This window comes from Polyodon spathula, chromosome 13, assembly GCF_017654505.1.
Source record: "Polyodon spathula isolate WHYD16114869_AA chromosome 13, ASM1765450v1, whole genome shotgun sequence".
Taxonomy (NCBI): Eukaryota; Metazoa; Chordata; class Actinopteri; order Acipenseriformes; family Polyodontidae; genus Polyodon; species Polyodon spathula.
Genome location: NC_054546.1, coordinates 42,507,169 through 42,577,168, shown reverse-complemented (window position 1 = coordinate 42,577,168; position 70,000 = coordinate 42,507,169). Strand labels below are relative to the sequence as shown.

Below are 70,000 nucleotides of genomic sequence, written 5' to 3'. Positions count from 1 at the left end.
AAATAAAGAAAGCTTTAAACACGTTTTCCAAGAAAAGTCTGTTGACGCTGTTGCTCGCTTATGCTGTGCTTGTACATAATCGACTTTTTTTCATGAATGGCTTTTGTGATACGATCAACCAATTGAATATCTGCATTGTCTCTGCGGGAGCCCAATCATAAATTAGCTGGGTGGGACATAAACTGTGTCTGTTTCAGGTGCCGGGACCGACGAAGGTTTAACCAATACGAGACTCAAATATCTGCCAAGTTTTACGCAGCTGTCCAATCATAAGCAAGCAGAGGCCGTTCAATGTATCCTGCATGAAAATTAAAGACGACTGAGTATCCAATGGGAAAGTGAAAGATCCGACAGCTATCCAATCATTCGTGGGCAGAGGCGGGTGTTAATATGCCGGATAAGCACTGAATTTCGCCGACTGTTATTGAGAAAAATAATACATTTCAGTATTTAGAATTACATTTTCCATCTCTGTATTTCACCAGACAAAGGAGTCACCGTAATATATTTAGTAACGAATCCACTTTCTCTGAATACTTGTACTGGAGATGAGCGATCTTTAAAACAGAGTAGTGTTGACAAATTTGTCAAATCTGTGTAAACATGCTATTTACAAATATTTGCATTACGTATAATAACTTCACTATATATATATATTGTATATGTCACGAGAAGGCAGTGTGTAAGATAAGATCCTATGCAATAGTCAGCGTGCCCGCAAACAGCCAAGTAAGATCAATTTATGCCCGTGCCGAAATTCCTTTGAGGACCGCTGATCTCTCAGTTAAGATTTTCAAAAGCTGATTAGACTGCTTCTCCATTGACACTGCCAATAATAATACTAAAATTGTAACTCACGTCATTCCCTGTCACCTTTTCATTGTGTTAATCACGCCTGCGATGTGAAAGAGTAGAACTGACACACACGGTACCTGCCTTCAAGACCTCTTCATAGCGAATGTGGAAATTAATCAAGTAATGTATTAGGGAGAGGCAATGGAGGATGAGGAACCAGCTGAAGAGAAAACCAATTCAAGTCAGCAAACCTACATTTATTTACTACTAATACTCCATCGGGTGGCAAACAGAGCGCTCAGTCAGAGCACTCACTCGAAGCACTCACTCAGAGCACTCACTCAGAGCACTGGCTCGAAGCACTCACTCAGAGCACTCACTCAGAGAACTCACTCAGACCACTCAGTCAGAGCACTCTCTCGAAGCACTCACTCAGAGCACTCACTCAGAGCGCTCAGTCAGAGCACTCACTCAGAGCACTCACTCAGACCACTCAGTCAGAGCACTCACTCGAAGCACTCACTCAGAGCACTCACTCAGACTCGAGACTCACTCACTCGGAGCACTCACTCAGAGCACTCACTCGAAGCACTCACTCAGAGCACTCACTCAGACCACTCAGTCAGAGCACTCACTCGAAGCAATCACTCAGAGCACTCACTCAGAGCGCTCAGTCAGAGCACTCACTCGAAGCACTCACTCAGAGCACTCACTCAGAGCGCTCAGTCAGAGCACTCACTTGAAGCACTCACTCAGAGCACTCACTCACTCGGAGCACTCACTCAGAGCACTCACTCAGAGCACTCACTCACTCGGAGCACTCACTTGAAGCACTCACTCAGAGCACTCACTCAGAGCGCTCACTCAGAGCACTCACTCACTCGGAGCACTCATTCACTCGGAGCACTCAACTCCGTGTCTTGCTATTGTCAGTTAATACATTTTTCTTTACCCTTTTTTTGTTTGAATTCATACAATGGAGATCATCCATACAAACCTATTCTGAATAAAATTGATGGCCATCAAACTCACGGTAACTTTCTTTTTTTAAACAATAACGTAACCTGCACACTTGTTTAGTTCTATTGTGGTTGTTTTTTGTAGGATCACACCTTTTCTAATCGGTAATGGTATAATGTGCTTGTGATCACCTGAAAGATGAAGCCTCTGTGAATCCAGTTCTCCAGTATAGTGATGAAGATGGGCATTTTCAATCATGTCTCATCCTGCATCACTGGCTACAAGTGTCTTTCGCATTTATACTGGGTGCAATCATTAAGGGAAAAAAATATACCATTGGTCTGATAGGATATTGATCATGTAAATCCATTTTTTGAAGGTTGAGGCGTCCTGTTTATTAAAACGATTTCTCTTTTTGTTTTGATGGAATGAAATTACAACTGCACAAGTGATTATTTTATGATCTCAGGCCATCGTAGTTAAAATGATGGTGTGCGAGGCTCATAATGACGCAGCTTTGGCTTACTCTGTGCTGTTGTCGCAAGAAGAGTGATATCAGGATAAACTGGAGTACTTTACAGATATGGGGAATCTCTGAGGATTGCATGAAGCACCTGGGTGGTTATCCCGGGTTCCCACTAAACAGGTACAGGTTGGAACATTCAGGCACGGTATACAGACTGATAAAGACAACACCATGCAATTGAATGTTTGGAGCTATTGGCGATTGAAACATAGGGAATTTTAAACACAGGCATAAGTTATAACCTAGGTGGAAACATACACTTAGATTAGTTTGGAATTGTATAAGTCAATACTATATATATATTTTACTGTAGAGCCCATTTCTATGAAATGCATACTATACCTTTAAGCACTTAAGTGCCAGTTGAGAACACAGGCTATTTGTTAAGTGTGCTAATCGTTTTGTCTTTGTAGGCAAAACAGTATTTAAACCGAGTCAACCCCCATCCCAGAAAGAGGAAGATGTTTTTTGGAGTGTGGAGACAGCGGGAGATGCGAGGACTATTGATTTGTTTTGTGGCGAATGCCGCCTTCTGTTTAATTGCATTGAGACGTTCTCTCTGCTTCTGCCGGTTGAGCTGTTTTGTAACCTCGGAGATCCACAGTATAGATAAGCACTTAATTCAGATGATTACCGAACAGCCTTCCCCTCCACGCTCCGTGTTAGGGCAATGTTTAACGATTTTAAGGTTGTTTGAACAAGAAGGAATTGCTTATTTTAAACTTGTAATTTTACCGCGATTGCATCCGTACTGTGCATTTTGATACAGACAGCTTGTTAACGCGAGAGCCTCACCAGTCTAAAGTACCAGTTGCCTGGTTGCAGTTCATTAATTATTTTTATAGTGTACTTGGATTGTGAGGTTCTGTTTTTGTGTGTGAATACATATTTGAGACTTGGTTTGCTGTTTTATTTAATGTATTTATTTTCACAGATAATATTTGATTTGTGTTTGTTTCACATTTGATATTTATTTTGGTTTGGGCACTGCTACTAAAGGCTGAGCTGCATTGAAACCATTGCTGTTAAATTGAATAGTTGCCCATTGTGCTAATAGATGTATACCTGTATTTACAAAGTAATGTAAAGTGCTACCATGCAAACTGGTGCACTGTGGCAGGGCAGACGCCCTGCTGCTGAAAATGGTGTGGTGCTGACACCTCTGCCCTCCACAGGCATGTCTGTGAGTATTAAATTCACAATCATTACAGATGATCAGAATATGAACTTCTCAATTGTGTTAGCATTGGCAGGAATGGTAAGCTACTGTCTACTCGGCTGATTCAGACACACAGGTAGATGCTTCACCTGCCTTGTGACGTCATCAGTCTGGGCTTCAGGAATTCTTTGCTTCAAGGACATGCTTTTGTTTACAAGAAAAGCATTCTATACAGAATCACCTATTCATGAATATTGTCTACTGGGGGCTCTCTTTCTTGTTCATCAAGTATCTCGCTGCTGCAGTTGACTCGCACATCTTCAAATTCTGAACACAGTGAAGAGGCCGGTCCGAATGAGCACACTAAACCCTCATCGAAAGTAACTCTTAATTATGCTTGCTATGATTGCATTGCTGCATTCCCTGCAGAAAGCAGAGGCGTCTGCACGAGTTTATAAACAGGCTGGCACAGGGGACTCAAGTGTAGCTAATTAATTAAAAATGTCAGGACTGACTGCTCCACGAAACTCTTCGAGTGCTCTTCATCTCCAGTCTGCAGGAAAGGAGCTTTACTGGGTCTCTCAGGATACCAGTCTGCAGGAAAGGAGCGTTACTGGGTCTCTCAGGATACCAGTCTGCAGGAAAGGAGCGTTACTGGGTCTCTCAGGCTATGGGCTCAAAGCAGAACAGACATGTTCATAATACACTGCCATGCCAATTATGGCACTGCAGTCCCCTGCATTAACTGACCCACTGCTGCTTTATGAATACAGCCCATGGACCTCTTAATCCTTTTCTTAGAGCAGGTGTGTGCAGACAATCCTTCTTGGACATTTCCTTTCAAATCCTTGAAGCATGATCACACCTGACAACATTGGGAGGTAATATTGACTCCCACAGGTTTGTATTGCCTTCTAGTTTATCGAATGCTAACGCTTCCACTTGTCTCTTCACTGATTGTTGAAGATGTTCACAGAGCTGTATATTTGTGAATAATTACTTTAGAGCCTGTCTAAAATAACTCTGTCTGGATATTTCTATAAGGCACATGTTTTGGTTTTATGGCTCTGGTTGTCTCAGTTAATTTATAGTGGTGCCTCAGCTGCCTCGTTTGGGTTTATTTTGCAGTTCAGTACTGCGCGAACATTTTAATGAAAATACAGACTTTTCTCAAGCAGTGTTGCTGTGTAGATAAATTATGTACACTTCACAGCTTCCCCATGTTTATGGCAGGCATGCCTGAGGTAATAATATAAACCTCACGAGATAATGCAGCCATGGTATTTTTAAAAGGGTCTGTCTGTCTGTCTAATGTTCAAACCTCTGAGGGTCCTATTCCCAGAGCTAAATAAAAGATTGGAACTGCTTAAAACTAGCAAGTTACTGCAGTCCCAGGAAGGAGCAGTTCCGTTAGTGTGCTGGGTAAGCACACTGGTCTCTAATCACACTGTAATGACACAGGGAATGCACATATAGCAGCATGTTGGCAGTTGCTAGCACCTTTTGTAATTCCACCATATTTACACATTACTGTGTAATGACACATGCAATTGCTGTGTATTTACAGTAGAGTTAAAGACACAGAATGTACATGGTTACTTTGTTCTGCGTAGTTTCGATCTGTTTTTATTATGTTAAAATTATGTTTTGCCTCTCTGAAAATGTTCCTTTTGCCCTGGGTTCAAATTAGAGGTAATTATGTTGACTTTTATGCTGGGCTACTCCAGACAGTTTTTTCCTGGTAATTTGAAAGTTTACCTAGAAGCAGAGAGGACTGGCAACTCCAGTCCTGGAGGGCCAGTCTTCTACGCCAGGGTTAACAGGAATATATAGATATATAGATAGAGATATCTCCTATAATTCCACACCAATTAAACAGGGATTAAACAATTATATATAAACAAAGACTTTGCAACAGTAGTGCAAGAAAGTGATTCAGCCAGTTCTCACTGAACCTGCAATGCATTTATTAATGTACTAAATGGAAATATTGTTATTGTCAAAGTAGCAGCTTGATTATCGTCATGGATAAACCACCACATGACTATAGAATTCATCAAGTAACAGTTTTATATTCCACACTTCATTACATTAATTTTCTTCATCCAGACATCTCAAAGAATCAGTTCTTGGCAGTGAAAAGCACGACCGAATGATCAGTCCGTGATTTAATCAAGGTAAAATTACATTTCTACAACCTCTCCATTTCTACTCATTAGTCCTTGATCCAAGCACATTAACTCTGATTGCTGAAATACTACGTTTTTTCATCTACGCAAGGAAGTGAACGGTCATACTGTAACTAAAGAAGGATACGTATTATTGTTCAAACCCAAGATGACTTGTCTTTCTCTAAATCTGTTTGTTCAGAAATGTCCGATTGGCTGGTGGTGAGAGTGTGGGACGTATTTCAGCTATAAAGCATGGTCTATGCACAAGGGTGCAGTACAGATATTGGAAATCGTGTACTGGCACAACAGCTGAAATGATAATACATTACTTAGAAGTGAAAGGCAAAGATGACATATTGGAATGCATGCTGGATTTTATTCAGTTATTTTGAGATACTGAGTTCAGTTTTTTATGGCTGATCTGAAATCTTTTTCAAAAGAAATCCATTAGCAATTAAGCAATGTTCTTTGTAACAAAAGCACAAGATGCACTTTATGCATTTTGTTCCATCTCTGGTGCTAAAATGAGAGCATCATGTGGCTGGAAAACATGTCAAAACCACCTACACACAGCACTTCTAAAGCAGAGCACTCTAGTGGATCTTTTTTAAAGCCTCTGGACTATCCTCTGACTGGGGTGTGTCCAGACCAGATTAAACAACAATGCAGTGCCTTTGTGTCAATGTGGGGTCATATCCATACACACACAGTGCCAAGAGAAAGTTTGTGAACCTCAATGATAATTATGGAAATTCCATAGTTTTACCATGATAGACTTCTTGAATCAAAAACTTAAATATCCAATAATTATATTAAACAATTCCATGTCTTTTGAAACAAAATGATGTATGAATTCGACAAACAATGAGTAATTAAGATTCAGGGTATGTGAAAAAGTAAGTGAACCCCTGGTTTTATCAGCTCAATTAAGGGGATAATTAGAATCAGGTGTTTAAATAATTAGGTAGATCTTCAGGGGTGTGTTTGGGAGGCCCCACCCTATATAAAGATCAGAAACTTTGAGTTTGGTCTTCACCATACAGGTGCATGGAAACACGTCATGCGACGATCAAAAGAAATCTCTGAGGACCTCATAAAAACCGTTATTGATTCTCATCAGTCTAGAAAGGGTTACAAAACCATTTCTAAGGATTTGGGGCTCCACCAATCCACTGTCGGACAGATAGAGAAAGTTCTAGACCACAGTCACTCTACCCAGGAGCGGTCCTACCAAAATCTCTCCAAGAACAAACCGGAAACTCATCAAGGAAGTCACAAAGAACCCCAGAGTAGCATCCAAGGATCTGCAGGCCACTCTCGCGTTGGCTAATGTGAGTGTTCATGGTTCAACTATCAGAAAAAGACTGAACAAGAATGGTGTTCATGGAAGGATAGCCAGGAGCAAACCACTGCTCTCTAAAAAGAACATTGCTGCCTGTCTGAAATTCGCCAAAGAGCACACCTCAATGAGAAATGTTATGTTTGCCAAAAACCAAACGCAAGGTTCTGTTCGAATGCAAAGTGATGGTTTGGGGCTGCCTCAGGACGTGGATGGCATGCCATCATTGACACAACCATGAATTCTGCATTGTATCAGAAGATTCTAGAGGAGAATGTCATGCAGCAAAACAATGATCCTAAACATACAAGCAGATCTACAAAAGAATGACTGCAGAAGAAGAAATTTCACATTTTAGAATGGCCTATTCAAAGTCCAGACCTAAACCCCATCGAAATGTTGCAGCAGGACCTGAAGCAAGCTGTCCATGCAAGGAAGCCCTCAAATGTCATTGAGTTGAAGCAGTTCTGTAAGGAGAAATGGGCCAAAATTCCTCAAAACCGATGTTAGAGATAGACCAACTGTTACAGGAAAAGCTTAGTTGAAGACATTGCTGCTCAAGGGGTGCCACCAGTTACTGAATCTAAAGGTTCACATACTTTTTCACACATGGATATTGAATGTTGAATCATTTGTGGATAAATAAATGTTGAAAAAATATCATGGTTTTTGTGTCATTTGTTTAATCAGGTTAGCTTTATTTATTATTAGGACTTAGATTAAGATCTAATAACATTTTAGGTTTGAAATCTGTGAAAATCCTAAGGGGTTCACAATCTTTTTCTCGGCACTATATAATGAGCCTGGCTGGTCAGCAATGTCAGCATGGGGTCATATCCATATACATATTATGAGCTCGGCTGGTCAGCAATGCCAGCGTGGGGTCATATCCATATACATATAATGAGCTCGGCTGGTCAGCAATGCCAGCGTGGGGTCATATCCATATACATATAATGAGCTCGGCTGGTCAGCAATGCCAGCGTGGGGTCATATCCATATACATATAATGAGCTCGGCTGGTCAGCAATGCCAGCGTGGGGTCATATCCATATACATATAATGAGCTCGGCTGGTCAGCAATGCCAGCGTGGGGTCATACCCATATACATATAATGAGCTCGGCTGGTCAGCAATCCCTTGCTTCTCAGGAATGATAGGAATAGGGAGCACCTACTGGTATAAAAACCTGGAGGAGGCCAGACAGAACGCCAGCATAAAGTTGTGAAAAGAACCTTCTAGTTGAGTTAGGGGTGTTAACAACCATTTTAAGAGCTTATTAGCTGATTTATTGACCCACTGTTGCATTTTATTAGTTGACATAACTGTTGAAAACGTACTTTGAGTTTGTAAATGTAGCTGGTACAATATCAGGGTGAGAAAATGTAAAATTCAAAGTCATATGGACAGCCCTTGACAAGTTAATCTACACCATGATAAAATATGACACATGAATTATCTGTTCATATGGACTTTGATATAAAGTACACAGTAAAGAAACATTTACAGCTGATAAGTCATGTACAGGTGTATACTGTACATTAATATCGCAATGATACATATAAATAAAAGAGGGTGTTACATTTTAATATGCAGCCCTCTGTATTATAAATGTTTTTTGTTTCCCAATATGTTACACTAGCCTTTTTCTTTATTGACAGCTGCACAAAACCACATTTTTCTTTTTCATTTCCAATTTTATAGCAAATTTGTGAAGGACTTTTATTTATTCTGTTTCTACAAAATCTTGCTCTTACCACGTTTTTAATTTATTTATTTTTTTTCAATTTCTGTTTTATCAAATTCTGTATTTATTAATGGTTTACATCAGTGTAATTCTAACATGCTCTGGAGAATCTCTTTACCGGTGTAATGCTATCATGCTCCCTTCTCTTTCGGACCACATTGGGTTAAAAAAAGTCATCACAGCACTAATTGGGTCTTGATAAAAGGAAGTGCCATTTTTCTATTTATTTTATTAAGGACTTTTTAGAAAAGTTCCCCCTACTCAAGAGACAGGGCCTGCATTCATTGTGTTTATAGAAGAGATGATCTATTCTCATGGAATAGCTTTATGGAGAGGCTCTAAATAATAACTGTGCTAATGGCATTCAGAGCATGAAGAAGCCAGCCTCGTGAATACAGCCTGACATGCTGCAGCTCTGGCTCATATTGAGAACGCTGGGAGAGCATCACAAGTCTGACAACACCGACGACACTCGTGTCTAGAAATACTCATGTATTTCTAATTAACCAGCCATTACAAAGAACAACAAAAGAGGATTTGGATGCTACAGGCATATATTATTGGATGGGGGGGTTGGGGAAAGTAAACACAGATCATGACAGGTGTGCCTGCATCAATGCTAAATCAATATTATACACCGGATTACATTGAGTGCTAGTCATCATATACATATTATTCCTGAGCACATTCTTTTCTTTTATTGATTTGCCTTGAAGTTTGATCAGTAAGTATGAAGGCACTGAGACTCATACAGTGCAATCCTGTGGGCTGTAAATCTGAAACCAAAATCTGGTTTGGCTTAGTCAACACAGTTATATAAGAGATACGCTAATATCTAAAATCGCAGAACTCAGCTGATCTTGGAATGAATAGACTGTTCGCTGGTCTTTGTTATTCACTTCTGTTCACATAATGTCAATCCATAAAATACAATTGTATTATTGCTGGCCTTTGAAATGCCTGTCAATGAGCAGAATAGAAAGATGCAGCATTGCAAGTCACCTGGGTGATTGTAAACTTTAAGGAACTGTGGTGCTCGATGCAATGGGCCTACCACTCTGCTGTGCTGAAAAAGTACTGCAGGCTAGAATTGTTCTACTGTCAACCATTTAATTCTGTGTTCCTAACTGCACTACATCCCTCCTCCAAGTTATTACTCAATTTGCCACTTTAACAGATGGTCCTGTTGTACATTGTAAATCTTGAAACTCCACCACCCACCTTTGTTCATCTCTAACCATGCCCTGTCCCCCCCTGTGAACCAGAATCACCTGTGCTTCCATATGCATCGCTCCCACTGCCCTGTTTCAAAGAAGAACTGAGCTGAAAACACCTGAGAAGCTGAAGGCTAAAGTGTAGAATGAATACTCTTCAAACGGGTGTGAATCTTCAAAGAAGTTTTCAAGTACAGTTTGCTGCTAACTGGAGGACTGGCCCAGAAAAAAAGTAAAGTATTTTCCATCTAGTTAGGTTACAGCTTGTCTAGACTGTAAGACATGACAGAGTAAACAAGGCAGGACAGGACACTGCAGCGGCTCGTTAAATGTGCTATAAAACCTGCTGTACCATTACTTCTGATAGGATAGGATTCCGACCGCTCACACTGGCTTTGTTTCATAAAACTTGTTGTAACATTACTCTGTGCAAACCTGGAACAGATTCTGACCTGTCACACTGGCTTGCTTTCTACATCACCAGATGTTTTGTTTTGCTGCATTAACAATCTAAACCCACGTTAAGAAAACTTCATGAGCAGCGTGCCTCTCTCCAGTGCAGTCAAACCTTGACTATAAATCACCTACAAACATAACACTGTGCTGTTACCATAAGCCAGTGTTCACATTCCTCTTTGACAGCCACTGGCTTTTATAAGGCATGCACAAGATGGAAACGTTGCTCCTGCTGCCAGTTCAACCAACAATCTAGCTGCAGGGGGAACAGGATGCAGCAATCCAGCACAATCTGCAAAGGTCAAATGTTAAAATGACTGCAATATGTATGAGAATCAATTCCATTTGAGCATGTTCCTACAATATTGAATGCTGAGTGAATGGAAACCAATCTCATGTTAAAAGGATTTTGGAAGCTGAAGAATAAAATGTGCCTGTCTACTGTGGAGAGCACCCAATGCAGGCAGACGTGTTTCCATTAGTCTACATCATCATCATCAAAATATGGCAGGACATTCCATCAACTGCAACTCTTCCTTGATATTAAAAATATCTCCTTCATTAAAACTGAGATTTTAGGGTTAAGGGTTTAACTACAGATTGCTTACCTATAGAAAACCTACAACTGTTAGTTTTCATTATTTTTCAATTTCCAGTGCATATATTTTCCTTTTTTGGAGGCTGATGTTATACCTTGCGTGGAGCATTTCTTTGTGTTTGCAGGAAACTGGAAAAGGTTGAATAGAAAACATTTCACTATGCTAAATATAGGATTTTTGTTTCAAACAGAAAACATGTGTTTTCTCACATTCAGAAAGTAAACAAGTTGGCCATTGACTAACAACAATGAATACATGACTTGGATCATTAGAGGACGGGGTGCTGTCATTATTGCACAAATCTAAATATTACTCCAATAGCACAGTAGAAAAAACAATGTGTTTTTAGCACCAACAACTATAGTGTATGTCTGTGATTGGATGCCTAAAGGTATGATGGATGTAGAGTTCTCAACCCACAACCGCCCCCCTCAATTCACTGGTGCAGGACATTCACAGGGACTGTGCTTCGTTAGTATTTAATATCTGCTTCAATTAGGCTGTTTAACTCATGCTACCTTTTTGGTTGTGTGTGCTGATGTGCCAGAGAGACAGGCTGATCCCTGGAGCCAGCAAGACACTTCAGCCATCAACACTGGACTGCTATGAAACCCACGCTATCTGGAGGAAAAGCACCGATCACTCATATGTTACAGTGAAGCTGCCTGGAGGAAAAGTGACTGTTTTATTCATTGTCTGTTGTGTGGCTCAGTCAAAGAAAGGTATTCTCAATCTCTTTTGAATTTGTATAGCAAGCAAATCAGTGAGCTTCATTTTCAACAGCCATGCAATACATGCATAATTACAAAATAAGCAGTAACTCAGTAATATCAGAAAAATAAAGTGCTCCTGCAAATGTAATGTAATCAGTGTCTTTCTATTCTTGAATTCAAATCATCGTTAACACACTATTAAACCTCTCTCCCCTTGTGATGCTCCAGGCTGCTTAGTCTACCAGTTTGAACTCAGTGTCAAAGTGAGTATGTTGTCTAGAACAATTTAAACAGGTCTGTAAATCGTGAATTTTTAAAACTGCATTTTATTTTTTTTAATGTCCTCTTTTGAGGAGTCTGTTAAAATCCTTATCGTCTTGTTTGTGTGTATGGGCGTACGTTTCTGTGTATGTGTTTCCTCAAAACTGACAGTGAACCGAGACATGAACTTTTTTATAAACAATAATTGTAACGACATGGTTTAAAAAATATTACACACTCCATATATCAATATATATATATATATATATATATATATATATATATATATATATATATATATATATATATATATATATTAAAAGAACAGACCACTTTACCCTAGAGAATTGCTTACAGGTTATTTTAGTGAATGCAAGCTCTAATCTCAACATGAGTTCCTGTATAACCAATTCCAAATAATTCAACTAAATAATAATTAAAGAACAAATCAGATGAGATGAAAACACCTTTTAATTTTACAAAACTAGAAGCAAACAGCTCAGTTCTTTATTTCAAGTTCTCTTACGCCATCTCAACTTTCTAGTTCATACCTCTTCATGAACCTGAAGACTCTACTGAATGAGTTTGGTTTTGTATTCATTTAACTGTTCCAGACTGCTGTCAGTGTCATGTTTCACTCCTATGCTGACGACACCCAGCTCTACTTAAAACTCGACCCTGGAAGCTCCTCTGCCATGGTCCGGCTCTCTGTTTGCATTCAACACATCGAGGCCTGGATCTCTGACAGTTTTCTTCAGCTGAACACTAGCAAATCTGCATTCCTTCTAGTAGGATCTAAAACTCAACTTAAGAATTTCAATATAGCTGCCCTGAACCTCGGAAACTGTCTCTGCTGCCTTCCCCCACAGTACGAAGCCTTGGGGTACTTCTTGACAGCAACCTCTCCTTTGATGCCCACATCTCCTCCGTGGTCAAATCTTCCTTCTACCATCTTCAAAACATCTCCAAAGTCCGTCCCTACCTTTCCTTACTGGATGCGGAGATACTTTGTCATGCATTTGTCTCCTCTCAACTCGACAACTGCAACTCTCTATTCTAGACTACAGCTAGTTCAGAATGTTGCTGCCAGGATCCTTACCAGATGTAGAAAAACGTGATCACATCACCCCCTGTCTTGCCCAGCTGCACTGGCTACCTGTAAAGTATTAGGATTATTTTCAAAACTCTCCTGCTCACCTACAATGCCCTTCATCACACAAGTCCTGAGTACCTCCTCAACCTGCTGACCCGCTATGTCCAAACCCGCATTAGCTGCTGTTTAGCTGCTACTATTTCATGTATTCTGCACTTTCCACTGTATTTAATGTATTATGCATTTTTAGAGTTTTGTTTTACTGTATATCATGTATTATGCATTTCTCTGTATTTAAAGTATTATGGATTTTCTTCTTGTTACTGCATCTTGTAAAGAGCTTTGTGATGGTGGTCCACTATGAAAGGTTTTTCCTTATTGCTTCAACTCATGTCATTTTCCAACCATATACCAATGTGAAGGTCATGCTTGTTCCCTGCCTTGTTGGTTCAGCTGCGTTGTACAGGTATGATCCTGTTACACAAAGCTGTTGTAGTTTGTGAATATATTGCAACTCGTCAGCTTTTATTAAATGAACCGCTTGGCCGAGTCGTACGAATGGTTTCATTTTTATATGACAGGTTAAACACAATATCAGTTTGTAGTCACGTTAGAAGAGTAATACAGTTTTTGGAAATTGGAAATTGGAAAATAGACACCTCATCATCTGTCAAATGCATTCACCAGTTAAATACAAGTGTGTATAATTACATCTTTATGAATTTTGCAGATGTAATTTACAGGTAATTATTTCCCCAGTGTATAGACCAATAGAGATTCACCGTTTCGCTTCTGATATGAAATTTCTTCTAACCAATTTTACAGCTCAGAGGGAAGTAAAGTGGCCAAGAAATATTGGAAATTCAGCAAGCAATTTTCAGAACATCTGTCTGTTGAAGAGGCTTTGTGGGATCGTTAGCCATTGCCAGTATTCTGAATACTAATGCAGTCCTTGTTTATGCTCCCCTTTCCCCAGCTGGCAGTAATGACATGGCGAATGCATGCATGTAAACTCTGGAATAGTCCTGTTATAGGGTTATGTCAATGATTTAAATCCCACCAAAACCAGCCATGGGATTGTAAAGAAGCCTCTCCAGTACTGTCACAGTAATGTGAGAACTGTTAGCTGCAGCCTCTCTAGTGTAGGCTATGCTTAGGAGCCCAGCTTCCACAGTTTTAAGAACATTTTGAGTAACCTGAGTGAGTGCTGTGTTTCACGTAGAAGCTTCTTCTGGAGTCCAGAGTGACACACGATCTGATTAGGACCAGTCGATTGAATGGGACTTTATCAAGCAAACTCATCCCATAGGAATGGGCCAGTAAGTACCTCCTAGCCTCCTAACCCCTTCCATAAAGCGCTCTACCTGCTACCTGTTAGGAGGTTGGTAGATACCTACTGGCCCATTCCTATGGTTTCCTATGATTTTTGCTTGATAATGTCTCATTCAATGGACTGATCTCAATCAGAACGGGTGCGAGTAAAGACGGGAGGTGGTGGTTTGGCCGTTGTAAGGTGACACAAACAGGAAAAGCTTGTTAAACAGCTTTCATGACTGGGGTGACATGATTTGCAATGTACCAGCTTGTTATGTCAGCTTATTGTATATCGATGTGATTAATACAGGCTTATGGCGTTAATTGGTGTCACTTTAGGCTGAAGAAAGTTCTGCCTGTGTGCTAGAACAGAACACCAGAGAAAGTGTCTGACAATACCTATCTTATTTTATCTTTGTAATGCACCAAAGGAGTAAGATAAATAAGTCCAAAATATTAAGGATTCAGGTTCAATCCATATACATTCGGTATGTTTTCCAAATGCTTTGGCTTTGTACATGATGATTTGAAACTTTCTGAAAGGGTTTGCATGATTTAGAATATACTGTACAAACTGTACATCCCTGGAACATGTGCCCTTTCCAGCACATCATTTCGTTTGCTTGGGCCGTTCCACCGTATAGCTCAAACAGACTATTCGGACCAACTTGCTCCCTCCAGTGGTAATACCAAGCTATTGCAAGCATTCTTATTTGTAAATCTCAGTTTGCACATCCCTTTTGTGGTTCTTTAAAAGTTTTATTTCATGCCGAATTTTGTATTATTTTGAGTGTTTAAAAGCATGTCTCATTTATAATACGGAAAATTCACATTTAAAAAAATACATAAATAGCAGCGTAAGTAATGAACAGCTAACGCATGCGCATATCTCAAACAAATGCAAAACAGACGGCTAATAGTGCTTTTGGTGCAGCATGCAAATAGAGTTTGGCACCTAAACGCCGATCAATGGAATACAATGTTCAATAATACTTTAGTATGTGCTGTTTGCCAGCGAGACTGACAATGATTGGTATGTATAGGATTAGTTGTATATTAATATAAATAAACTTGATTATACTGCGTTTGTATTTTTAGCAGTATTAGTAATACAAAGTACATCTCTGCGAGCGTACATTATAATTTGTTTTTAATCTCACGATATCGCGATATGGAAATTATTATTGATATCGAAATATATCAATATCGTATCAAATATCGACAGTGTTGCCCATCCCTACTGTATATAGTGCGATGCTTGAGATGAAAGACCCTATGGGATAGTGCTAATGTATGCTTTTGCAAAAAAACCAGAGGAATGCAAGTATTACAGTACAGCGGCTTTATTTTTCATTCTGCATTGCCGCTCCTTGTGTTTAGTTGGAGGCGATGATCTGGTCGACCCAGCTGCTGAAGGCAGTGACGCGCCCGTAGACAGCGGGAATAGTGGTAGAGCATTTGGAACTCCCCCAGGACACGATGCCCACCAGTGTCCAGGCATTGTCCTTCTCACATACCAGCGGACCGCCGGAGTCGCCCTGTCGGGGAGAAGGAGGCGTCACACTCAATCATTCATTTCTGATTTCTATCCCTGAAGGGGGTCTCACAGGGAATTGAAACAAACACTGCGGTCCGTTGATAAAATAGAGTCTTTTATATGCTGGTATATTTGTACTGACAGCACTATACCGAAGAGACGGCTGTTAGATGTTTTATGTGCATTGATACCCGAAGAGAGTTCTTTTCATTGTCTGAACATTGCGGGTATCTGTGTCGAGCCGTTGCACAGACTGCACCTACTGCAGCTTGGGAATGGTAACCTAGCGCAAGTGTACTGCAACAAATTTGATTGAACTGAATTGCACTGATTTACGTTGAAAGAAATGCACAACATGCTATTTTAAAACTAGCATAACCAGCGCAGAACCAACGCTATCCAACTGAGATGAAAATATCCCAGAGCATTCAAATGCGTTAAAAAAAGATGCACATTCAAGCTTCAAGTAATTTTCTTCTTGTGAACCAATCCTCACTGAAAGGCACCTCCACGGAATCTCATTCAAACCACTTATATGTGTCTGCAAATGCTAATTGATAGCACTGTAAGTATTCTAAAAATAAATAAATAAATAAATAATACAGCTCAGTCTGGTGAGATGCACACATCCTTCAGCATTGCATTAAGAAAGCATTTGAATGAGAAACATTCCCATCTAGCCATTGGCACAGAAGTAGATGTCGCTTTCAGAACAATTTAAAACAAGTCCTTTGGGTTTCCTTGTGCATATGCTACTCTTATAATGTATTGTTTTATTATACATCCATTTAACAAAGACCTCAGAGTGTAGCTACGCAGCAGTACTTCCAGTTAAAAGCAGTTTATTTCAGAATTTGAATAAAAGTATGTAATGGAATATGTAATGTTGTAATGTTTAACTAGCATATGAAGTACACTATAAGGTAATGGTAATATGCCTAGTACTATACTATTAGTGTATTTATACAGGGTGTCCCATACTGTAAGTCAGACCTCATAGGCATACTTGTTAATATTGTCTGTCTGTCACCTTCGGTGAGAAATGTCTTTAATAAAGGAGGAATGAATTCAGATTGTAAGGGCGGGGCTGGCTGATTTGTGTGCATGATGAACAGCACGTGTGATGAGAGCGGTTGTGGTGATGCACATACCATGCAGGAGGTGGCGCCAGCGGCTCCAGCGCAGATCATGACGTCGGAGATATTGTCGCCCCAGTAAGACGAGCACTCTGCGTTGGTCAGCAGAGGAAGAGCGGTCTGCTGGAGTTTGTTGGGGGTGAATAAGGCTGAGTAAGAGAAAGAGCAAAAAGAATATGAAGAGAAATGTAAGATGCGTCTTGATCAGTTTTATTTGTGGAACCAGGAAATGTTTTAATTGATATCGAGGATCTCATTAACATTGTGGCTGACAGAAATTTACAGCACAAGGGTGTGCACCACCTTGGAACAAACTCTCAGGGAAAAAAAAGAAATGTCCTTCTTGTTCTTGTGTATAAAATCGATGGCAAAAGAACCGAACATGTTCCTGCTCTGAATAACAACATGTGTCAGGTGTGTCTAACAAACGAGCATCTAAAAGGTCACATAAGCACATTATGGAAGGCGATGGGAGGCTGGGTAGTCACTTCGTAGTCTACAGTCAGTATTTGATAAAGATTAAGACTGAAAAGAACAGCTATCACACATTTTGAGGAACCGAGTCCTCGCTTCAGGTAAGTTATTATCCCAGTTCATCCTACAGGTTGGAGTCGAAGTGGTGAATGACGGTAACTCACCATTGTAGCGGGTCAGACCCCACCCGGTGGTGACGCACAAGGAGCCCCCTGGGAAGTCATCACTGGCGGAAGGCAGGCAGACAGGGGCGACGCGGGCGTTGAACGTGACCGGGGCTGTGAGCTTCACCAGGGAAATATCATTGTTGATGGTGTAGGGGTTCCATTCTGGGTGGGTGATAACCTACAGAAGCAGGAAGAGGCATCAGTACGTCTGTCCATCACACTTAACCTAAATTCAATGACAAAATGCTTGGACAAAAGCCTTCTTTAATGTCTTCAATGTAGTCAAACAATAGCCCAATAGCATTTACCTTGGCAACTTTCATAATTTGGATTGCTTCACTATCGCTGCGTCTATCATGTTCTCCAACAACGACAAGGTGTCCGGTGCTATTGAAGAAAGAAAAATAGTCAGTATTCAGTAAATTAGTATGAATATGTCAGTGTAAGCCATTTATTCTTCAAGCTAATCACACAGAGGCTGTTTAGAATATTGTAGTGTACAGTATTAAAAAAAAAAACATGTTCCTAATAATAATAATAATAATAATAATAATAATAATTATTATTATTATTATTATTATTATTATGTGTTTATTGTATCCAATGTAACTCATTTGGCAATTGTAATCAGATAGCAAAGTCTGTATATGTATAGAAAAATAGCTAGATGAGTGGGTAAAGAGCCACCTTGTGGTAAACAGGTAGAAATGAACACCCTCACAATATGAGATCAGAGAGATGGGGGCGCCAAACACAACCAATTACAGTGAGGGTTCACTACGCAGCGTAGCACAGAGGTGTTGTGAGTGGGGTCCCTGCAATATTCAGCTTATTGCAGAGGTCAGTACAAACAAAGTTATTTATTACATCACACAATCCTACAGTCAAGAGAATAACAATGTTTAATGCATTTCTACTTGGTATCTTATACAATCACTTAAATGTGTGCGCTGCAGTAAGTCCCTGTGGTGAACGTTAGATAAGTCTTCACCTGACGCTGCAGTGAGCCGCAGTGACGACCCATTGAGCCGAGATCAGGGAGCCCCCGCAGAAATGAAACCCGGAGGTTTGCTGTGTGGAAAGAAGGAAGATGTCTGTGTTATGCACAGATCCCAGGGCCTTGCTCTTCTAGGATAGAATTCAATTGGCAGGGCTAGGCTAAGCTGGAATCAAATGCACCATAGACCTACTGATATAGACTGCAAATTTTCCTAGACCAAATCTTACTTTCTTAAAATAACTGCCCTGACTGTTTCAGCCCTGATGTAAATCTGGACGGACTAGACCTATGGAGAAGTGGCTGCTGTGCCAATCTGCGTGTTTACTGTTCTAGTCTCCTTGTTTCTACCATGCATTTGCAATGCTTACACTTTGCTATACTTTCTGTAGACTTTTCCACACCGTTATCCCATCTTCATTATTTTCTGATACTGTGCAGTTGAAAAATACTACATACAATCTAGCATTAACCTTTTTTAATTCACATTTTTTGTATGAACAAACAAGCAAAAAAAAAAAAAAAAAAAAAGCCTCAATTATTTGTTATCGAATGGATTTCTCTAATGGATTTCCACGCAGTGAATTGAGCCTACCTGCAGAGACACCTGCCAGGGCCAGGATCCCGGCACAGCCTCCTCACCATTCACAATCCTGGAGTAGCCATTGATCACAGGGCGGATTTGTTGGACGCCACATCCTGGCACAGGACAGCAAACCCATGAGTTTCACAATGGAGTTGAATGCCTCATTAATACTGTTGGATAGAAACTGTATGCACAGCTATTCCTATGACAGTAAGCCCTAACAACAGTACTCAGCAGATTCTAATTTATAATACACATTTACTATATTCTTCAAAATAAACTTGAATTATTATTATTTTTAAGTAAGTGTAATCAAAAATCATTAACTTTTTCTCTATATGTTGAAAAAGTGTAGGTCAACATTGAGTTTTGAAAATGTAAACGTACAATGCAACAGAATGTCTAATGATGTAATATTTTCAATTCTTAGTCCTTACTTATAGCTTGATGGTTTGTAAATGTATCTTACCATAAACAGCGCCAATAAGAGCAACCAAAGAAAGAAGCTGGAGGAACGCCATTGCTGCAGGAGATATCAGCTCAGCTTTCTAGGGGTTTATATAATTCTTCACAACTCACAATTCTGAAATATACAGATAGTACAATTATACTGACCAATTAAAACCGAGCATTCTGTTATCCTAAAGCAAACAAAATCCAAGGGAAAAATGAAACCTGGACTGGCTGGAAAAGCAAACAATGCCAAGCCTATCACGGTTATCACTGGCGGAGAATCACTACAATATTTCACAATTTATTCCATAGCAAAAATGGTCTTTAGACTAGAAAAGTAACATATAATGCAAGCTGTATTACATTACAACAAAACTGTTCCATTTATGAGTGTTTTGGTCTTTCTTCTACACTGAACCACAGAGGAGTGTACATACTAGGTTCAATATATAACTATCCCAAATAGAATCGATGCATGCATTGGAATCAGTGTAGTACATTGTAGCTGTACTCCAGTAGAACTTATTGACACATTTTTTTAGATTTTGCTGCTTTTATCAGTTCTAAAATATGGCATTAGCCAAGTCTCATGGTACCCTTAAGATCTTCATTGAGGTCAGCATTGGGTTATTGCCCAATATTAATTGGTTCAGATCTTGTCTGTTTTCTTCATTCCATAGCCCCTTCAGTCATGCTTTTTTTTTTATTATTATTCATTTTTAGATATTTTAAAACGGTTTTGTGTGAACTCCACAGAGTTCAAGATGTTGCCCTGCCAAAACATCTGTGCATTATAAAATAGATACACAGATAGGAACTGTAACACAGTACAATTATACAGGGAGTGTGCTGGACATATCCAGTTCTAAAGTGTAGATTACTGAGTTCCTCACCTTTATGGTGTTTGGGGTTCTACTTCAAAATTAAGACCCTTAGGCACTGATAACTGAGTTGCTTTGAACTGTGAATTTTAAAGTTCTCCAAACTTGTATTACCGATTCCTACAGTTGTATTTATACAGTTTTTACAAATATAACAAGATACCACTGGTCTTATTTAGGATATTCATACATTCCTGCAGGCAGGCTTAATGATCTCAGTGCTGTTTCTCAGGTAGAACATATTGAACTGATTTGCAGTTTCTCAGGTAAAGCCCTGTTTTCTTGTGATAAGCTTTCCCATGCCAGCTGCAAACACGCTTCTACTCACAGTTTTATCAGCAGTAGATAAGCAACCTCTTTGTTTTTTAAGAGATGTCCATTTTGTTGGTTTAAGCAATATGTTTTGGTCAGTGTGGTAATGCCTGAAATAGTTGCACCATTTGAAATAACTAAAGGTATTCCATTTTTATATATATATATATATATATATATATATATATATATATATATATATATATATATATATATATATATATATATATATATATATATATAGACACACACACACACACACAATACTGTGTATATAAAATGCATTACTGTTACTGTTTGGTCTATTGGTTTTTCCATATATTGATTGGTGGTGACCTTTATGTAGGCGATTCAGTAAGAGAGAATGAGAGAGAAATGAAAGAGAGACGTGTAAGTAAATAACAGCTGCACTGCCCCCTCCTGCTCTGTACTCCTCCGAACATCTCCCAATAAAGCCTTTTAAAAACAGTTACTATGCATTGGCAATTGTTCCAATTATAATTCTAGCATATAGTTTACAGTAATATAGAGATACCAAATCACTCCCACCCCATCCCGTCAATGCCTTCTTTCCTATTAACCAGCCATCCGCTTCACTTATTGACTTATATATATATACATATATATAAAGAAAGGTCATTTCTACACTACAATGAGGTGCTGACCAGTATAAGGTAATTACATATAGTAAAAGTAAAGTCTCTATGGTAATGCAAAATCCTTTCAGCCCAACTTTCAATTTAGATGGCTTACCAAAAGAGTTTCTGTAAAGGCATTCATGGTCACACTCTCGTTATTTTACTTCAAACGGATCAATTACATAACTCCTGCTCGTTTATTTTCTTCAAATAAATCTCGTAATTAGTTAAAACATGACTAGAAAAACAAACAAGGCGTTTCAACGCCACCGTGTCATCATCAGGCTCACATTAATTGTGAAATTGAAAGGAGGCGTTACATTTATACCAATTATATTAATTAGTTACATATCCTATGTCTGTCAATTAAATAATTAATTTAATCAATAAACATTGAATATTCATTGCCTCTAAAACAATTTAAAGATAAAACATCAATCAACAGTTTCAATGTTAATAATTAATTATACTTGAACCACCAAACAACAAGTTATCTCTAATAATTAAGTAATTCCAGATTCTACAAATAGGCAAGCAAACAATTCTTACCTGTATTTACATTTCATGAAACAATTAAATAACCCTTATAAAAATGTGTGTAATGTTAACAAGCTATTTATCCCAAACTTCAAAGAGATAACTTGCCATTTGTATAATCCATTAAAATCATGTACAGCCTACAACGATCAATATGAACTTTTGCATTGCCGTAGAGATTACTTTTAATATATATAATCTTTATTTTTATATAGCGCCTTTCATAGACCACCATCACAAAGCGCTTTACAAGATACGATACTAGGGTGTGTGAACTATGCATCATATTATATATATATATATATATATATATATATATATATATATATACACACACACAGATTGTTTTTGTTTTGTTTTTATTACATTGTCACAAAACTGTATACAAACATCACTCTGGTTACAAACGGTAGTAACACTACTGTCACCTCTACAATGACAATGTTTATGATCAGTAGATTGTACCACCAGTTATAAATAACACTTGATACAGGAGACTCAGGTTACTTCAAACACATTGTATTTTCATTGTACCCTATTTGTACAGTATCGTATAGCATTGCTTAAATGAAATCTAATAATTGCCCATCCCATTAGAATACGCAAGGAACTTCAATGTGTCCTTTGCTTAGCAACAAGCTCAACAACCACAATCCTGTTTCCAGGAGAGACCAGACCACCCCGCTCCCTCACCCCCCAACGTTACCATACTTCCAGATTTAGGACTACACCACTGCTCATGATATGGTTGCATAATAAAAGCAATACGCTTTTCAGAACAAGAAGCAATGATCTAAGATGTTGAACATTTTCCGTCTAAAGAAATGTGAAGTATACCGTTTTTGCCACCTGTGGCAAAGTGGAGAGTGGATACAGGTGAGTGCAGTGCAGTGCAGTGCAGGTAAGAATCACTCATACAATTATGAACAGGTGCAAGGGTGTTTATTGAAATTACTGCAATGTCCAGAGCCTTATGGCAAACACCTGTAAATAATAAATGATGGAAGTGAATACACCGGTGTGTATCACTTCGTTTGTAAGAATCCCATGGGTTTGACCCATAACCACAAGTCTAGTTTAACACACCAACACTAAACACAAAACACAAACACAGTTCTTAGTGACAGTGAATAAGTGCTAGTGGTGTAATACTTCTCCGTGAAATGCAGGGGTAAAAGTGATTTCCAGGTGTATGCTGGCTTTCGCTACAGCTATTAAAAACATACAATAGTTAACAAACACTAAGAAACACAAGACAAAACTCACGGTTCACAATATGGCAACACATACTCCTTGTAGGTTTAAAACACTAACTAAGGAACAGGTCACTTTCACTACACCCCCTATTTATACCCACGCTTATGACCCCTAGGTTAATGAGCGCATCTGCTCCTCCAATCCTCGGATGCCATGCCGTTTCCTATCCAAATCAATCCTTCAACATGTGACCAGTGAAAAGCATGCAGTGCATTTAGTTGACTGCTGTTTGCACATGTGCAGTGCAATTCATTTTTTATTATCATTTTTTTTTTTTACACAGCGCCCTCACAGGTCAGGAAGGAGATCTGACACCAAGACTCATTCAATCTCTGTCACATCGTCCCCTTCAATTTTCAGGACCTTGGAGGCCTCCTCTTCTGCCTATGTGGTTACACGGATGCTGACAGGCGCTATCCTTCAACACATGACCAGTGAAAAGCATGCAGTGCATTTAGTTGACTGCTGTTTGCACATGTGCGGTGCAATTCATTTTTTATTATCATTGTACAATGAAGTTTGCAATGCTTGGTAACGCAACCATATTTATGTAAGAAAAACCTGTGACTGTTTTGTCGATACCTAAATGTGTTATAAAATGTTACTGTTAAATGATTTTAGTTTTGCAGCCGTGGTGTCTGCATGCAAATCATCTTCAAATAACGCTGAGACTCTGTCGTACGGCTCAAACAAGGAACAGTTACTACAAACAGAAATGTTTTCAAGTTTTTTTATTGATGATTTTTTGGAATGGAACACACAGCTTAGGGCTGCTCTTAGTTGGCGGCCATGATCTGGTTGATCCATGCTCTGAGTGCAGTCACACGGGAGTAAACGCCAGGGGTGTTGGTAGAGCAGGTGCTACTGCCCCAGGACACGATGCCAACCTGAGTCCAGACGTTGTCCTTCTGGCACACCAGGGGGCCACCGGAGTCACCCTGCACAAAGCCGGGATGGGTCAGTGGTGTTAAAACTGTATATAGGGTTATGTATCGTCTTCTTAGCATGATTTTTTCAGAAAGGAAAAATTATGCACCCAATATAAGGTTACAGACTGGGGGGGCAAGTGAAGGCAAGTAACTACTGTTGACATATTCTTAAAACTATAACAGCAATAACCCCACCCCCACCCCTGCTATTGGAGAGATGTACGGACTGGTTTCACATCAGGCAATGACTGATACAACTGAAGTGCTGATACAGAATGTGCTTTGAAAGAGTGTATGAAAGGCTTCATAGAAACAGTGAGGAGGGTGTTTACCATGCAGGAGGAAACTCCATTTGCCCCGGCGCAAATCATGACATCAGCGATCTTGTTGCCCCAATATTTCTTGCATTCAGTATTGGTGAGCAGAGGAAGAGCCGCCTGCTGCAGCAAGCTGGGGGTATCGCTTGCTGGAATAGGAGGTGCATCGTGTTACTAACAGCTAATTCATTATAGTGGCTGATGAACGTGGACCTTAAGTCATACCCATTAGAACAACATTTCATTATTTCTACATGGATGGAGTTATAATTACAATAGAAGTCTGGGCTGAAACCCAACTGGGATCAAAGCTTTCTTTCTTTGCTTGTTTTTCTATGTTGCTCAGTAGGAAAGAGAACATTTAATTCTATACTAAAAGTGGTTATTTTCCATTAGGAGTGTAGCTTTGTCTGGGAGAGAGGCTGCGGTTACCGGTGGACTTGGTCAGGCCCCACCCTGTGGTGACACACATCATGCCTCCTGGGAAGACATCAGTGCTCTGGGGCAGGCAGACAGGAGACACCGTTGTGCTCATGATCGCAGGGGAGCTGAGCTTCAGCAGAGTGATGTCGTTCTTGATGGTGAAGGGGTTGTAGTTTGGGTTTTTGAACACCTGGGCAAGGGAAACAAAGACAGGAGCAGTGCATGCTGGTCAGACCATGCCATACTCAATCTGTACAGTGCTTACTACACAGGAAAGGGCTTCCTACTCTACCTTGGCAATACTCATGACCTGAATGTTTTCAGCAGGAGAGGCACGGTTATGCTCCCCAAGAATAACACGGTGAGAAGTTCTGGAATAAAACAAATAAATGTTGTTTAAATCGATGGCTTAAGCACCAGTCAAGTATTTTTTTAAAATGGCATCATTAAAATAACAGGTGATTAAATCTTTGGGAAAGCTTTGCTGAGATGGCTTCAGACACAACACTTTCTGAAAAACAATTCAAAAACAGTTTGTGTTGCTTCAAATTAAATTGTAGATCAAAATTCATTTAATAATTCACTGTTGTCTGGTTTGATTATGACAACAAACCAACTGTATAGACCTCAGAACACATGAGAATATGTTTTACAGCATAGACACAACTCCACCTGGTGTGGTAGAAATGTAGCCCCGATGGAACAGAAGTATCAGAACATACCCATAACATTCTAATTGTCATTAATACAACATAAGAGAGACATGGGACAGACTTACTTGACATTGCAGTGGGCAGCTGTCATCACCCAGAGACTATCGATCAGGGAGCCTCCGCAGAAGTGGAATCCAGTGCTGTCCTGAAACAGTGAGCGATGATTGTTATATACATGACACCCAGAAAACACAACAAGCTGCAGTCACCCCAGGCTACAGCGAAGGCACCATGAGATTATCAAATTCAGAGGGCTACAGCGAAGATGCCATGGGATTATCCAGTTCAGAGGGCTACAGCGAAGACGCCATGGGATTATCCAGTTCAGAGGGCTACAGCGAAGACGCCATGGGATTATCCAGTTCAGAGGGCTACAGCGAAGATGCCATGGGATTATCTAATTCAGATGAGCCTCACCTGCAGAGACACCTGCCAGGGCCAGGATCCCGGCACAGCCTCCTCACCATTCACAATCCTGGAATAGCCAGTGATCACAGGTCTGATAGCCGGAGTGCCACAGCCTGGAACAGGGGAGAGTGTCAGATGTGAGACAAATTAAAAGACTCATCCCTTACAAAACGCAGTACATTTGCACCTTAATTTTGCAAGTTTCCAATGATTATGCCGTGCGTTTATCATGCTTTACCATGGTTTGCCATGTTTTAATATGCTCTGGGCCTATGCATTACACATTAAGTACATTGTAACTGTGCACAATGACATTAGAAATGTGTGTAGCAAAGGAGAAGCCATACTAATGGGGGATTTCAACTTCCCCCAAATAAAATGGGAAAACCCGGTGGGTAGCGCGAAGGACGAAATAGAAATGGTGGAAATGACAAATGACTGCTTCCTAACACAATTTGTGAAGGCACCCACTAGAGGGGAGGCATGCCTTGATTTAGTCTTTTCAAATAACGAAGATAGAATAACTAAAACAGAGGTCAGAGAACCACTGGCAAACTCAGACCACAACATGGTCTCATTTGAAGTGTTTTTTAAATCCTCAAAAGTAAAGACTAAAGCTAAGGTTTACAATTTTAGAAAAGCAAACTATGAAGGCATGAAACAGAGACTAACAGAAGTAGATTGGAGTAAAATAGAGAAAACACCCACAGAAGAAGGATGGTTGTTCTTCAAAAACGTAGTACTAGAGGCGCAAAACAATTATATCCCTAAAGTAGACAAATCTAAATGTAAAACTAAATTGCCAAAATGGTTTAATAGATCAATTAAAAAAAATATTCAGCGAAAAAAGGCACTTTACAGAGCATTAAAAAAGGACCAAAAAGAAAGTACACAGAAAGAGTACACAGAACTGCAAATGCAAGTCAAAAAGGAAGTTAGAAAGGCCAAGAGAGAAATAGAAATGAACATTGCTAAGGGAGCTAAAACCAATTCCAAAATGTTTTTCCAATATTACAACAGCAAGAGAACATTCAAAGAGGAGATTAAATGTTTAAGAGATACAAATGGCAAAATCGTAGAGGAAGAAAAAAAAATAGCAAATATGTTAAATGATTACTTTTCACAAGTTTTTACAAAGGAAGATACTGACAACATGCCCCACATGTCATCCAGTTCCTATCCAGTTTTAAATAACTTTAGCATAACTGAGGCAGAAGTGTTAAAGGGACTAGGAGCTCTTAAAATAAACAAATCCCCTGGGCCGGATGAGATCCTCCCAGTAGTACTCAAAGAAATGAAAGAAGTAATTTACAAACCGCTAACCAAGATCATGCAGCAGTCTCTTGACACAGGGGTGGTACCGACAGACTGGAAAATTGCAAACGTAATACCGATCCACAAAAAGGGAAACAAAACTGAACCAGGTAACTACAGACCAGTAAGCCTGACTTCTATTATATGCAAACTTATGGAAACTATAATAAGAGCCAAAATGGAAAATTACCTATATGGTAACAGAGTACTGGGAGACAGTCAACATGGTTTTAGGAAAGGGAGATCGTGTCTAACTAACTTGCTTGATTTTTTTGAGGATGCAACATCGATAATGGATAATTGCAAAGCATATGACATGGTTTATTTAGATTTCCAGAAAGCTTTTGACAAAGTCCCGCACAAAAGATTAATTCTCAAACTGAACGCAGTTGGGATTCAAGGAAACACATGTACATGGATTAGGGAGTGGTTAACATGTAGAAAACAGAAAGTACTGATTAGAGGAAAAACCTCAGAATGGAGTGTGGTAACCAGCGGTGTACCACAGGGATCAGTATTAGGTCCTCTGCTATTCCTAATCTACATTAATGATTTAGATTCTGGTATAGTAAGCAAACTTGTTAAATTTGCAGACGACACAAAAATAGGAGGAGTGGCAAACACTGTTGCAGCAGCAAAGGTCATTCAAAATGATCTAGACAAGATTCAGAACTGGGCAGACACATGGCAAATGACATTTAATAGAGAAAAGTGTAAGGTACTGCACGCAGGAAATAAAAATGTGCATTATAAATATCATATGGGAGATACTGAAATTGGAGAAGGAATCTATGAAAAAGACCTAGGAGTTTTTGTTGACTCAGAAATGTCTTCATCTAGGCAATGTGGGGAAGCTATAAAAAAGGCTAACAAGATACTCGGATACATTGTGAAAAGTGTTGAATTTAAATCAAGGGAAGTAATGTTAAAACTGTACAATGCACTTGTAAGACCTCATCTTGAATATTGTGTGCAGTTCTGGTCACCTCGCTATAAAAAAGATATTGCTGCTCTAGAAAGAGTGCAAAGAAGAGCGACCAGAATTATTCCGGGCTTAAAAGGCATGTCATATGCAGACAGGCTAAAAGAATTGAATCTGTTCAGTCTTGAACAAAGAAGACTACGTGGCGACCTAATTCAAGCATTCAAAATTCTAAAAGGTATTGACAGTGTGGACGAAAGGGACTTTTTCAGCCTGAAAAAAGAAACAAGGACCAGGGGTCACAAATGGAGTTTAGAAAAAGGGGCATTCAGAACAGAAAATAGGAGACACTTTTTTACACAGAGAATTGTGAGGGTCTGGAATCAACTCCCCAGTAATGTTGTTGAAGCTGACACCCTGGGATCCTTCAAGAAGCTGCTTGATGAGATTTTGGGATCAATAAGCTACTAACAACCAAACGAGCAAGATGGGCCGAATGGCCTCCTCTCGTTTGTAAACTTTCTTATGTTCTTATGTTCTTAAGTATGTGTAAGTACTTCTTTTTAAAGCCTGGTTAATGTAACCATGTCACTAAATTTATATTTGCAAAGCGTCAGCAAGTGAAGACACTACTCATTTCATCTAAATCCATTGAAAGCCATATACTGGGCAACCCAAATCAGCTTTTAAAAATCACTTTGCCACCTTGTTCTTATTTTGCCCCTTGAAAATCATGCTGTTAATGTAAAGCGTTACCGTAAGTCATTTCAACTTATCTTCCTTCACCAGCAGCTAGCTTTGCCTGCCGGACCCTGCAAGGCACTCACCGTAGGTGGCTCCAATGACAGCGAGACAGGAAAGGATCCACAGGAAAGCCATGGTTTTAGTGTTGTGTGATCTTCTGAACTGAGGACTGCACTATGTATACTTTCAATAGCTCCAAACAATTTGCATATCTTATCAGCTCTGTGTTTGATGAACATGTTATTTAAAAGATAAAGTTAAGAAATGTCACACGTGCTACCTTTAGATGGTGAGTTCATATGGCAATATCTACTGTACGTTGCTTTTTCTATCTTATCATTGTTCTGCCTACTTTTTCACTAGAAAAAATCAAGGCCATTCCTGGAACACCAGCTGCTTACATTTTCAGGTAAATCGATATCATTATTTATTTGTGTTTTTTGTAAAGATGATGACACCTTCAAATATTTATCTTCCTTTAAAACATGTATATTATGAGTCCATATTACAAAAAGTATCATTCCTCATAATTAATATGTGGTACGCTCAAAAACTTGTGTGACTGGAATGAACACAGTCATATATTCACACATGAAGTGCTGTTTATTTCAAAAACCCACTTTTATAAAATGTCTGTCTTCTATTAGTGGGTTTTTAATGTAACTTATAAAATTGCTGCTTTTGTATTATGTGTATACTGTTATTTAAATATGTTATTTTTTCACTCTGTGATTGTGGCAGTTGCATGTGTGACATGCTATACAGATGTATTGTGGATCTTTTTTTCCCCCTGCGATGTACTGTAGAATGCTTTGCGATACTTTTGAATAAAAAGTGTTAATTAAATCAAATAAATAGAAATAAATAAAAACTATAATTAAAATCATAGGCAGCCAAACAGAAAAAGAAATTATGCAATTCACAAACAATTCACAAAAGTGTAAAGGTTCCGTCCTGGCATAGCAGGCAAATAGAACAGACTGGTGTGATAAAGACTCAGGCACTATGTTTTATACTTCTTATAATACAAATTCACTGAACGCCAATTACCAGCTGGGCTAAATTATTCTGGAGCCCCCCCCCCCCCCACTAAGAAAAATCTGAATAAAACAAATCACCGTAGAATATTGGGAAATGCATTCACAGAAAAAAAAGAACACGTCCATCTGCGAGTGGAAATGAAGGCTCCATAGCAAGTTAATGTTCCTTTGAAAGTTTTTACATACTGTATGTGTTTATTGAATGGCTTGGAAATCTGGCTGCTACACTTCACAATGCCAAAATGTCAAAGAGTACAACCAATGGTTCAGCTCTCATTTCATTCCAATCCAAACAATGATATACTTATAGATAGAGAGTAACAAACCAAATGTTGTTGTTGTTTTCACTCCAGTCTCCAGCATTAAAAGAATTCAAATAAATACCAAGAGCTGTAACCAGTTCATTTTCTGCCGTTAGTCGTATTCAGCAGCAACTCTTCTACCTGCATACAGGTGCCCAGTTCACATACAGCCCTGTAAACAACTCAGTCTACATTCCAAGGTTACATGTTTCCGATGATCTATTATACAGGGAATGAAAGACTGCCAGATTGACTAGAAAAAGAAACACATGTGGCAGGCGGCTTTCTATTACATTACTGACAATCTTTGAACGACTTGTTTAAATTATATATATATATATATATATATATATATATAAATATATATATATATATATATATATATATATATATATATATATATATATATATAATAAAATAAGAAAAAAGACAAGCCTAAAATGTTCATATCTGTTCCCTACTTTGGAATTATCAACTACAACGATCGTATAATTTTTTATGTTTTTGATAACGTATGATTTTTTACAGACTGTAGACATGTTTTGCAAATAATGTCTGCTTTTATGTTATTATAATTACTAAATATTAGCATAAAATGAGCTGTGTTTGTTAGAGTACTGATAAGCTAGTGACTGATCCCCTTTCTGTGACCTGGGACCCCAAAGGTCTCCAAAGTTTGCAGCTGAAGGGAATGCACCAGTGAGAATGGACCTGGCTCTAAAGCTGGTAGGATGGACCCCACAAGACCCTTGTGCTGTAAGGTATTGACTGTTAGTAGTGCTGAAGACCTCAGAAGACCCTTGTGCAGAAGACATACGCACCTATAACCATCAAAATTAAAACTTAATAAACCTTGGCACATCATTTTACTATATATTCTGCTTGCAGCATAAAACAGTTGATGTAACTGTATACTAGTGGGTGCTCTGTAATTGGCAGTTTTTACTTTCTATGAGAAGACCAGGAACGGAACAGCAAAGAGGCGGAATGCTGTTTCGGACCGGTGCACACCAATTTAACCCCTGAATACAACACGACCAGGCAGGGGCTTCAGTTCTATTGCATTATCTTCCTTTGAGCACTCTCTAAATGCAATTGCATGTAAACACATGCTTTCCAAATGATTGTATAAGAAGTAAGCATGTGTTACTGGCTCATTCCACATTTGTTCACATTGAACCCTTAGCGGCATTATGAACATGCAGTGAAAAGGACATTCTTATCAACTACGTTCTGCGCTGGATTATTTGCTTTAAAATGGGCTATTGGCCACATTGGACATTATGTTTGGTTGTTTTTTTCCAGAACTAGGAGGAACAATTACTGTAGGAGAGGAGACTAGAATAATATATAGTATAAAAGAGTCCTTGTTGACAACCTGCCCTGCATTGTACCCCAGACCCAGAGAGACCTACTTCAAATAAGACACAAGCTGACTTCTAATCCAGTTCCACAATTTACTCATCAATATCTGCAGGCACAGTTTTTATTTATTTATTTATTTATTTATTTATGTGAACTCTATGGGAACAAAAAGTTCCCCTGTCAACATTTTATAAAAAATATTTCAGAAAAATAAAGTATAGCATGGAAATGAAGATTAAAATATGTCTGTTACCGCATCAAAACAAGAACAACAACTCAGGTAAGACAACCATTAAATGTATTTATCTAAATGCTAGAAGTATCAGAAACAAAATTCTAGAACTTGAAGCTACTGCACTAACAAGAAACTATGATGTGATAGGTGTTACTGAAACTTGGTTGTCTGAGAGTGATGGGGATGAATATAATATTTGTGGGTATACACTGTATAGGAAAGACAAGCAGGACAGAAGAGGAGGAGGGGTGGCGCTATACATAAGAAACAGTCTTGAAGCCCAGGTGTTAAACCTGGACAAAGAAAATAAAACCGAATCAATATGGGTCAGAATAACGGACAAAAATTCAAAGGGCATAATAATAGGAGCATGCTATAGACCGCCAGATTCAGACGGTGAGCAAAATAATCTGTTATACAATGACATCAGAAATGCGTGTAGCAAAGGAGAAGCCATACTAATGGGGTATTTCAACTTCCCCCAAATAAAATGGGAAAACCTGGTGGGGAGCACGAAGGATGAAATAGAAATGGTGGAAATGACAAATGACTGCTTCCTAACACAATTTGTCAAGGCACCGACTAGAGGGGAGGCATGCCTTGATTTAGTCTTTTCAAATAACAAAGATAGAATAGCTAAAACAGAGGTCAGAGAACCACTAGCAAACTCAGACCACAACATGATCTCATTTGAAGTGTTCTTTAAAACCCCAAAAGTAATGACTAAAGCTAAGGTTTACAACTTTAGAAAAGCAAACTATGAAGGTATGAAACAGAGACTAAAAGAAGTAGATTGGAGTAAAATAGAGAAAACACCCACAGAAGAAGGATGGTTGTTCTTCAAAAATGTAGTACTAGAGGCGCAAAACAATTACATCCCTAAAGTAGACAAATCTAAATGTAAAACTAAATTGCCAAAATGGTTTAATAGATCAATTAAAAAAAATATTCAGCGAAAAAAGGCACTTTACAGAGCATTAAAAAAGGACCAAAAAGAAAGTACGCAGAAAGAGTACACAGAACTGCAAACGCAAGGTAAAAGGAAGTTAGAAAGGCCAAGAGAGAAATAGAAATGAACATTGCTAAGGGAGCTAAAACCAATTCCAAAATGTTTTTCCAATATTACAACAGCAAGCGAACATTCAAAGAGGAGATTAAATGTTTAAGAGATACAAATGGCAAAATCGTAGATGAAGAAAAAAAAATAGCAAATATATTAAATGATTACTTTTCACAAGTTTTTACAAAGGAAGATACTGACAACATGCCCCACATGTCATCCAGTTCCTATCCAGTTTTAAATAACTTTAGCATAACTGAGGCAGAAGTGTTAAAGGGACTAGGAGCTCTTAAAATAAACAAATCCCCTGGGCCGGATGAGATCCTCCCAGTAGTACTCAAAGAAATGAAAGAAGTAATTTACAAACCGCTAACCAAGATCATGCAGCAGTCTCTTGACACAGGGGTTGTACCGACAGACTGGAAAATTGCAAACGTAATACCGATCCACAAAAAGGGAAACAAAACTGAACCAGGTAACTACAGACCAGTAAGCCTGACTTTTATTATATGCAAACTTATGGAAACTATAATAAGATCCAAAATGGAAAATTACCTATCTGGTAACAGTATCCTGGAGGACAGTCAGCATGGTTTTAGGAAAGGGAGATCGTGTCTAACTAACTTGCTTGATTTTTTTTGAGGATGCAACATCGATAATGGATAATTGCAAAGCATATGACATGGTTTATTTAGATTTCCAGAAAGCTTTTGACAAAGTCCCGCACAAAAGATTAATTCTCAAACTGAACGCAGTTGGGATTCAAAGAAACGCATGTACATGGATTAGGGAGTGGTTAACATGTAGAAAACAGAAAGTACTGATTAGAGGAAAAACCTCAGAATGGAGTGTGGTAACCAGTGGTGTACCACAGGGATCAGTATTAGGTCCTCTGCTATTCCTAATCTACATTAATGATTTAGAGATTGGTATAGTAAGCAAACTTGTTAAATTTGCAGACGACACAGAAGTAGGAGGAGTGGCAAACACTGTTGCAGCAGCAAAGGTCATTCAAAATGATCTAGACAAGATTCAGAACTGGGCAGACACATGGCAAATGACATTTAATAGAGAAAAGTGTAAGGTACTGCACGCAGGAAATAAAAATGTACATTATAAATATCATATGGGAGATACTGAAATTGGAGAAGGAATCTATGAAAAAGACCTAGGAGTTTTTGTTGACTCAGAAATGTCTTCATCTAGACAATGTGGGGAAGCTATAAAAAAGGCTAACAAGATGCTCGGATACATTGTGAAAAGTGTTGAATTTAAATCAAGGGAAGTAATGTTAAAACAGTACAATGCACTAGTAAGACCTCATCTTGAATATTGTGTGCAGTTCTGGTCACCTCGCTATAAAAAAAGATATTACTGCTCTAGAAAGAGTGCAAAGAAGAGCGACCAGAATTATTCCGGGCTTAAAAGGCATGTCATATGCAGACAGACTAAAATAATTTAATCTGTTCAGTCTTGAACAAAGAAGATTACGTGGCGACCTAATTCAAGCATTCAAAATTCTAAAAGGTATTGACAGTGTCGACCCAAGGGACTTTTTCAGCCTGAATAAAGAAACAAGGACCAGGAGTCACAAATGGAGATTGGACAAAGGGGCATTCAGAACAGAAAATAGGAGGCACTTCTTTACACAGAGAATTGTGAGGGTCTGGAATCAACTCCCCAGTAATGTTGTTGAAGTTGCCACCCTGGGATCCTTCAAGAAGCTGCTTGATGAGATTCTGGGATCAATAAGCTACTAACAACCAAACGAGCAAGATGGGCCGAATGGCCTCCTCTCGTTTGTAAACTTTCTTATGTTCTTATGTTCGTATGTTCTTATTATAAATGCAGTGACTAAAGGGATACAAAGGATATCACCTGTAACCACGAATCTCTGTATAGTGTTGAATTTAGAAACACCAAATGAAGCTCAGTTCAACAACCAATGATTTGCATAACGGAAACCAAAATTCCTATTTACAAAACTTTAAGAAATTCATTGCTGAGAATTACGATGTATCTGCATTATGGAAAATCAGAAGAAGATAATTTGATGTTATTATTATTACTGTCCATACTTTATCTAAATCTTAAATTGTATTTATTGCCTGGGGTACAACTGCAGCTGTAATGTATAGGACCCTTTCCATTAGAACACACATGGAAACTCCTCCATAGCTACAGGCTGGTGGTGCTACTGATTCAACTGCATGCTTAAACCCTGCACTCTTCTGACATCTGGAGTCGCAAAATGATATTGCAGGCAACAATTTCACATCTGTATACATGTTACAGCGCAAGCTCAAGAGAGAGGCTGTGCGTCTCAATGTCTGCCGTGGGGACAGGCGTTGCTGATTCTCCTGCAGTAGCAGATGGCATTGAAGAAGCGGCAGTAACAGGTGTCACATGGGTCACAGCAGGGCTGATGCCCGATGCAGGACTTCCGATTCATGACACAGCTCCTGGGGGAACGTGGCGCTCTGCGCTGAAGTAGCAGTGCATCAGACATCTCCTAGAATTGAGAGGCAAGCACAGCTGCAGCTAGGAGGACACGGCGCTGTTTTTTGCATGCATGCATCTATGTATGTATGTGTGTGTGTTTGGCTGTGGATGTTTGTATGCATCTATGTATCTTTGTAAGCGTGTGCTGTATGTACAGTATGTGTATGTATGTATAAATGTATGTATCTATGAATGTATGACATGCATTTAGTCTGAATCATCCACAAGATTTTTTTTTTTTACACAGCGCCCTCACAGGTCAGGAAGGAGATCTGACACCAAGACTCATTCAATCTCTGTCACATCGTCCCCTTCAATTTTCAGGACCTTGGAGGCCTCCTCTTCTGCCTATGTGGTTACACGGACGCTGACAGGCGCTATCCTTCAACACATGACCAGTGAAAAGCATGCAGTGCATTTAGTTGACTGCTGTTTGCACATGTGCAGTGCAATTCATTTTTTATTATCATTGTACAATGAAGTTTGCAATGCTTGGTAACGCAACCATATTTATGTAAGAAAAACCTGTGACTGTTTTGTCGATACCTAAATGTGTTATAAAATGTTACTGTTAAATGATTTTAGTTTTGCAGCCGTGGTGTCTGCATGCAAATCATCTTCAAATAACGCTGAGACTCTGTCGTACGGCTCAAACAAGGAACAGTTACTACAAACAGAAATGTTTTCAAGTTTTTTTATTGATGATTTTTTGGAATGGAACACACAGCTTAGGGCTGCTCTTAGTTGGCGGCCATGATCTGGTTGATCCATGCTCTGAGTGCAGTCACACGGGAGTAAACGCCAGGGGTGTTGGTAGAGCAGGTGCTACTGCCCCAGGACACGATGCCAACCTGAGTCCAGACGTTGTCCTTCTGGCACACCAGGGGGCCACCGGAGTCACCCTGCACAAAGCCGGGATGGGTCAGTGGTGTTAAAACTGTATATAGGGTTATGTATCGTCTTCTTAGCATGATTTTTTTCAGAAAGGAAAAATTATGCACCCAATATAAGGTTACAGACTGGGGGGGCAAGTGAAGGCAAGTAACTACTGTTGACATATTCTTAAAACTATAACAGCAATAACCCCACCCCCACCCCTGCTGTTGGAGAGATGTACGGACTGGTTTCACATCAGGCAATGACTGATACAACTGAAGTGCTGATACAGAATGTGCTTTGAAAGAGTGTATGAAAGGCTTCATAGAAACAGTGAGGAGGGTGTTTACCATGCAGGAGGAAACTCCATTTGCCCCGGCGCAAATCATGACATCAGCGATCTTGTTGCCCCAATATTTCTTGCATTCAGTATTGGTGAGCAGAGGAAGAGCCGCCTGCTGCAGCAAGCTGGGGGTATCGCTTGCTGGAAGAGGAGGTGCATCGTGTTACTAACAGCTAATTCATTATAGTGGCTGATGAACGTGGACCTTAAGTCATACCCATTAGAACAACATTTCATTATTTCTACATGGATGGAGTTATAATTACAATAGAAGTCTGGGCTGAAACCCAACTGGGATCAAAGCTTTCTTTCTTTGCTTGTTTTTCTATGTTGCTCAGTAGGAAAGAGAACATTTAATTCTATACTAAAAGTGGTTATTTTCCATTAGGAGTGTAGCTTTGTCTGGGAGAGAGGCTGCGGTTACCGGTGGACTTGGTCAGGCCCCACCCTGTGGTGACACACATCATGCCTCCTGGGAAGACGTCAGTGCTCTGGGGCAGGCAGACAGGAGACACCGTTGTGCTCATGATCGCAGGGGAGCTGAGCTTCAGCAGAGTGATGTCGTTCTTGATGGTGAAGGGGTTGTAGTTTGGGTTTTTGAACACCTGGGCAAGGGAAACAAAGACAGGAGCAGTGCATGCTGGTCAGACCATGCCATACTCAATCTGTACAGTGCTTACTACACAGGAAAGGGCTTCCTACTCTACCTTAGCAATACTCATGACCTGAATGTTTTCAGCAGGAGAGGCACGGTTATGCTCCCCAAGAATAACACGGTGAGAAGTTCTGGAATAAAACAAATAAATGTTGTTTAAATCGATGGCTTAAGCACCAGTCAAGTATTTTTTAAAAATGGCATCATTAAAATAACAGGTGAATAAATCTTTGGGAAAGCTTTGCTGAGATGGCTTCAGACACAACACTTTCTGAAAAACAATTCAAAAACAGTTTGTGTTGCTTCAAATTAAATTGTAGATCAAGTGTCACCACAAGTATCTGGTAGAGCGAAAAAGTAGCACACACAAAAAAACCAGACACGGACGGGGGCGAGGAACGAGGGTGAGAACTACATAGTGGGGTGGGAAATCAATTGTCACACACAAATTCATTTAATAATTCACTGTTGTCTGGTTTGATTATGACAACAAACCAACTGTATAGACCTCAGAACACATGAGAATATGTTTTACAGCATAGACACAACTCCACCTGGTGTGGTAGAAATGTAGCCCCGATGGAACAGAAGTATCAGAACATACCCATAACATTCTAATTGTCATTAATACAACATAAGAGAGACATGGGACAGACTTACTTGACATTGCAGTGGGCAGCTGTCATCACCCAGAGACTATCGATCAGGGAGCCTCCGCAGAAGTGGAATCCAGTGCTGTCCTGAAACAGTGAGCGATGATTGTTATATACATGACACCCAGAAAACACAACAAGCTGCAGTCACCCCAGGCTACAGCGAAGGCACCATGAGATTATCAAATTCAGAGGGCTACAGCGAAGACGCCATGGGATTATCCAGTTCAGAGGGCTACAGCGAAGACGCCATGGGATTATCTAATTCAGAGGACTACAGCGAAGGTGCCATGGGATTATCCAGTTCAGAGGGATACAGCGAAGACGCCATGGGATTGTGTAATTCAGAGGACTACAGCGAAGGTGCCATGAGATTATCAAATTCAGATGAGCCTCACCTGCAGAGACACCTGCCAGGGCCAGGATCCCGGCACAGCCTCCTCACCATTCACAATCCTGGAATAGCCAGTGATCACAGGTCTGATAGCCGGAGTGCCACAGCCTGGAACAGGGGAGAGTGTCAGATGTGAGACAAATTAAAAGACTCATCCCTTACAAAACGCAGTACATTTGCACCTTAATTTTGCAAGTTTCCAATGATTATGCCGTGCGTTTATCATGCTTTACCATGGTTTGCCATGTTTTAATATGCTCTGGGCCTATGCATTACACATTAAGTACATTGTAACTGTGCACAATGACATTGCAAGCATGTGTAAGTACATTGTAACTGTGCACAATGACATTGCAAGCATGTGTAAGTACATTGTAACTGTGCACAATGACATTGCAAGCATGTGTAAGTACATTGTAACTGTGCACAATGACATTGCAAGCATGTGTAAGTACTTCTTTTTAAAGCCTGATTAATGTAACCATGTCACTAAATTTATATTTGTAAAGCGTCAGCAAGTGAAGACACTACTCATTTCATCTAAATCCATTGAAAGCCATATACTGGGCAACCCAAATCAGCTTTTAAAAATCACTTTGCCACCTTGTTCTTATTTTGCCCCTTGAAAATCATGCTGTTAATGTAAAGCGTTACCGTAAGTCATTTCAACTAATCTTCCTTCACCAGCAGCTAGCTTTGCCTGCCGGACCCTGCAAGGCACTCACCGTAGGTGGCTCCAATGACAGCGAGACAGGAAAGGATCCACAGGAAAGCCATGGTTTTAGTGTTGTGTGATCTCCTGAACTGAGGACTGCACTATGTATACTTTCAATAGCTCCAAACAATTTGCATATCTTATCAGCTCTGTGTTTGATGAACATGTTATTTAAAAGATAAAGTTAAGAAATGTCACACGTGCTACCTTTAGATGGTGAGTTCATATGGCAATATCTACTGTACGTTGCTTTTTCTATCTTATCATTGTTCTGCCTACTTTTTCACTAGAAAAAATCAAGGCCATTCCTGGAACACCAGCTGCTTACATTTTCAGGTAAATCGATATCATTATTTATTTGTGTTTTTTGTAAAGATGATGACACCTTCAAATATTTATCTTCCTTTAAAACATGTATATTATGAGTCCATATTACAAAAAGTATCATTCCTCATAATTAATATGTGGTACGCTCAAAAACTTGTGTGACTGGAATGAACACAGTCATATATTCACACATGAAGTGCTGTTTATTTCAAAAACCCACTTTTATAAAATGTCTGTCTTCTATTAGTGGGTTTTTAATGTAACTTATAAAATTGCTGCTTTTGTATTATGTGTATTTCGTTATTCAAAAATGTTATTTTTTCACTCTGTGATTGTGGCAGTTGCATGTGTGACATGCTATACAGATATATTGTGGTTCTTTTTTTCCCCCTGCGATGTACTGTAGAATGCTTTGCGATACTTTTGAATAAAAAGTGTTAATTAAATCAAATAAATAGAAATAAATAAAAACTATAATTAAAATCATAGGCAGCCAAACAGAAAAAGAAATTATGCAATTCACAAACAATTCACAAAAGTGTAAAGGTTCCGTCCTGGCATAGCAGGCAAATAGAACAGACTGGTGTGATAAAGACTCAGGCACTATGTTTTATACTTCTTATAATACAAATTCACTGAACGCCAATTACCAGCTGGGCTAAATTATTCTGGAGCCCCCCCCCCACTAAGAAAAATCTGAATAAAACAAATCACCGTAGAATATTGGGAAATGCATTCACAGAAAAAAAAGAACACGTCCATCTGCGAGTGGAAATGAAGGCTCCATAGCAAGTTAATGTTCCTTTGAAAGTTTTTACATACTGTATGTGTTTATTGAATGGCTTGGAAATCTGGCTGCTACAATTCACAATGCCAAAATGTCAAAGAGTACAACCAATGGTTCAGCTCTCATTTCATTCCAATCCAAACAATGATATACTTATAGATAGAGAGTAACAAACCAAATGTTGTTGTTGTTTTCACTCCAGTCTCCAGCATTAAAAGAATTCAAATAAATACCAAGAGCTGTAACCAGTTCATTTTCTGCCGTTAGTCGTATTCAGCAGCAACTCTTCTACCTGCATACAGGTGCCCAGTTCACATACAGCCCTGTAAACAACTCAGTCTACATTCCAAGGTTACATGTTTCCGATGATCTATTATACAGGGAATGAAAGACCCGCCAGATTGACTAGAAAAAGAAACACATGTGGCAGGCGGCTTTCTATTACATTACTGACAATCTTTGAACGACTTGTTTAAATTATATATATATAATATACATTTTAGCTTGTTTTTCTTGTCTTATTTTATATATATATATATATATATATATATATATATATATATATATATATATATATATATATATATATATATAATAAAATAAGAAAAAAGACAAGCCTAAAATGTTCATATCTGTTCCCTACTTTGGAATTATCAACTACAACGATCGTATAATTTTTTATGTTTTTGATAACGTATGATTTTTTACAGACTGTAGACATGTTTTGCAAATAATGTCTGCTTTTATGTTATTATAATTACTAAATATTAGCATAAAATGAGCTGTGTTTGTTAGAGTACTGATAAGCTAGTGACTGATCCCCTTTCTGTGACCTGGGACCCCAAAGGTCTCCAAAGTTTGCAGCTGAAGGGAATGCACCAGTGAGAATGGACCTGGCTCTAAAGCTGGTAGGATGGACCCCACAAGACCCTTGTGCTGTAAGGTATTGACTGTTAGTAGTGCTGAAGACCTCAGAAGACCCTTGTGCTGTAAGATATTGACTGTTCAGAGAGACCCTTGTGCTGTAAGATATTGACGGTTAGTAGTGCTGAAGACCTCAGAAGACCCTTGTGCAAAAGACATACGCACCTATAACCATCAAAATTAAAACTTAATAAACTTTGGCACATCATTTTACCAAGACTTTTAACTACGAATCACTGTATAGTGTTGAATTTAGAAACACCAAATGAAGCTCAGTTCAACAACCAATGATTTGCATAACGGAAACCAAAATCCCTATTTACAAAACTTTAAGAAATTCATTGCTGAGAATTACGATGTATCTGTATTACGGAAAATCAGAAGATAATTTGATGTTATTATTATTACTGTCCATACGTTATCTAAATCTTTTACACGTGAAGTTGCGATGCACATTCAGGTTTGGTTTAACAGCTCGAGAGGACCATGTTTATGGCCGAAAGCTGCAACTGTAATGTATAGGACCCTTTCCATTAGAACACACATGGAAACTCCTCCATAGCTACAGGCTGGTGGTGCTACTGATTCAACTGCATGTTTAAACCCTGCACTCTTCTGACATCTGGAGTTGCAAAATGATATTGCAGACAACAATTTCACATCTGGATTAGGAAAATATTAAGGCTTGCTCTGTTTTGTTTTGTTTTTTGATCTATGAATCAAAATAGCAAAGTAGATGGACTGTACAGGAGTTGGACACCACATAATTAGGAACACCGTGATGGACCATCAGGAAGGCACTTAACAACGTTATTGGTTACTGTTCCTCTGTTCTTAAAGTCTGAAGCAAAGTCTATTCTCAACAGTGACCCACAGAAATAACACCTTTGAGAACTCAGAATTCCCTGGCAAGTAAGCTCCTACACCAGCCCTGTGGCAGGCAGGGAGATGCAGCTTTTATACAGTATATGACAGAATACATACTGTATTAGGGTTGCTACTGGCATAACACAGCAGTCAGTCCTGTGAGGGTCAGCCCATTTATACACTTCAGATGTTTCTATTTAGTTTGTTTCAGAATGATTTTATATTCATCAGGATTGCATATGTGTGTGTGCGAGTGTGTGTGTGTGCGCATCAAACAAATGACAGAAACAGTGTGATACTTTGGCATCTAATTCATGCATTTATTAATGTTGCAAAAAGAGATTAAAACACATATCTAATAAGCTTTTTTATATTTAAGAAAATATTTTCAGTTGCCATATAAACAGTGATAACTAGAAGTATTGACACCCTCTATTTTCAATAGTATTGCCCTGAGTAGCCAATAATAAATCATTAATTTTCATTAAATGATTCCTAGGATCAGGAACACTGGAACTAGGGGTTCTGGGGGTGTGGTATGCTTTTTTTCAATTGAGCTCTGCCAAGTTTAATAGTTTTAGGTATTGAGTAATTGAAACAGATCTGTTGATAAACAATAAAAAAATTCCCCCAGACTTATCCAAACAAGACAATACCAAATAGCCATAAATGGTACACTGAACGGGTACCAGTGATTAAGGCTTGTCTTTAATTAGTTTCACAAAACGTATTATTTTCATCATGAACTATTACTTTGTGTTTGTACTTTCTTTATTAATGTATCTAATTAACCTCAACCCAAACGTCTGCTGACTCTCGTTATGAAAGGGTGTCAATGCTCCAGCATCGCACTGTGTATACCTGTTACAGCGCAAGCTCAAGAGAGAGGCTGTGCGTCTCAATGTCTGCCGTGGGGACAGGCGTTGCTGATTCTCCTGCAGTAGCAGATGGCATTGAAGAAGCGGCAGTAACAGGTGTCACATGGGTCACAGCAGGGCTGATGCCCGATGCAGGACTTCCGATTCATGACACAGCTCCTGGGGGAACGTGGCGCTCTGCGCTGAAGTAGCAGTGCATCAGACATCTCCTAGAATTGAGAGGCAAGCACAGCTGCAGCTAGGAGGACACGGCACTGTTTTTTGCATGCATGCATCTATGTATGTATGTGTGTGTGTTTGGCTGTGGATGTTTGTATGCATCTATGTATCTTTGTAAGCGTGTGCTGTATGTACAGTACGTATATGTATGTATAAGTGTGTGTATCTATGAATGTATGTATATATGTTTTAAGGTTTTTTAAATCAACCAAAGTTTAAGATTTTTTTTATCAATCAAATCATTAAAATTTGTTATATAAAATATTAGTTAAACAATATTATAATATTATAAGCAAACACCAAATAGGTCTAAAGACTGTCGTTTCATTACAATGCAAAACTTTGTGTGTGTGTGTGTGTGTGTGTGTGTGTGTGTGTGTGTATATATATATATATATATATATATATATATATATATATATATATATATATATATAACTGGCTTATTTAAGTACTTGTTTTATTTAAACTCCTTAGTATTACAGAAATACCATGGCCGTTAGTGTTTTATTATTTCATAAACTGTTACCGGCTCTTTAAAGATTCTACCTCAGGATCAAGTACTCTGTCTTCTTCCATGAGCAGATCTTCTTCAGCATCTGCAGCCATTCTGTCAAAGTCCGCTCTTAATAATGCAGCTTTAATGAGAACAAAAACCAAATTTATTACAGGAACACACAAAGGGCTACATCCTCCGACATGCATTTACTCTGAATCATGCTCAAGATTTTTTTCTGTTAGTAAAATTAATCTATCAGTCAACCCTTTATTTAACCATGTAAGTCAGTTGAGAACAGATTCCGATTTTCAAAGAGATGCAGGCAAAAAACAAAATGCACCTAATAAAGTCCCATAACCAGAAATAAACAACTCAGACACTTAATGTAGGGTCTGTACTTTAAACAGTTTACATTATTAGTTTTAGAATTGTAATTGGAGTTTTTCCTTCAGAAAAATAACTGAGCTAATGACAATCTGGAATAAATAGCCTTAAGAATGTAACATGGTGTCCATAGACTGTAAACCCTCTCTCAAATACATGCAGCCTGAACTGCAATGCATTGGGATTTTATTAAGCTGGCCCGCAGTACTACACAAACATACCTGTGTGATATTCTTACAGCCTCAAGGTAAAACACTGCAATTGCTCTCTAAAGGGTCCTAGTGATACAGTATTTACATTTAAGAACATTTCTGTGTTACACTTGTAAGTGCACATCCAGGCTACGAAAGTGACAAATTACTAAGAGATTGCCACAGTTATGAAGATTGGTGTGTTTTAGTCTACAATGCGGAGAGTGGTAGAGGTTCGATTAGGACTAAGCGCTGCTCTACAAACAACCCAGTGTGTCTTGCGAAGTGGTCCTATTATCTCAATATACATTCAATAAACAGTATGCAGTCTGTGGATGCTGTTGCAATGGACTGCTTAATATGATCGCTGTTCTCAAGGCGAGCTCCCCCTATAACTTGGAAAGAGATCTGAAGTGAACGTGGTGAAATTAACTGACCTGAGTCCTCGACTTTCCTCAGCAGGCCTGGGTAGACATGTCTCCCCGCCAGGCTGATGGAGGGGTTGATATCGTCCACTTCCCCGCTGCCATGGACAGATGCTAGGACCACCTGAATCCCCTGGAGCATCGCCCAGCACATCAGCAAGGTGTTCAACATGTCTGTACAAATTAGTTACAACAACAAGAGTCACACACAGCCGCCTCAAACAGGACGTATTCCAAAAGCAACAGTTTTAAATAATGATCACAAATTCACTTAGCCACGGACTCCAGATACACGGCATTGTAACTTTCCAGCAGTATAAAGAATTTCACCCTTTTTGCTTACACTTTAAAACAATACACTTTACAAAAATCATTCCAAAATAAAAAAACAAAAGGCCTGTTTTATTCAGAGGTTACTCCCATGCAAACTATATTGAAATTCATATGGTATGAATTTGCAGCCATTATTTTAAACTGTAAAATAACAGAAACATAAAAGAACTAGATATTCTCACCAGGGTGATCATGATTATTAACATGTTAAGTACACATAATGGCTGCATGCATGTATTGAATTGTGTAAAACGATAAGGTATGAACCCAGTCATACACATACTGACAGAAGCAAGCTCACAACTTACTGTAATTGGAGATCTTGGGTCTTGTCCAGCTTGAGTTTTTCTTTCTGAGTGACCTGGAGACTCTGGGTTTATATTGGGTTCCAGTGAAGGACTAATCACATGGATACAATGTGTGGGAGGTAGGAGTGGTTTCTCAGTGTTTCATTCATTCATTTATTTGCAGTTCTGTGTATAAACATTTTTATTTTTAGTCACTTACTTGTAAATGCTTTCTTATACAGTGAAAAAACACTTCTTAGAATCACCAGTCAACTGAATCATACTGTGATCAAAAAATAAACTTCCTTTGCTGTTCAACCAACACAAAAATCTGCAGCTTCAAATCAACCGACTCATGTGATCACAGCTGTTTATTTTATTCCTCAGTACATAGATGATTGGAACTTTAAACCAGAACCTATAGTAGTGTGCATATTTATTCAAACACCTCAAGATTTGTCATTTATTTCCTTTATATACCTACCTGCATGAACATCTCTAGGTGTGAGAATTTCAATTTTCGATCAGTAATCAGTGATATATAAACAATATGCACTAATTTGTGAAAATGATTTGTGCTTTAAACCAGTTTGTGCTTTAATTAGGCATATTAAACAACTTCTAAAACATCTCATGCATTTTACCATTTTTCTCTTACTATTTTAAATTGCATGTGTTATTAAATTAAGCACTCACTAATTTGCCTATTTTGACAATGTTCCCAGATTTTCAGTTTCAGTGGTTTGATTTCATATGCACAACAAACCAAAACTCCAGAAGCAATGGGGTGTTGTAATAAATGTACACACTGCTGTAGTACTGGGCTTCACATACAGCGCTGGTCAGGGAGGCTGATTTTTAGATTCATATGAATCATTTCTAGCTCAGCGGCCTGAGTAAACAGCTAGTCGTTATTATTTAGAGGCACAGAGAAAACATTGCTTTGTGATATAAACACAGTAATGGTGATATATACACTAATGTCAGCAATGGGATATCTCATCAAAGTACAGTTTGATCAGTAGGTGAAACCCACATAGTTATTTTATATTATTTTCCTAAAGCATATTGTTCAAGAGAGGGAAACAAGTTCACAGTAAAAATTGGCAACAAAAGAACAAAATCCTTCACGCAGGGGCGTGGGGTGTGACAGGGCTGCAGTCCAACACTGTTCAATACTTACATCAATGAGTTAGCAATGATGTTGGAATAGTCTGCAGCCTTGGGTCTCACTCTACACGATACAGAAGTTAAGTTCCTGCTCTGTGCAGATGACCTGGTCCTGCTGTCGCCACAGAGCAGGGGCTGCAGCAGAACACATATAATATACATATAATTATGTATATTATTATTTTCTTTGATTATTATGATTATTTATTTTTATCATTAACAGTACTATTTTCCCTTAAATTTTATTACTTTTTTCTTTTGTTCTTTAATTTGTTTCCAACCTCCTCTTAATCTTTTAATTTATGTTTTAGTGTGTTTTATAAATCAGTTTGTTTAAGAAATGGTATATATATACTTATGATGCAGTGTATATATACACATGTATGTCTTGTATAATTGCTTTGGCAACACCTGCTATTATAAGTCATGCCAATAAAGCACCATTGAATTCAAGACCAAGGTAATGTTGGCACCTTTAATCGGAACAACATATAAGTTAAAAACACAAGCTTTCGAGCATGCATAGGCTTCACCAGCCATGAAAGTGGGTTTGTGTTTGTCTGATAAAAGGCATCAACACTGCTCCCAAATATGAAAAACTTTACCAAACAAATGATGGACAAACCTAATATATGTTGGCTCTGTTAAAGACTTTCAACAAAAGCAAAATATTTTGTCTCGTGTACAAATCCTTACCTGATATGACTGATTAAAACTAGCACTTTGGAAGTTATTATTAGGATATACACATTTCCAAAAGAAGGGTCCTGTCACACGCACTTGTGCTTTGATTTACTTGGGCATCACAACTTTACAGGGCTGCTGCTTTCATGGAGCTGTTCATAAATATCTTGAGAAGGCAGATTCCTTAATGTCACTTGATTGTTTTTGTGCATATGAAAGAAATATTTTGGTCAGATAATGAAGAGAGTGTCTCTTACATTTCTGTCAGCTGCTCAATGCCATTTCCTTTGATTTTCCATATTATCGAACAGGTTGTGCCTTCGGTTTAAGAACATTGCATGTATGCTGCTGCCAAATTGAATTTTAAGAGGTTAATTCAGCTTTAATCAGTGCAGCATGCTACCAGGCTTTTAGGAGTTGAAATTTCTATTCTTAGTGCCACAGTGACATGAAGCTAATTAAATATTTGTTTTTTTTTCCCCCCTCCTAATAAAGTCTAAAATGTTCTTTACCTTTCCTGTTAGTCAGCCAGTTAAAGGAAAGCATTTCATTGGTTTTCTAGCTGGTTGCGCAGAATAACTACTGTAGCTTTATCTTCTCTATTCAATAAAGAGTCCTGCTGGTTTCATTTGTGCAATGCTCCGTGGAGGTCATTTCCAGTTCTCTATTAATATTAATTTAAAAAAGAAAGAAAGAAAGAAAGAAAGAAAAGCAGAATAGAATTTTGATTTTCAAAAACTTTAAAGGTTTTATAAAACTAAACCCACAGATAACAGTAAGGACAACTCATCAGCTCAAATTTGTGTTTGGACAGTGACAAATATGCCAATTTTGGTTTAGAGAGCGTTTTCTTATTGTGTAACATGTTCATGACAGATAAATGGGTACATGGTACAGGCAAAACATCAAAATGGAATAACACGAACATTAAGGGCCGGTAATTGATTATAAGCAATACGAAAAGGCACGATATATTGCATTAAGACATTCCCGCTCTTCCATAAAAACAAACATTGTTCAGCACTTAATGATACAGATTGCATCCTTCCTAATCAGTATCTATCAGCAGCACCATTTAAGGCTACCTTTACTAAATGAAATGGATTTCTAATCAGTTGCCTGCTTAAATGTTCCATTATTTCAAATGCACAGCAAATAGAAGCCGTGCTTGAGCTGGCCATGACTAAAGCAGAGGTAGCTAACGTGAGTGTTCTTTACAGTGGTGCTTGTTTGCTGCTCCTTGTACCTTTTCAGACATGCCCAGAAAAGTATCTTTTAAATTATGAGTTTGATAAATTTTGCTATAATTCAAAAAATCAGTGACCCCAAAACAATCGAAAACAGCTAGTGTTGATCACCGCATCCATTTATTTATTTATTTATTTTTACTTCTGCAAATTTGCGGTGGACTTCTCATTCAGTCTTGTCCGTATGAATTGTTTGTTGGTATGTGTACCACATTGTGACGATGTACCACCACTTTATAATATTACAAGGGTGCCAATATAAAGACAGTGTTGACTGCCTTAAGCATGATTCGCAGGGTACTACCTCCCAGACGTGGATTGGTTTTCAACAAAAGTCGGTAAATTCAAAATGAAATGCGCTTACGTGCACGATTTGTAAACAACGAACCGGTGTAAATAACCATTTCGTCGCTTGAGTGATATGTATTTCCATATATATCTTCAAATGCACCGTTAATCAAAGCATATATTTTTAAGAGTCGCTATTTATGTTTTGTATTTTCGCCCGTCCAGTGTTTGGTTGTGCACAAGCGTAGCGTTTTCGTGAACCGGAGAATCCAATGTAATGTATTATTATATTATGGTTTATTGTGAAGGCTGCTGTATTACTGAGGCGAATACCCTGGAAGTGCTGCATTAATTCTAACATACCTGACATGGTCGATTCGCACGGGACTAGAAAGACATAGCAGCTGATTTCGCTGTTGCCAGCAGCTGCACAAAACCACCTCCTTAAATACGTTTTTTAAATGTACTTTATTCAACAGCATGTTTTTTCTCTTTAAAAGAATTCATTACACTCGGATAGCACTTCTAACTTTTCTTTTAGAAAATTCTTTAAGTTGCTACAAGAGTGGAATCCGTACTTTACAATAAAATGTATTTAAATACCAACGCCATTTAAACAACTACCGCGGACAAGCATCTCCTGCGGAGTCTGTGGATGTCACCTGACCAGGGAGGTCACGTGCCCTCGCTTCCTGCACCGTACGGCCGGTTTTCGTTGGGTGCCTCTGTCGCTGTAAAATACAGATCATATTATTCACAATTAAATACGCATTTAAATCAAAATAAAATAAGCTAAAGTGAGCACCATGTCAATCTTCCCAGAGCTTTACTTCAACGTGGATAACGGCTACTTGGAAGGGCTGGTCCGGGGTTTCAAAGCAGGAATTCTGTCTCAGGGAGATTATCTGAATCTCGTTCAGTGTGAGTCACTGGAAGGTGAGTAGGTATTGAAGATAATACTGTTAGGAATACGGGGCTGGGGAAATTTGAGAATGAAATACAAGTGAGCCACAGGACAACGTGACCGTCAGTTTATTTACATCAGACTGTTGCAGTCGGCCTGATGATAATGTTGCTGTCAATGTTTTGGTCTGTGTTGTCAAATTCCGGTTGAACAACAGGCCTGACTGCACAGGCTGCAGTACAAATCAATATCGCTGATTTATAACAGCAATTATGCGACTGAGAATATCGAAAACTATTATTGTTTCTAGAAATACAGTGAATATAGCGACATCGTCTTCCTGGAACGCTGTTTTAAAATTCACACTGAGTGTTAGTCTGTGATCTTAGGTAACTTGTAAGCCTTAGGCGTAGACATTGTTGTCCTGATGTTTTGCATGTGAAGTACAACATGAATTGCAGATCTAGATATAAGAAACGTACATATTGGTCTTTATTTTCATTAATGGCGTTTCATTTTCTTCAGTTTTTGTTGTTATTTCTTATATTTAAACTCTATGGGAAATGTTACATAACGTTAGGAATCCAAAGTAATTCAGATAACGGGAATTCGAATGAAACCTGTAATGTACATTAGCTGAGAAGTGTCACAAATGTAGCCCAGCTCATATTTTGGACATCAGATTTGTAAATCCTTTCCCAATACAGTAGTTTGAGAGAAGCTGAAACAAAACCACAGCGCACAACCTAAGAGCTGGGCCAGTTTACACTAGCACTTTCACCTCAGCAGCCTTTCAAGTCTCTTGCATATCATTTTAAAAAGGTGCTGTAAATAAGATGCTACTCACCAACACACTTTAAAAACAACTACCATACAATTTTACAACATGACAGCAATTGAAGCTGACAGACCTCAGATTTGCATGTTGTGTTTCCAATACAAAATGGAAAAGATAAAACATTTAACATTGTTTAGGCATGAACTGAAAATTGGACACCTTTGATAGGTGTAGGTACATATCAAAAGCAAAAGCGTGACAGCCTTGTGTTTTATTGAACCGTAGCTGGAGATATTGCTGCTAACTTTAAATGTATAATTTATATCATGCTCTGAACTTACAAAGTATGTGTCATGTTTTCTTCTATCATTTTGTAACTCTCCCTTCTAAATTACGTTTCTAAATAAAAGTTAAAAAAAAAAAAAACATGGTTTATCTTAAATCATTTTGTATTTGTGCAATCTGTAAGGTTCCATGGATGTGAACTATATTAAGAGGTTCCAAATACCAAGTTATGTCTAAAGAGCCAACCATGCAGAACTATGTTTAATTCAGATCTTGCAGAGTGGCCATCTTTACTTTGCTTCACATGGTCGTACTAGATTTTTCCTTAGGTTTAATAGGTCCTTCCCAGTTTGAGCTGGGCACTCACTTGTATGCTAATTGTGTTTGCCTTGGCTGGAATGAAGTGTCACATGAGGTAAACAGGGTTGGACAAACAATAGCATCCCCTGCACTACGTGGCATACAGTATATACAGTGATACCAATTCAGGGTTATAAAAGCACTATACTGTAAACATTCTGTGAGCATTCAGTTTTTCTTTTCTAACAAAGTTGAGCAAGTAAAAACAATATCCAAGTGTAGAGCAAAATGAGGCTTTTAGGAGATTTCTAATTAGTTGAGCATTATTCTTCACTTTTGCAGATCTGAAGTTGCATCTACAAAGCACAGATTATGGGAATTTTTTGGCAAACGAGGCCTCTCCTCTCACTGTGTCTGTCATTGATGACAAGCTGAAGGAGAAGATGGTGGTGGAGTTTCGCCACATGAGGAACCAGTCCTACGAGCCACTGGCCAGCTTCCTTGATTTTATCACGTAAGCACAGGACATGAGGAAGTCAATTTGAATAAACGAGTGTCTCTCTCAAAATTAGAGAACACATGATCTAATAATAATAATAAATAATCCTTATTGTTTAATATACATATATATAAAACAAATATAGATTTTTTTTTTTGTTTTTAGGTACAGTTACATGATCGACAATGTTATCCTTTTAATTACCGGCACATTGCATCAACGATCCATCTCGGAGCTGGTTCCAAAGTGCCACCCCTTGGGAAGCTTTGAGCAGATGGAGGCTGTGAATATTGCCCAGACACCAGAAGAGCTTTATAATGCTATCTTGGTAGATACTCCCCTAGGTAAGAACCCTTGGCAGGACCTTCATTATACAGGGCTGGCGTAAAGTACAGAGCTGCTTGAGGTATATAAAACACACTGTGGTTTATCAAGCCAATGTAGAGCGATGAAGTTTTGTAGTCCTTTAAAAATATAGAAATGACAATATGTGTAACATTTCCTCATGAACAGGTTGTGGTCATCCACTACACTTTGTTTTCTTTTCTGTTTCAGCTGCGTTTTTCCAGGACTGTATATCTGAGCAGGATCTTGATGAAATGAACATTGAAATTATTAGAAATACACTGTACAAAGTAAGAGGTGCTATAACCGCAAATGATTTTTGCGCCCGACAACCATTAAAGCATTACTGTTTATGTGGCTATACACCTGAATCCAATCTAAGTTTAATATTCGATTAATTCATGTAAATAAAAGGTTAATGTAAAAGGCAGAAGGCCATATTTTGGGGGTTTTATTCTGATTATAGGTTATTATGAAGTATTACATAGTGAGAAATACATGTGGGTTTGTAATGTTGTGGAAACAATTCATAACATTTTTTATTTGTATTTTCTAGGCATACTTGGAGTCTTTCTACAAGTTCTGTTATACATTGGGAGGTACAACTGCAGACACCATGTGTCCTATTCTTGAAGTAAGTATATCAGTTTTATTTAGTGCATTTAAATGCTGTAAATAAGGATACAGTAAGATGCCAGTATGTACATAGAGTTTTTAATGTATCTATAGAACGGCTGATCCAATCGTTATACATTTTCTAGCACACATCTAATCCTCGTTGAGTTGTGAAGAAACTTAATATTCTTTAGCACTAGTTATGGAGAGTATTAGAATTTGGGGAATGTGTGTTTCTGACATGCCCTTTCATTACATCAGCTCAATTTTAAGTTTTGTTTTTTGTGTAGTTTGAAGCGGACAGAAGAGCTTTCATCATCACCATAAACTCCTTTGGAACTGAGCTGTCAAAAGAAGACCGTGCTAAGCTCTTTCCTCATTGTGGCAAGCTGTACCCAGAAGGGTTAGCACAGTTGGCTAGGGCAGACGACTACGAGCAAGTCAAAGCGGTGGCAGACTACTATCCAGTAAGTACAATTTAAAGCAAAACACTAAGAGTTAAATTAAAGTAAAAGTATTGTTTGCAATTTAACAAAAATCTGGGACATGTGTACCATGCTTTTTTTCAGGGATGGAAATAAGACTCCTATTGCATAAGTTTCACCCATTCCAGGATTTACGACGAGCTTGATTAGCCACAGTGTATAGGCAACAGGCTCAGATGTGTCTTATTAAACTCATAGTGAAACCAGGAATGGATCAAACTGCTACGCTATGTTTTTCTAACCTTGATAATACCATGCAGTTTGAGTGAGAGAACTGCGAAGCTGAGGTGAAACATATAGTATGGGGTAAGATGTACTGAATGAATGAATGTGTGTGTGTGTGTGTATGTGTGTGTGTCCTCAAAAACTGAGTATCCCGGCGAGAAGGGCACTAGTCAGGGAGGACATCAAGAGGTCTATGGCAACTCTAAAGGAGTTACAGTCTTCCATGGCTGAGCTGGGAGACACTGTGCATACGGCAACAGTAGCCCTGGTGCTTCACAAAACTGGCCTTTATGGGAGAGTGGCAAAAAGAAAGCCATTGTTGAAAAAAACTCACATTAAATCTCAGCTAGAGTTTGCCAGAAGGCACGTGGGAGACTCTGAGACCAAGCGGAAGAAGATTCTATGGTCTGATGAGACTAAAATAGAGCTTTTTGGCCTCAACGCTAAGTGCTATGTTTGGCGCAAGCCTAACACCGCGCATCATCCTGAGAACACCATCCCTACCGTGAAGCATGGTGGTGGCAGCATCATGTTATGGGGATGATTCTCTGCATCATGGCCTGTGAAGATGACCCCAAACATACAGCCAAAGCCACACTAGAGTGGCTTAAAAACAAAAAGGTCAATGTCTTGGAGTGGCCCAGTCAAAGCCCGGACCTTAGTCCTGTTGAGAATATGTGGGAAGAGTTGAAGAAATAAATCCTAAATAAATCCATTTTGATTCTATGTTGTAACACAATAAAATGTGGAAAAGTCCAAGGGGGGTGGAATACTTTTGAGAGCCACTGTATATATGTATTCATGTGCCTTCCTCTGGCTATTGATAGATCTTTCAGCATCGTCATTCTTGAGTGCACATTGGTTGATTTGCCATGTTAGACAAGCATCGTTTCTAGTTTGGTCATGCGCTGATGTGATGGTACCTGTGAATATGACACACTCTATTTTCTGTGTTAAATGTTCCCTCCAGGAATATAAACTCCTTTTTGAAGGAGCTGGAAGTAATCCTGGAGACAAAACCCTTGAGGACAGGTTCTTTGAACACGAGGTGAGGAGCATTTCTTGATTGAAATGCCCACTTTCTTGACTTGAAATGCTCGGTTCTTGACTCTTCCCAGTGGGTAGTTAAATTGTGTCTAAAGCCCCTTTTACACTGTTCAGGACCGGTGTCATGCAGGACGGCTATGTGATTTCACACTGCTTTTGATAAAACAGGGTTGACCTGGGTGCACGATGCGTCTCTGAATTGAACAGTCTGTCCAATTGTTGATTAGAGCAAATGTTTCTACATCCCTGCTGCAATGTGGCTCATGCTGTATCAATAAAAATGTGCCTAAACAGAAGTGTTCCTTGCAGAAGTGAACCCTTCACGCAGTTTGTTATTTCGCCGGCTTACGAATGGCCTTCATGCGTTTTGTCTCGCTTAACCCGGGTCAAACCGTGTCGACCCAAATCCAGAGGTGGGTCACTGGGAACTAGCCAGAACCTGGGTAGGAGTGCCAGTGTGAAAAGGGGCTTAAGGCTGTGTTTAGGTTAAATGAATCCTTTTGGGGGTGACGGGCTCCATTGGATTAGCTGATATGATGCTGATTTATGTATGACGGTTTACGAATTGTTTCCCTAAAATATGTTTTTTTCTTCTGTGCAGTAGTAGTAGTAGCAATGATTCTAATGCATTTAATGAGATATATATATATATATATATATATATATATATATATATATATATATATATATATATATATATATGTGTGTAGTTCAGGGCTCTACATTTTTGATTTTTAACTACTGGCCTCTTGTGCCACTGAGCTAGTGTTTTTACTGGCACGGATGCAATTTTATCTGACTCTATTTTTTCATGATGATTTTTATTTTCAGTATGGGTCCAACTGTAAAATTATCTTAATCATGTAAATATTGTAACCTGGCCAAAACAATAGAAAATACAGAACATTACAGTACTGTAGTTTAACATTACTAATTACAACTAGCCATCAAGCACTGACATCAGATGAATCTTAGTCAAATTACTTTGTTTATTCACTAACCTGTAAATAATTCAGAACAAGGATGGCTGTACTTTTAATGGTCACTGCAAATGTTGACGTTACTCCATCCATTCACAGAAAGTCAACAGTGTTCAATGTTTTACATTGAAGTGCAGTCCAGAGTTAAAAAATAACTTCTTTCCAACTCCAAGAATCTTGCCTTTTCTTTATTAGTCACTGCGCTGTTCTGCTTAACATTTAGTATGTCTTTATATTCATCATAATGTTAAATTACCTTTCTAATTTCAATGTTACTCAAGTTTAGATTACTTCTTTTAGTACGTACAAAGGTAAGAACGCTTCCTTGTGTCTGTGTTTACTGTCATGCTGGTTGTGCGGTGTTGAGTTGAGGCGGTACGTCTATTATTACATGATAGTGTTTTGCGTATGACCCCTCCCATGTGTATGATGCATATAACACCCCCCCCACACACACACACAGGGGACGATTGTCCTGCTGAACAGTTTCCAAATGTTGACAAGTATGTAACTACTCCAAGCCATCCAACATTGAAACCCACTGTTTGCATGTGTTTTACACCAGTTGCCTTTTATTTTACTTTCAGGTGAAGCTGAACAAGCTGGCATTTCTGAACCAGTTTCACTTCAGTGTGTTTTATGCTTATGTGAAACTGAAGGAGCAGGAGTGCAGGAACATCGTGTGGATAGCAGAATGCATCGCTCAAAGACACCGAGCCAAGATCGACAACTACATTCCTATCTTCTAAATCTCCAGTCCTGTAGCCCGGGTTTAAACAAGCAAAAAAAAAAAAAAAAAAAAGTCATAGTGATGTCTCGCCATTTAAAAAAAAAAAAAAAACATTTTGAGATGTAGTTACTTAATACTTGCTGTTTGTGTTTTGATTCGATTGAACACTAAGTGTACAGTACAGTGATTGTGTTTCTATCTAGCCAGCAGTAACACAGCTCCCGTGTTCGTTCTGTATCTGCAGACTTTTCAACAAGTAACTTATCAGAGAAGGTATTAGTTGATACAGTTTCTGCTTCTATTAACATTTGCTGCATTTTATTTCAGCATTACGAAGTAATCCACAAAAGTAATCCTATTAAATGTTTTTCTGATTACTTTTTGCCCGTAAAGGAACAGGATAGTGGAAAATTAATTTGAGTCTGTTTACGACTACAACACCAGTGTTTTGGTGCTGTGCTAGTTGTACTTTAACTTAACAAAACCTGCCTCCGTTTGAGTTAACCATTGATGTGATAGGAGTTTGTTCACTGTGGCTCAAGACTGTTGTAGTACAGGTGTGTTGTTATGTGAGAATACTGAACTTGAATTATTCATAGTCATACCCTGCATGTTACAAATGGAACATTAACCCAAAGAGAACAAGGACTTTTTATTTTTCATGTTGGCTGGATAACTTGTGCAAATGTTGCATCAAGGGCCATGTTCGTAAATCATTAATATGACTTTTACATTTACAACCATAACTAATGCTTTATGAATATAGACCTTGGTACATGTTTTTGATTCATGAATCAAAACCGTAAAAGAGGTTTAATCCCTGCAGCCTTTTTGTTTTAAATTAAAAACCTGGTGATACATTTTGTAATTTTGTGGTATTTTAGATGTCAGTTTGCTTTGATTACATATGAATTTTCAGTGCAGCAAACTTCCAGTAGCAGCTGAGTAACTTGTCTTTGATAAAGAAAGGTATTTATCTGCTGCTGTGGTTGGAGCTTGCTGTTTCTGCTTGTGGTATTTAGATGTTATGTCAGCATCTGCTGCAAACTGTTTACAGACACAGTTATTACTGTTTTATCCATGTCATGTCTAAGTGGCACTTTTTCCATTCCTAAATGTGTTCTCATTAGAGCATCTTTCTGAACAGTAGTAGATTTTTAATTTTTTTTTTCGTTTGTTTATTTTAAAATGTGATTTGGTCTTAAGGACATCCCTCTTTACCTGCAAGAGCATCGAAGGTCAATCTGCCATCAGTTTCAATCTCAAGATTTTATTTTGATTTCATAATCTAAAAATCTTGCCTAGTGACTTGATATAAGTGCAGGAACCAAAATCAGACAAAATAAGATGGATACTATTAAATGTATATAGAGAGAGAGATTTAAAAAAAAAAAAGATTAAAGATACTTTGACCTTAATTCAGCAGGAATCCAATTAGAATTGATCATCATAATAATGATCATTTAAAGAAACTAATTGAAAAGGTATGGCAGATAGGGGGTTATATTACAGTTTATCATTGCACATCTATCATAAAGTGGTGCTGTACTGTTGCAGGACACTCAGAACTGAATTACTGCTTGCTGCATGGTATCTTTAGCCCCTGTTTGGTGAAGCAGCAGGAAATATATTTAAATATTAGTAAATGTTCTTCATATATTACAAAAATGTCATTCTTTTAATGAGAAAGTATGAAAAGTGAGTGGTTCAATCTGTTTTATTGGGAACAAAATTTTGTTTTTGTTGATACGGTTTGAATGGAATGGTCCCATTCTTAATGCTCTGCATTGCGTGGTGTCATAACAATACATGGGGTCCAGGAAACTGTAGCACTTGTGTAGAAGTGACGTGTCGATGGCTTTGTGTTGTGTGTCTTCGTTTCCCTTGTAAAGCTGTAGATCCCACTGGAGAATAAATGAATAACAGAATTTTAATTATTTGATGGAATTGATCTAAACGATCTTGTATTGTTATGATAAATGTGTAATGCTTATAAAAGCTCTGTCTGATACTTTATAAGAACTTCCCTGTGGTGTGTATATATTCAATTTACTGACGCTCATCAAAGACTAGTGATGGGTGGTCTTGTTCTTATTTCCTATTTTTGTGAATGTTATTTCTCCTAAATGTGACAGTAAATATTAACCTACAGTAAAAGATGGGTTGCAGATCACAGCTGTGCATGATCGCAGCTTGTTTATTTTCTTTGGCTCACATGCTGGTGACAAATAGAAAGTAAAAAGGAATTATATGATTTAGATTTAGTTTTTTGATTTACAGGTGTTTCTTGTAGATGGCTTACATCTCATTTGGCCACCAGGGGGAGTCATTATTTAACATAGCAATGTGATGTGTCCTTTTTCCACTAGAGGGGTATGTTTACACACACATTCTGTGAGAGTTTCACAGACCTAAACTGTAGTATATCTTGAGTAAGGAGGATTTTTCCATGGCAGGCAGTACTTATATATAAATGCACAAGTTTTATTACATGTTAAGTGGTGTTATAATACGTTCATTTAATTTCTATAACTCTTGTAGCATATCTCTGGAATTTCATTACTATTGTTATTATTTTTTAAAAGCTGTAATTTTGAGCCTCGGTTTTGTATAGCCAGGGGAGAGTAGTTTACATTACCAATATGAAATTAGGTGCCAAGGAGTAGATTAGCTGGAGTATGTTCCACTCCCCCCACCTCTCTTTCACATCTTGAGCACCCAAAGAGAGAGGATGCCCATTCAAATGTTACATGATGTGCACACACACACACACACATATTCAAAATAAACCCATTATTAAAAATAACACCTGCACCTCACGGTGTAGTGAAGTGGATTAGCAGGTCCCATGGTGTTCTATATCTGGGTGCAACATACACTCCGAAACACCAGATACTTATTTTAGTAGGTAAGTTTTCAAATAGAGGGGTGCACCTGCCCTAACCCGCCCCCACCCCCAAAAAAATTTAACAAGGAATAAACTGCCTGATTTTTATCCCTGCGTTGCTGTTTAGTTGCTCTGCAGCTCAGCTGGCATAGTTGCTCACAGGTGCCTCTAAGAGATCATGCAATCTACCCCACAGTGAAATACCTATCATAAATAAACAGCTGACATTGAGCTGCTTGTGCATTCCCTGCTCTCCGGCTGCACAGCAAGGACTTCGGCCTGCAGTGCGGCCAACACAGCACGCAGCTTGAGCAAATAACAAAGGCTCCTCTTTCAACATGGAAATGAAATGAATGTTTTGACAGGCGGCCCTCGCTAATGGCTTTGAGAGAGTGTACAATATTTGAGGGGTGGTGGATGACACTGAAAGTGGGACGTCAAAGAGAGATTTGTGTGTGGCAGTAGGACAAGACAGTTGATTGAAGGCTGGGTATAAGGGGACTAGTTTTAGCCTTTGCTGAGCTCTGCCGTCTCACAGCCAGATGGTTGCTTGTACACAACTCCATGCAGCCGTCCTAGACATGGCAGCAGGTGTAATTGCTTATTAGAAATGCCTAAAAACTGTTTCTACAGTTCTATACGAAAAATTAAAAACAAAATTAAGTTAGTACCATTTTCTGTTTAACAAGTAAATAAAATTATTAATCTTACAAAACTAGTATTAAACTGCTAAGGTGCATTTCTAAGCCATTAAATTGCAAATGGGGGAAGACAGCAGCTGCTGAAAAAAATGTGAATGAATACAATACCTTTACCACAGTAAGTTTACCAAATGCCTGTCCTATGGTTAAACATGACTGTGCTTGTTTGTGACTTTGGTTTTGCCCTGCTATAGTGTAGTTGACTTTCATACCGGATAGCTCTCACTCTGAATGACACAACTGTATTGCTTCTAAGATCATTTGTTTACACCTGGTTTCGTAGGACTGTTTTTGGAAGGTACAGTATGTCCTTGAATGCCAGTCAGACTTTGACGTAAGCATGGTACTGTTACATAGGAAAAACCTATGTAAAATTACTATCTTAAATTACAAGTAACCCACAGGTTGTTATTATTATTATTATTATTATTATTATTATTATTATTATTATTATTTTATCTATCTGAAAGTCTTATCGTGTCTGCTTGATACAGTTCCTATTACTGGCACAAGAAGTCCTTCATTTGACAACAAGAGTGTGTTTCACATTTCTGGATGACTGGGTCATTTAATTAATTGCCCACATCATTTTAATCTGAAACTAATTGTTACCGCTATGAGTTTATTTTTTTTTAATTATTGCATTGTTGTTTTTCCCCCCAATAGAGCCATTCCCTCTGAGCTACATTTAGCGGTTTACATATGCCTACATCTTTGATCTTAATTGAAGTATGTCTCCGCTTCTGACAGTGGCAGGTGGTAAAACTGGGTTTTGGTAAACATTAGGAAGGGGGTCTGTCACGGTAGTAATGCTTTTTACTGATGTCATAATTGCAATGCCTTGGGGTCAGAAATGGAGGAGGGATACATCCAGAATAGGAGTGTTGACTTGTTGAAAAAGGAAACAAAGACAATGGTATTTGAAGATGCTGCTGTTCACATTTGACACATCTTGACAGAATGACAAGTTGAATATATTAAACAAGAGTCGGAAGTACGAGTAACACTGTTACTGTTGCAAGTGTAACACTGTTGAATCGCAGAGGGAGTAACACTGTTGAATCGCGAGTAACAGTGAATCGCGAGTAACACTGTTGAATCGCAGAGGGAGTAACACTGTTGAATCGCAGAGGGAGTAACACTGTTGAATCGCAGAGGGAGTAACACTGTTGAATCGCAGAGGGAGTAACACTGTTGAATCGCAGAGAGTTGAATCGCAGAGTGTAACACTGTTGAATCGCAGAGGGAGTGTAACACTGTTGAATCGCAGTAACACTGTTGCACTGTTGAATCGCAGAGTGACTGTTGAATCGCAGAGGGAGTGTAACACTGTTGAATCGCAGAGGGAGTAACACTGTTGAATCGCAGAGCGAGTGTAACACTGTTGAATCGCAGAGTGAGTAACACTGTTGAATCGCAGAGAATCGCAGAGTGTAACACTGTTGAATCGCAGAGTGAGTGTAACACTGTTGAATCGCGTAACACTGTTGAATCGCAGAGGGAGTGTAACACTGTTGAATCGCAGAGGGAGTAACACTGTTGAATCGCAGAGAGAGTAACACTGTTGAATCGCAGAGGGAGTGTAACACTGTTGAATCGCAGAGAATCGCAGGGAGTAACACTGTTGAATCGCAGAGGGAGTAACACTGTTGAATCGCAGAGGGAGTGTAACACTGTTGAATCGCAGAGGGAGTGTAACACTGTTGAATCGCAGAGGGAGTGTAACACTGTTGAATCGCAGAGGGAGTGTAACACTGTTGAATTGCAGATCGTAACACTGTTGAATCGTGAGTGTAACACTGTTGAATCGCAGAGTGAGTGTAACACTGTTGAATCGCAGAGTGAGTGTAACACTGTTGAATCGCAGTAACACTGTTGAATCGTGAGTGTAACACTGTTGAATCGCGTAACACTGTTGAATCGCGAGTGTAACACTGTTGAATCGCAGAGGGAGTGTAACACTGTTGAATCGCAGAGCGAGTGTAACACTGTTGAATCGCAGAGCGAGTGTAACACTGTTGAATCGCAGAGCGAGTGTAACACTGTTGAATCGCAGAGGGAGTGTAACACTGTTGAATCGCAGAGTGAGTGTAACACTGTTGAATCGCAGAGTAACACTGTTGAATCGCAGAGTGTAACACTGTTGAATCGCAGAGGGAGTGTAACACTGTTGAATCGCAGAGCGAGTGTAACACTGTTGAATCGCAGAGTGAGTAACACTGTTGAATCGCAGAGCGAGTGTAACACTGTTGAATCGCAGAGTGAGTAACACTGTTGAATCGTAACACTGTTGAATCGCAGAGCGAGTAACACTGTTGAATCGCAGAGGGAGTGTAACACTGTTGAATCGCAGAGCGAGTAACACTGTTGAATCGCAGAGTGAGTAACACTGTTGAATCGCAGAGCGAGTAACACTGTTGAATCGCAGAGCGAGTAACACTGTTGAATCGCAGAGAGTGTAACACTGTTGAATCGCAGAGCGAGTGTAACACTGTTGAATCGCAGAGTGAGTAACACTGTTGAATCGCAGAGCGAGTGTAACACTGTTGAATCGCAGAGCAAGCCTGAGCATTGCAGATTGACTAATGTCAGGACAGCGTGAGAATAAAACAAAGTGTACTGTATGCAGGGGGCCTGCTGGATCCTGGAAGCTTTAAAGGAATCGGTGGACATTATAGACTACACCAGCATATGAAGACTGGTACTTTAACACTATCTCTACATGTTGCACAACCAGGTTTTGCAGTGGGTGGAGTTTATTGTAATACATGAAAACCAGCAAAAAGCTTTCAGAGTTTATTTGGGGGGGGGGGAGTTCGCTCAGCTTTGTATTCTTATTTGACCCCTGTCCTTTCCTCTCATACAGATGTGCACTTACGATTTATACATTAACAGTTCATAGGTACACTGTCCTTGTTCAGCCTAAATGATGAAACTCAAGACTTCCAGGCTCTGGGACGTATTCCATGATTTCCACACAGTTTTTACTCTGCATCTGGTCTCAAGTTAGCTCGAATCAGCTAGCAGTAATTGCCATGGCTCCCATTCCTGGCCTCTGTGTAAGCACAGCTGGGACTCTGAGGTCCCAGAATTCATATTTGTGTTTGTCAGCTACAGAGATTAAAAGCACGAATCAACCACAGTACCCTATTAAGCCTCTGAGATTAAAAAATAAAACACAGTATGTTCTTGCTCAAGATGCATGAGATGCACATTGTCAGTCCCCATTCCCTCTTTAACATACAGAATACTGATTAATGCAGAGGCAGGATCTGAAATCAGACTTGCAGTCTACAGGGGTAAACAACAGATAAAAAGCTTCCACTGAAGCCTAATGTTCGGTTATTAAAAGGGCCTTTAGAACATGCTCACAGTGTGGAACGCCAATCCGACGCGGACAACTAATCTGGCTGGTGGTGTGCATACAATGGAACTGTCCACACAATACAACTTCCTGTTCCTGCTGCTTCCGTCTGTGTTTTCTGTAACTCCATTGTTATTCCTCAACAAGATCTTCCAGACCGCTTGTGTTATAGCTATCTGTAGAATGCAGAGCGGCTGAACAAAAACTATGCTGGTAGTTTTTACTAACCACCTTCTTTTATTGTATTGTATATTCGTTATGCTCCAGTGTTCACCATACTGTCACATTGGAGTCTTCTGGGGGTTCCTTCACATGCATGCCACATTTCACTGGTTTAGTCGAAAGAGCTCAATTTGGACATTCTTTCACATGTACATCATGCAGTGACCTGCTAGCTCACACACTTACCTGCTATTTCATGGAAGGGGACATCTGGTCAGACAAGCAGTTTAAGTGTATATCTTGAGTCCCTTGTCCGGTTTGAATGGAAGCGAAACTGCACACTGTTAAGAGTTCACGTTGATGACCTCCCTTTCATGGTACTGACATTTGTATTGTGCTATAAATATCGCTGGCAGAAGATATGCTTGCATATATTCGTTTTTTGGTATTATTCCAGTCATGGGAACATTTTTAGGTGGATTGCTATATGACTCATTTGAGTTGGCTCAGAACAGTGTGTGTGTGTGTGTGTGTGTGTGTGTGTGTGTGTGTGTCACAGTATATTGGATTACAACAGTAATAGACATGCCTTGAAAATGCCATCCATCGGTAAGATGAGGATAAAGATTACGACTACATTAATTCCAAGATTGTTCATTGTTCCCAGTTGTAAAACTGAATTTTTCTAGTACTGCCGTACTGCATTTTTACAGTCTACCTTTTACGTGCAAGACAATCCACTGGGCATGTAACAGGGAAATCTTTTTTTAAGACATGGGGTCTGCTTGAATCATTTAAACAGCTGCACGTCTGACACTTTTTACTTTATTGTTTATTGTCCCCCTAATAACCATCACAGATTACTTTCTACACACAGCAGCAATAGATGAGTGGCTTTCAGAGTGCAGCATTTACACCCACTGTTTAGATAATTCATATAAAGCCTTTCTGTACAATTGTTAATAACTGTCTTCCAGACAGGACAGCAAAGCTACTTTACATGATCAGTGATCACACTTTTAGAATTCTGTATTAACGCTCTTTTTCCAAAGCTAATTCAACGTAGCTTTACTGTGGTCAATCAGTCCAGGACACTGTACCTCTGAATTATCACAAAAAGTGTTTTTGTTTAGCGATCAACAATGCTGTCGGTCTGACATGCTGGCTCGAGTAAAAACCCTCTGCCCTAGTTGTTCATTATTTAAACTTAGCGTAAGGGCTTTTGGAAATAAGCAAATGCAAAAAAGCTCCCAAATTGCAAACAAAAGAGGGTATTGTATCGCTTTCAGTAAAATCTTAAAAAAAGAATCTGTATTACAAAACACCTGGCAACATCTGGAGTTTTCAGCGGCCAAATTTATGTTCTTGGGAGAAGTTCAGCTACAGTGTTCGCACTTCTGGGAACAAAATTGAGTTTCGGGGATTTCAGTAAAATTCCTTGGACAATGGATTTCTCAGCAGTGGAAAAGAATGATTAATAATTTTAGTAATGATTAAAAAAAGCTAGAAAAATTGCTAGGAACAAAGGTCCCAATGACAAGACAAGGAAGGGAGCGTGTAAGATTCAGCACCATGTGGAAACCTTACAGAAGTGTTGGGATTGCGGTTCGAGGCCGCTGGACCAGATGAGGAAGCACATGAGGTAGGGAGGAGCTGCCGCTGGATCCCAGAGCAGCTGCACATTCATCTACTGTCATTGCCTACAAGTGCCTGATTTCACTGTGTTTTATTTATTACATGTCAATGGGGCAAATGTTGGTCTATTTCAGATCTAAATACCACCACTCCTTTATCTCAATGTTAATCCTTATGGTAAGTTCCGTCAGCTGTGATATCTTACCCCTCCTTCCTTGCCCCCTTATTGGCATGGTAATTTAAAACATAAAACAGTAGGTTTAAAAGTAGGCTGGCAGTATTAAGATTTGCCACTGTTTAGATTATTAAAATAGACCTTTGTATAAGTAGAACAAAACCACAATGTATGTGGTCCCGCAGAGACGAAACATAATCATTTGATACCTTGTTCATTAGTAGCTAGTCTTGCATTTACTTTCCCTGATTGTGGCAAGTGTCTCCTGAACTGAAAGGGGCCGATGGAACACAGTGTTTGGTTTGATTCTGAGGTATTTCAAGTTGCAGTTGGGAAGAGTTTAAGGGGTCTTAATAAGAGTTCGGTGTGCCCCCATAGTGTTAAATCTGGAATACTGAGCTGAGCCAAGCGGTTGAGAATTATGTTGCTGCAATTACAGATGGTAACTAATTTATTGGTAAAGGGTTAGGAATTAGTTCCACTGACCCCTTCAGGAGATTTCGATATGGCATTATGGAACAGCTAAGCACATGTTGACTCCATGCCAAGACAGAACAAAGCAGGCAGTAATCAAGTCCATGAGAGGAACCCCTTACACCAATGGAAGAAGCATATTATATATAGCAGATATTGGAATGAGAGTAGGCAATGTTCCAGTTGCACACTTGACATTGCAATGACCATCTATTGGGTTTAAAAAGTACACTTTAATATTAGCAACAAAAGAATGGGTATGCAATTTACCATACAAAAATAAAAAAAATTCATAGCTGCACTGATTCATGAAGAAAACTCATAAATAAGAATCTTCAGTGAGAGAGATATAAAACAACAAACACTGTCCACCATGTATAAAAGTGAGACCCAGTGTAAATGTAGTTTTTCACTGCACGTCTATTCCTAGGAATATTGCTTGTGGTTGTAGACCATTCAGTGAGTAGCAGAGCTGAGGTAAGTGCTTGAGGCTCATCATTGAGGAAAGACAATGTAGTAGATGCTCAGCTGTGCCTTGGTGTGTGCCATACCGGCTGGCAAGTCCTTTGTACAGATGCTTCCAGCAGATCGCCCATAAAATACTTCCATCCCTTGTTTAAGAAAAAAAGGACAGCAACAGCTAGTTATTTTGGTTTCATTCACACAAATGCCAATCCTCTTGGCCAACTCTTTTACCTTGCGAATGTTGTCTGTTATTTCACAACACACATGTTCAATCAGTTTGTTTCATCACAAAACTGTAGGCGTAAATTTAATGATCCCTTCAAAAGAATAAAAAATAAAAAAAAACACAAAAATGAAAAACAAATGTATATGGTCGTGCTGAATGATTCTTAATTTTTTTTGTTGTTGTTATTGTGCTTCTGCAAAGCTCTGGGCAGAACGCTCTTTTTCATGAATAGTCTCTGGAGGAAGCGATCGCTGATGGATACAGGCAGGTAGCAGTGAATGAAGTACATCAGTCCAACACCCTGGCCTGCGTAGTACCTGACTTTGGGTTCTCTGGACAGCAGAGCCTCTGCAATGCTATTGGTGACAGGGCTCAAGTCTTCGGTGGCTGTTTCTGCAAACTGGAAGAAGAGGTGCTTGGTCTCCAGCAGGTATTCCTCTCCGTACTCCTCCATGAGGCTCAGTGACAGGTTCTCAATCAAATGCTTATACTGCTCCTCCCAGTACTTGACATTTATTGACTGACCTAAAAAAGAGAAAAGAAATTTAAGAAATCATACATAACTTCAAAAAGATTAAACTCATAGCAAACAAAAAGGTCACGTAGACATGCTTTCTGCTAGTGCCGTATACGAGTATGTCAGTACACTGATGAAGGCGCTCAGTAAAACGATTGTTTCTCATAAGCCACAAAACAGCCTGGTGATTGCAGTTGTTAGCATCTGAAGGAAAGGATTGTTTTTTTATAATTGATACTGTACAATATTAGATCAATGTTTTAACAGATACTACAGTTGATACATTTTGAAAAATTGAATTGACCAAGATTGAGTGCTTTGTTCTGTTCTCACATTGAAGGTGGGCTTATTTTGCTTTATTGCAAAGAAACGGGGTGAAGAATGAGAGAAATCCACAGGGATGAGCAGCTTGCGTTTGTTTTCAAAACCATCCTCTGCACCTCAGAGCCTCCTTCGATGATAATGCCGCTCTAGCCATGTATCATCCTGCCCCTGTCTCAAGCCTTGTGTACTTGCTCTTCATTGATGTCACTGACAGATTCCCTGAGCAGGCTGAATGGTTGGGCTCGAGGATCCTCTTGTAAATTGAGACTGTGCTTGCAGGGAGCAGAGCTTCACCTCTGCTGCTGTGACTCAGGGCGCTAAACCAGGGCCCAGGACCAGCTCTACTCAAGCACTACACCAAAGCCGCTGTCAAACCACAGTAAATGCATCATTTAAAGGGCAGCTGGGTACAGATGTGAAATGTCAGGATCATCTTAACTTGTGTATTTTTTACAGTGGTTTAAAATCACTTTCTATGTCATTTCCTGTGTCAATGGTCGCACACTCCTGTAAGAAGTTGCTCCTTAAGCACGGGGAAGGCAAATACTGTGCATATTTACCATGGTGTAGTTTTTATGAGAGACGCTTTTAAATAAAAGTTTTAAAACCCTCCTATTTCATTCTGAGGTGCAAAAATTAACATTTTTTCAATGTGCAGATATCTCAGAGACAACTCTGTAGGAATCTGGATGCAGCCATTTATCTGTACCGATGTATTTGCATATCCTGAATATTCAAAAGCACGCTTCCTCATTGTTAGCAACTCAAACCTAAAAAAAAAGGAAATGCATGCCAATATATGCAGTGCACTATTTCCACTTCCAGACTGTGGGCACTATCAGTCCTGGCACTGTCTTGGATACAGAGCTGCAAAGTTGCAGTCGTTTGGTTTGTACCAGTGACCCAGTTTCTCCTGATCAACACACTCACCTGTTTTATAAGATGAAGGGAGTATAATGGAGACTTTCACATCCCACAGCTTGAGTTCGTGCCTCAGAGTGTTGAAGAAGAGATTCAGTGCAGCTTTTGAAGCCCCGTAAGCCGCCAGACAAGGAAAGGGCTGCTCCCCTTGAACAAATAAAAAGCTTACAGATCAGCATCTTATCAGGATCCCCACATATTGTCAACTGAATCTACTGGGACTACTTTAAGATCATATTTAGAACATTCTTTGGCCCTTGGTCTTGACTTTCGAGGTACCACTGCATATAAATTAGCTTGCAGATAAGTGGAGAGGCTGACTATAGGGAAGCCATGGGCGGGGGGAGGGGGCAGGGTAGCTGCCCTCCACCGTTAGATGAAGACAAAAAGCAGACGGACGCTGGGAAGGAGGAGACAAACTCTAGAGCTCAGCGGGGGGGGGGGGGGGGGGGGGTAATGGATTGAGGTAAGAGATCATTGGACATATTGTTTATCGAAAGACCAATAAGATACTAGCTATTTGGAAGAGCCTAAATATGCTTGCTGTTTGCATGATTTGATCAAAGGTGAAAAGTGAGTTCCCGGCTGTTTTATCGTATGAATTTGAACTTCTGAACTAATTCATATTTACTGCAAATCATATTGGCCACTAAACCTGGCTAATCTGAATAGTGAAAACGATTTATAGGGGAAGGTTCAAATAACATGCAGCAAAGAGATCCGCTGGGCGTTCATTAAACAATGTGTAACTATAAACAGGAGAAGCGTGATAATTATCCTTGTTTTATAGTTGGGAGGAGTGTATGTACTACGTACTTTTCTATTGTTGATCGTAAATCTACTAAGAAAGAACTAATTGACTTAATAATATGTCGATCAGCGTAAGGCAAGGTTTTGCCAAGGGCTATGCAACATGAATGTGTTTTTATTCAATAGGTTTCCTTTTGCAGTTCTAACCACATTGCTGCAATTTATTCAACACAAACAATATTTTTAATAAACCAAAGTTACAGTATATTTGGACAATAATGGTCTTTTATTATGTGGTTAAAACATTCCATTACACTTCTAAAATGTGAGCTACAGGGGTTTAATGACCCCCCCCCCCCCCGTAAAATGTTGAACCCCACAAAAAGTTGTATGAGAATTGGATTTTAGAAGACAGACAAATGCTGATCTGCATGTCTATAACAGCCACCACACTTATTTTAAAACTGTCTATTTTTCCAACTTCTGTTTTCACACCTCTGACATTAAAACAGACTCTCTCTTCCCACTAATGTACTGTGCAGTTCAGAAAACTTCTTTGGACCAACAGTTGTTACAGCTGCTAGCAGAGTATGTGTGAGCAGTGCCCTGTGGCTGACCTGTGTGTGTGTATCAGTACTTGGCAGGACCACAGAGAGAGCTGGGCCAAAAACACAGCTGTGCTCAACATTGCATAAAAGAGAGTACTCCCAGATTCTGTTATCAGTCACATCTCTTTTTCTAAATAAATGTGCTGTCAGGCCTACAACTTTACTGGCTGTTAAAACTGTATTCCAGCAATTATAGCAACTGTTAATACTGCAAAACAGAGCTGTCCGAAGTGCAAACGACAGCTAGGAGTGACTATTGACGAAAATAGCAGACAGGTGAACCAATGGTTTGTGTGTAATACATGGTACTATAATCACAATGCATTAACACTGATTATTAATTACCTTGAAACTGATCTAGACTGCTGATAAAGAAACAGGCTTTACTATTAAATTGGCCAAATTAAAGTGGTTACGAGTCAGCTAACGTGACCTGTTACAGCTTTTAAAATGCCTTGTTTTTATTGCATGTAATAAATAATTCAGCAGGTTAATTTTTTTGTTGCTGTTTTCACCTCACTGAAAGTCTCTCTTTCTCGTACCTGTATCATTTCCACATTTTCCTTCATTCCTTGTATCAAGTGACATGTATCGGGGGGGTGGAGCATACATTAAACCCAGTGATATAAGAATGTGAACCGGTACTCATTTCAACATTGAAGACTATGGGAAACATTTGTCGCTGTGTTTTAGTATTTCGAAACGTATCGTCAGACTAACAGATAATAATCTTCACAGCAGAGGTTTTAAGAAGGTCTTCTCAACCTGATGGGCTGGAGATTGTAACAAGCCTTCCTTGTGATTGGCGCAACAGTGGTAGAAAGGTCTTTGTGACCTCCAGTGTGCCAAAGAAGTT

At 39.0% G+C, this 70,000-nt stretch overlaps 6 protein-coding genes across 8 annotated transcripts in view; 1 reads left to right on the top strand and 5 right to left on the bottom strand.

Annotated features, from left to right (window-relative positions):
* Positions 1-15,715: 15,715 nt before the first annotated feature.
* Positions 15,716-19,782, bottom strand: LOC121325262 (chymotrypsin B-like). Its single transcript, XM_041267668.1, has 7 exons — positions 19,714-19,782; positions 19,254-19,357; positions 18,653-18,732; positions 17,970-18,048; positions 17,659-17,839; positions 17,036-17,169; positions 15,716-15,885 (listed from the first exon to the last, which is right to left on the bottom strand). The coding sequence occupies exons 1-7, from the start codon at positions 19,763-19,765 to the stop codon at positions 15,724-15,726; spliced, it is 792 nt and encodes a 263-aa protein (XP_041123602.1). The 5' UTR covers positions 19,766-19,782; the 3' UTR covers positions 15,716-15,723.
* Positions 19,783-24,080: 4,298 nt separating this feature from the next.
* Positions 24,081-29,229, bottom strand: LOC121325261 (chymotrypsinogen 2-like). Its single transcript, XM_041267667.1, has 7 exons — positions 29,176-29,229; positions 26,122-26,225; positions 25,770-25,849; positions 25,284-25,362; positions 25,001-25,181; positions 24,584-24,717; positions 24,081-24,260 (listed from the first exon to the last, which is right to left on the bottom strand). The coding sequence occupies exons 1-7, from the start codon at positions 29,225-29,227 to the stop codon at positions 24,099-24,101; spliced, it is 792 nt and encodes a 263-aa protein (XP_041123601.1). The 5' UTR covers positions 29,228-29,229; the 3' UTR covers positions 24,081-24,098.
* A 7,089-nt stretch (positions 29,230-36,318) lies between these two features.
* Positions 36,319-39,296, bottom strand: LOC121325432 (chymotrypsinogen 2-like). The gene is made up of 7 exons (XM_041267899.1): positions 39,243-39,296; positions 38,522-38,625; positions 38,131-38,210; positions 37,523-37,601; positions 37,240-37,420; positions 36,823-36,956; positions 36,319-36,498 (listed from the first exon to the last, which is right to left on the bottom strand). Exons 1-7 carry the CDS (start codon positions 39,292-39,294, stop codon positions 36,337-36,339), a joined length of 792 nt encoding a protein of 263 aa, XP_041123833.1. The 5' UTR covers positions 39,295-39,296; the 3' UTR covers positions 36,319-36,336.
* Positions 39,297-42,541: 3,245 nt separating this feature from the next.
* Positions 42,542-47,861, bottom strand: LOC121325433 (agouti related neuropeptide). 2 transcript variants are annotated; one of them, XM_041267900.1, is made up of 6 exons: positions 47,720-47,861; positions 46,537-46,658; positions 45,375-45,539; positions 44,746-44,907; positions 43,784-43,872; positions 42,542-43,224 (listed from the first exon to the last, which is right to left on the bottom strand). In XM_041267900.1, exons 4-6 carry the CDS (start codon positions 44,903-44,905, stop codon positions 43,036-43,038), a joined length of 438 nt encoding a protein of 145 aa, XP_041123834.1. In that variant the 5' UTR covers positions 44,906-44,907; positions 45,375-45,539; positions 46,537-46,658; positions 47,720-47,861; the 3' UTR covers positions 42,542-43,035. The 2 variants fall into 2 exon arrangements, with proteins under 2 accessions (XP_041123834.1, XP_041123835.1); XM_041267901.1 differs by lacking the exons at positions 45,375-45,539; positions 46,537-46,658; positions 47,720-47,861 and having other exon boundaries at positions 44,746-44,933.
* A 1,552-nt stretch (positions 47,862-49,413) lies between these two features.
* On the top strand, positions 49,414-57,957 carry LOC121325158 (V-type proton ATPase subunit d 1). Of its 2 annotated transcripts, XM_041267474.1 has the most exons (8): positions 49,414-49,678; positions 51,352-51,523; positions 51,674-51,852; positions 52,064-52,143; positions 52,410-52,487; positions 52,759-52,935; positions 54,149-54,226; positions 55,793-57,957. In XM_041267474.1, exons 1-8 carry the CDS (start codon positions 49,549-49,551, stop codon positions 55,952-55,954), a joined length of 1,056 nt encoding a protein of 351 aa, XP_041123408.1. In that variant the 5' UTR covers positions 49,414-49,548; the 3' UTR covers positions 55,955-57,957. The 2 variants fall into 2 exon arrangements, with proteins under 2 accessions (XP_041123408.1, XP_041123410.1); XM_041267476.1 differs by lacking the exon at positions 54,149-54,226.
* Positions 57,958-63,858: 5,901 nt separating this feature from the next.
* Positions 63,859-70,000, bottom strand: part of hsd11b2 (hydroxysteroid (11-beta) dehydrogenase 2) — a 19,767-nt gene continuing 13,625 nt past the window's right edge. The window contains exons 3-5 of the mRNA XM_041267473.1: positions 69,910-70,000; positions 67,796-67,933; positions 63,859-66,549 (exon numbers count right to left, since the gene is read on the bottom strand). The exon at positions 69,910-70,000 is cut by the window's right edge and continues 95 nt beyond it. Coding sequence (XP_041123407.1) covers positions 66,188-66,549; positions 67,796-67,933; positions 69,910-70,000 — 591 coding nt within the window. The 3' untranslated portion in view covers positions 63,859-66,187. The remainder of the gene's footprint in view (positions 66,550-67,795; positions 67,934-69,909) is intronic.

Excerpts from the sequence above, each read along its gene's own strand:
- LOC121325433 (XM_041267900.1), bottom strand. The coding sequence starts at position 44,905 with ATGTTGAACACCTTGCTGATGTGCTGGGCGATGCTCCAGGGGATTCAG. Across the intron at positions 43,873-44,745 it reads GAGGAAAGTCGAGGACTCAG|CTGCATTATTAAGAGCGGAC; the intron begins GTCAGTTAATTT and ends TTCTCATTAAAG. Across the intron at positions 43,225-43,783 it reads ACAGAGTACTTGATCCTGAG|GAGATGTCTGATGCACTGCT; the intron begins GTAGAATCTTTA and ends TCTCAATTCTAG.
- LOC121325158 (XM_041267474.1), top strand. The coding sequence starts at position 49,549 with ATGTCAATCTTCCCAGAGCTTTACTTCAACGTGGATAACGGCTACTTG. Across the intron at positions 52,144-52,409 it reads TTAGAAATACACTGTACAAA|GCATACTTGGAGTCTTTCTA; the intron begins GTAAGAGGTGCT and ends TGTATTTTCTAG. Across the intron at positions 52,936-54,148 it reads CGGTGGCAGACTACTATCCA|GAATATAAACTCCTTTTTGA; the intron begins GTAAGTACAATT and ends TGTTCCCTCCAG.
- LOC121325261 (XM_041267667.1), bottom strand. The coding sequence starts at position 29,227 with ATGGCTTTCCTGTGGATCCTTTCCTGTCTCGCTGTCATTGGAGCCACC. Across the intron at positions 25,363-25,769 it reads GCTGCCCACTGCAATGTCAA|AACTTCTCACCGTGTTATTC; the intron begins GTAAGTCTGTCC and ends GTTTTATTCCAG. Across the intron at positions 25,182-25,283 it reads AGGTCATGAGTATTGCCAAG|GTGTTCAAAAACCCAAACTA; the intron begins GTAGAGTAGGAA and ends TCCCTTGCCCAG.
- LOC121325262 (XM_041267668.1), bottom strand. The coding sequence starts at position 19,765 with ATGGCGTTCCTCCAGCTTCTTTCTTTGGTTGCTCTTATTGGCGCTGTT. Across the intron at positions 18,049-18,652 it reads GCGGCTCACTGCAGCGTCAG|CACCGGACACCTTGTCGTTG; the intron begins GTGAAGACTTAT and ends TTTCTTCAATAG. Across the intron at positions 15,886-17,035 it reads CTGGCGCCACCTCCTGCATG|GGCGACTCCGGCGGTCCGCT; the intron begins GTATGTGCATCA and ends TCTCCCCGACAG.
- LOC121325432 (XM_041267899.1), bottom strand. The coding sequence starts at position 39,294 with ATGGCTTTCCTGTGGATCCTTTCCTGTCTCGCTGTCATTGGAGCCACC. Across the intron at positions 38,626-39,242 it reads TGTCATTGGAGCCACCTACG|GCTGTGGCACTCCGGCTATC; the intron begins GTGAGTGCCTTG and ends CCCCTGTTCCAG. Across the intron at positions 36,499-36,822 it reads ATGGAGTTTCCTCCTGCATG|GGTGACTCCGGTGGCCCCCT; the intron begins GTAAACACCCTC and ends GGCTTTGTGCAG.